This window comes from Watersipora subatra, chromosome 10 (genome assembly GCF_963576615.1).
Source record: "Watersipora subatra chromosome 10, tzWatSuba1.1, whole genome shotgun sequence".
Classification (NCBI taxonomy): domain Eukaryota; kingdom Metazoa; phylum Bryozoa; class Gymnolaemata; order Cheilostomatida; family Watersiporidae; genus Watersipora; species Watersipora subatra.
In genome coordinates, this window is record NC_088717.1 from 59,426,080 (window position 1) to 59,490,531 (window position 64,452).

General features: G+C 38.6%; 4 protein-coding genes and 1 long non-coding RNA gene across 8 annotated transcripts; 2 read left to right on the forward strand and 3 right to left on the reverse strand.

Moving 5' to 3' along the window:
- Positions 1–1,772: 1,772 nt before the first annotated feature.
- LOC137406033 (uncharacterized) lies at positions 1,773–15,249 on the forward strand. Of its 3 annotated transcripts, XR_010979832.1 has the most exons (7): positions 1,773–2,012; positions 2,269–2,442; positions 2,596–2,933; positions 13,485–13,751; positions 13,905–14,079; positions 14,668–14,795; positions 14,969–15,249. XR_010979832.1 is itself a non-coding variant. In XM_068092551.1 (3 exons), the coding sequence occupies exons 1-3, from the start codon at positions 1,773–1,775 to the stop codon at positions 2,767–2,769; spliced, it is 588 nt and encodes a 195-aa protein (XP_067948652.1). In that variant the 3' UTR covers positions 2,770–3,184. The 3 variants fall into 3 exon arrangements, 1 of the variants encoding a protein (XP_067948652.1); XR_010979831.1 differs by having other exon boundaries at positions 13,485–14,079; XM_068092551.1 differs by lacking the exons at positions 13,485–13,751; positions 13,905–14,079; positions 14,668–14,795; positions 14,969–15,249 and having other exon boundaries at positions 2,596–3,184.
- Positions 15,250–15,664: 415 nt separating this feature from the next.
- On the reverse strand, positions 15,665–28,786 carry LOC137405919 (opioid-binding protein/cell adhesion molecule homolog). Of its 2 annotated transcripts, none has more exons than XM_068092386.1 (9): positions 28,627–28,786; positions 23,161–23,288; positions 22,991–23,081; positions 20,451–20,593; positions 19,838–20,014; positions 19,017–19,218; positions 17,265–17,410; positions 16,274–16,418; positions 15,665–16,029 (listed from the first exon to the last, which is right to left on the reverse strand). In XM_068092386.1, exons 1-9 carry the CDS (start codon positions 28,673–28,675, stop codon positions 15,998–16,000), a joined length of 1,113 nt encoding a protein of 370 aa, XP_067948487.1. In that variant the 5' UTR covers positions 28,676–28,786; the 3' UTR covers positions 15,665–15,997. The 2 variants fall into 2 exon arrangements, with proteins under 2 accessions (XP_067948487.1, XP_067948486.1); XM_068092385.1 differs by having other exon boundaries at positions 22,952–23,081.
- A 3,112-nt stretch (positions 28,787–31,898) lies between these two features.
- LOC137405996 (lachesin-like) lies at positions 31,899–41,418 on the forward strand. The gene is made up of 9 exons (XM_068092495.1): positions 31,899–32,189; positions 32,731–32,852; positions 35,091–35,214; positions 36,408–36,550; positions 36,694–36,870; positions 37,201–37,402; positions 38,808–38,953; positions 39,513–39,657; positions 40,985–41,418. Exons 1-9 carry the CDS (start codon positions 32,126–32,128, stop codon positions 41,089–41,091), a joined length of 1,230 nt encoding a protein of 409 aa, XP_067948596.1. The 5' UTR covers positions 31,899–32,125; the 3' UTR covers positions 41,092–41,418.
- Positions 41,419–47,759: 6,341 nt separating this feature from the next.
- Positions 47,760–48,908, reverse strand: LOC137407283 (uncharacterized). The gene is made up of 2 exons (XM_068093888.1): positions 48,899–48,908; positions 47,760–48,676 (listed from the first exon to the last, which is right to left on the reverse strand). The coding sequence occupies exons 1-2, from the start codon at positions 48,906–48,908 to the stop codon at positions 47,760–47,762; spliced, it is 927 nt and encodes a 308-aa protein (XP_067949989.1).
- A 2,344-nt stretch (positions 48,909–51,252) lies between these two features.
- LOC137406662 (uncharacterized) lies at positions 51,253–56,300 on the reverse strand. Its single transcript, XR_010979934.1, has 3 exons — positions 56,212–56,300; positions 55,360–55,497; positions 51,253–51,700 (listed from the first exon to the last, which is right to left on the reverse strand). It is a non-coding gene; the product is annotated as an uncharacterized lncRNA (long non-coding RNA).
- Between the last annotated feature and the right edge of the window lie 8,152 nt (positions 56,301–64,452).

The following is a 64,452-nucleotide window of genomic DNA, read 5'->3' on the forward strand; positions in this document are numbered from 1 at the left end:
ATATACAACAATAAGCAATAATGAATGGAAAAGATGTTTATATTTTCCCTCTGCAATAGGAGAAATGCAATATTGGCCAATATTAGGAGTAAAATGCACTGATATTCTTAGAATAATCAATTTTATTAATATAGTAATAATAGAAAACCAATACACAATTTTGTTTACATTTCAAAACGTCATAGGTAGCAATATCGAGAAGTTGTGGTATTTATATAGGTTTTTAGAAAATTTATTTAAAAAGTGTTTGGTCATGACAAACAACAACAATGAAAGGAAAATAATACACGTTTATGTCTCTCCCTTGCAATAGGAGAAATGCAATGTTGGCCAATATTATAAGTAGAATGCACTGATATTATTAAAATAACCAATATTGTTAATATAGTAATACAGCAATAATAGAAAACCTATGAGCGTTCACGCGTCTCGAAGATTTCTGCAAACTGCAGCAAAATAAAAGCTGTTACAAACGTGTTATAAAGCTGTAGGCCAAATTTACTGTAATGTATGTAATTCAACAACAATAAAGAAATATGTTTATTATAACTCTGAAATGCAAAATTAAAAGTAAAATGGCAAGCTATACACAGTTTGAAAGTTGGTTGCGTTGAATGTAGAATGGTTTTGATAAGCGATCTTTAACAGAAAGCAGTAGGAGCATTCACGCGTATAAAACTGTAGCAAAATAAAAAAATGTTTTCGTCATGAAGGGGCGTTGTAGTTTGGCCCTAGCTTGTACATAAGTTGTAAAGAATTTCGGCTAACATTTCAAATAATGAAACCTTCAGTGATTGGACAAAAACACAGGCTGATAAACTGTGTACCACAATTTCGTACCTGTAAATCGGTCTACGCCTCAAACGGTCTACGTTTATTACAGAAACCTTCGAATAAATTCGATTACAAGTAACAAATGCCATAGACTGATGAAATGAGCATGGTTTTCTCGTGAAATGCGCACTGCTAAATAGTTCTACTATCTGTCGCACGGCTTTATTGGCGTTTCGATTTTCAGTCTTAACTTTTATTAAAGTGAGCTTTTCAAACTTTTTGTGGCAATTTTCGTTCAAATTAATCTGTCTATTTGTGTATAATCCGATTAGATGGGTAAGTTTAAAGATAATACCGACGGTTTACAAATACTTGGTAACATATTCAAATAGGTTTAAATGTGTTTTGTCTCGTTATTATACTTTAACGACTTTACATTCCGATGCTTAAATTTGTTGATGAAATTTCTAGCCAAGGGTTCGTCTCATTGTTGATGAATAATTTTCGTAAGTTGTGTGCACATGCATTTATCATAAAAACTCCCACACTTCGCTCCGCTCGTTTGCTCGTGGGATTAGATGATGAAGAGTTTGTGCCAACCACTGAAGACTGGGAAAAGTTTGAGCGCTATGTTGGCCAGGGTCAAACGCTCTCCAATTACATGTCAGATAGAGCTGAACTTAACCAAACTTTACAAAATATAAAGAATATCCATAGAGTTATTACTCACATTTTTATGTTTACAATATCATGGATTCTGATAAGGTTTTGTAAAATCTGTGTCATAATTTTTTGGCAATAGATTTATTCTTTTTCTGATCAAGCAAATATGATATAATAACAGGAAATGATGTTGTACAAATCTTATTGCAAGTCAACTATTGTATTGTGATTTCAGTCCCGAATCCTCCTTCAAAGTGGAGAAAATAATAGTAAGTGTGACAGCACTCCAGCGACTATTTCACACCCACGCCTGAGCCCTTCCCTGCTCATTCACGATGGTGCGAGAAGACGGATGGATAGAGTTCAAGGTTACATGTGCCTCCTGTCACCAATCGTACACTTGGGAAACAACTGCCATGGTGAACAGAGCTCACGTCATCAACCCCCTGCAGGCAGCTGCATCACTCTTTTCTGGCGGATGCCTTACGCAAAACCTCCGTTTTCTGTCGCTCCTGAACATCGCGATACCAAGCCACAGCGTTTGCCTCTACCAACAAAGAGAATACTTACATGGTGTGAGTGTTAATATTTACCCATAAACTTGGAAAATGTGAGTGAAAGCTTGGCAAACTAATTGAATAACGACATTTAGAAACAATTTTTTTCTTGAAATGAAAATATGTCATTCTTTACGCGAAATATATTATAATTTAAAATTCTGATTCTTCATCATAAAATAGCACAAAAAGGGGGAAGAGGATTCTACATTCTTAGACTAATGATAATGATACAATTTAATCTTGTATAATGAAGTTTTACAATATTTTACAGTGTATCGCTGAGCAGTACACCCTGCATAACGAGGGATTAATGGCAGCAATCGATTGGGAGCTTGATTTGGCAGGTGACGGTAGATGCGATAGTCCGGGGCATTGCGCACTATACAGAGCCTACACTATGATGGATCAGAGCTGCGGTTTAATAGTCAGCAGCCATTTTGTCAAGGTAAAACTTTGACAGTTTTTACTTCACAGCCTGACAAAAACCCAAATTTTTTAGTAGTTATTAATACATAAACATGAAGTTGCTGATCTAGCTAAATAATTCATTCAAATAATGTGAAAGTGATTGTTGGTCGTAACTTTCTTTACTTTGCAGTCAACGGAGACCACCAGCTCTAACGCCATGGAGCTGGAAGGCTTCAAGCGATGCCAGTCCGATATAATTTCCCACGGACTGAGAGTGAGGTCCATTACAACGGATGTTGTTACAGAGGTTGTGTGCATACCGCAAGCTTGTGTTTTGGCTTATGCCGCAAATTCATCGCGGTGAGCGACGGCCTCTACCTGCCTGCTTGGTGTCTAAGATTCAGGCTCTTTTCCCACCAACAGATGATGAAGAAGAGTTTGCAGACTATGTGTTCAAGGGCTTCTGTTATGGCGATGAAGAGACTCAACGACTTTGATTGAGAATTCTAGATCAACTCTATATCATAGGTTGTACTCATTTTTATTGCATTGTCATTTTATTATTTTACTTTTATTCAGGCTAAGCCACATGGTGACTACACACCAAGTAGCTAACAAACAAATTTTTTTTAGTAAATTGCTGTTACATTGCTTCCATATTTAAAAACACATGATTAATGTGCATAAATCTGCCATCACTGATTTTATAAAATAAAAACAAATACATAGAGGAACGCATATTGGTTTCACTGCTTACCAAAGTCGTTGAGTCTCTTCATCACCATAGCAGAAGCCCTTGAAATCGTAGTCTGCAAACTTTTCTTCATCATCCATTGGTGGGAAAAGAGCCCGAATCTTAGACACCAAGTAGGCAGGTAGAGGCCGTCGCTCACCGCGACGAATTTGCGGCATATGCCAAAACACAAGATTGCGGTATGCACACAAACTTTTCCGAGCATTTGCGATGGCTCTCCAAATAAGAATAGATTATCTACCAAAACAATTATTGAAAAACAATAATTGCTGATCATCAAAATAATCTCGATCTTTATATAATAAAATCATAAAACTAATACACTCTATACTGTAGTAAGTGTACAAGCCAAATATAACAGTTCTCCTTGTGTTCCACGAGTTCAGAATATGTGTGTTCAACCGATGCATTAAATGTGTAACACTAGAATTGTAGATAATGCTTGACACATTAGCATAGTTTTGGTGTTGTTGGCATTAAATGAAAATCCAACTCACTATGATATCACGGGTAAACATTCCACCCCAACTTAAGGGGCGCAGGCGCCACAAGTTTGTCCACACCAGGATGCATACACAGGCATTCATGCTCCCCGCGGTATGGAGACGATGCGCAAACTCAGCATCATGGCAGCACAAACATTCAGGAAGAGATGGCATGTCTTGACAGCGCTTTCAGACACACCACTTTGTAGCCGATGGTATTAGCTCCTATAGAAATGAACAGATATGTCTATGCAACCATAGCTAATACATCAGGTCGATGTTATCCAACAGTATATCAGTGCGGCACTAGATTTAAATATTAAAATTGTTAATGTTGTCATTCGCGAAAAATCTGTAATTATTTTTTCGCAATATGAAGCGATAATTATCATAATTAAAATCATATACATGTATATAATAATTACATTTGTTCCATCACTCTCAAGCTAAAACTATTACTACTAGCTAGCTTGGCACATAAGAGCTGGCTAGTGGCGGTGCTTACTTGCTGGGAGGTTTGATTCTGTTGAGGATCTTCTTCAGATAGAGCGTCAGGCTCGAAACGCCAGGGTCTTAACTCTTTAGAATTTGACATTTTTTAGGATCGCAACTCGGACATGTACGCGTATGTTGAATGTCGGACGGAATAGCCAAGCTGAAACTGTAAAGTAGCGAGCATCTACGACGTCTGATCCAAAAGTTCCCGGAATGGAGTTGTATACACTTGCATATTTGCACGATGGAAAAACCCATTGCAGCGTTTGCAGGGAAACACCTCCGGAGTGTTGTCACAAAATTTCGGGCTGCTATGACAACGCGTTCTCCCGTGAGCCGACGATATGTCGAGGTCTGTCAGGTGCTTTCGTCTTTTTTTTAACAACTATTGTCATGTCGAATCAATCGGAACTGTGTATTTGCATTAAATTTTGTGTGAAATTAGGGAAAACAAGTACTCAGACAATTAAAATGTTAAATATTGCTTTTGGAGATGCTGCTCTAAGGAAAACACAAGTTTTTGAGTGGCACAAACGTTTTTGTGAAGGTAGAGACAGCATTGAAGATGATGAGAGGTCTGGCAGACCAGCGTCGGCAAGAACTTGTTCGTCGATCGACAGTGTGAGGTCATTAGTCATGGGAGATCGTCGTTCAACTATTAGAGAAATTTCTGGAGAAACGACTTGGTTTTGGAACTGTTTAAAGAGTATTAACTGATGATTTAAACATGAGAAGAGTCGCAGCAAAGTTCGTGCCACGTTTGCTAACTAATGACCAAACGGAGCTCAGGATGCACGCTTGCAACGATTTCAAGGAAACTTCAAAAAAGGATAAAAACTTTCTTTCGAATATAATAACTGGAGATGAGTCTTGGGTGTATGGTTATGACCCAGAGACTAAATTCCAAAGTAGTCAGTGGAAGTCTCCGGACTCCCCAAGACCAAAAAAGGCGAAGATGTCTCGGTCAGGTGTAAAGACCATGCTGATTGCGTTTTTTGATATTCATGGATTAGTACACCATGAGTAATCACCACAGGGTACTACTGTGAATCAGCATGTTTATATTGATATTTTGAGACGTCTTAGGCATAGGGTTATGCGCATAAGACCTGAACTGTGGCGCACAGGTTCATGGATGCTGCACCATGATAACGCACCCGCCCACACTGCGTTCTCTGTGAAGCAGTGTTGCGCTAAAACCAACATGGCTGTTCTACCACATCCTCCATATTCACCAGATCTGGCTCCCTGTGACTTTTGGCTATTTCCTTAGTTAAAACTTACTTTGAAAGGAACCAGATTTGACAGTATAGAGTCAAATCAATGTGCAACTACGAGGGAGCTAAACAGCATCGACGCGGAGGGATTTCAGCACTGCATGGCATCATGGCAGAAAAGGTGGGACAAGTGTATCGGCAGCCAAGGGTAGTAGTTTGAAGGGGACTAACTATATAGGTAAATTGAAGCAACGCGTTTTGAGTTATAGCTCCATTCCTGGAACTTTTGGATCAGACCTCGTATATTTGATACGGGGTCTTCGGTAAAACCCGAAGAGTTTGTCATAAACTATTGCTACGATAAGTTTGATATTCAGCTTTGTATTGGCCTTTCAATTCACGCGAGAACATCACGTGACAAGACAATAACCAAAATCCGCGGATACGTCATCGAAATCAAGAGATTCCAATCTACGGCGGCTTTTTATTTTTGAGCTTTTAAGAACTTTTAATCACATTTCCACATTATTGGCACCTACCACACAACAGAGTAAGACATGGCGAGTCTTTTGACACCAAATCACTGTAATGTGAATTTTGTTGCAAGTCAACCTTTAAATGTACTGCTATCCACAGTAAAGCAGCTGGCGGAACAAGTCAAACAGCTCCACAACAAGCTAACAGAGCCTCCAGAAAGTAAGCCTGCCATTTGTTGGGGTTGTGGAGGCACGGAACATCTTTGAAAGGAGTGCCCCAGTCAGAGGAAAAAGGAGTCGGGAAATGGAAGAAGGCCGCAGCAGTAGCTCCCACTACTAGCTGCAATAAGGCCCCTGTGGAAACCAGGAAAAAATGAAGTACCGATTCAGCCAAGGCCTCACCCGGATTTACCTAACCGAAAAAGTCAGGCCGACCCAGAACTTAACCCCAAACCACTCCCACAGCTACCCAGAACACGCTCCAAACACTACACTTAGAATAGACAGGCATGAGTCCTCCCAATGTAAGCACTATGCCTTCCTCTCAGGTACTTTGGCGCCCTGTCTCACAGAGGACAGCCCCCCGCCATCCAAAGAGACTTGCCTAGGCACTTGCTACCTGCACGAACAGAACAGCCTCAGGCAGCCCTCTTCGAGCACAGGGAACCTGCGCAAGCACGCCTGCTGGGGCGCCCACACTTTACCAGTTACTTCCTCTTGGGTAAAATCGAAGGTCGAGCAGTGCACTTCCCATTGGATACCGGATGCACCACTAACCTGCTGGAAAAACAGGTGTTCGACCAACTTCTTCGTGGTATAAGAGAACGATTGGAGGAGAGTGACACCCATGGCCTGCTCGCTGATGGGACCAGGTTACCCTTTTATGGTGTAATCTGGCTTCCAGTAAGGCTCCGCGAAGTGAAGACCAAAGAATTATTCATAGCCAGTCAAATTAGTGAAGACGCAATTCTTGGCATGCCCTTCTTTATGGCACACCAATGCTCGATGGAGTTCGCACAACCCGTGGTGAAGGTGGATGGGAAGGCATTGGCTTGTACCGACCGAGTGGAGAAGCTCCTCCAGAGCAAAGTCCAGGTAATTAGGAACTTAGTTGTCCCAGCTAGAACAGAGGTTGCGGTCAAGTGTAAGTTGACCACACGAAATTTCTGTCCAGTCGGGATAATAGAAGGGTACTCTGAAGGCCCGCCTCTAGCCACAAGCCTGAACGAGCCCGGAGCGGATGGAAAGGCGTTGATTAGGTGTCTCAATCCGAACCCCCAATCCCTGACCATCCGTTTGGGAACCACAGTAGGCACTTACACTAGTGTGGAAGCACTTCTTCTTATTGCCGGCACCTCTCCTCTTAAGGGAGGCCCTGCTGTGCCGATCACCCGAGTCGAGGCCGAGCCACAGATTCCCCAGCATCTCCAGGAATTGCACCAGGCTGCCTGACCCTCGTGCCAGAATGCAGAGCAGGCTAGAAAGTTGGCCACCCTACTGACCAAGTATGAGTCAGTGTTTAGCACTGGAGACGATGATATGGGTAGAGCATCCCTCTACCCATCGCTCTATTAAACCATAACTGTCACGAACAACTTTTATCGTATTTACTAGGTAAATCAGACACGCTGATTCCGATTTTGTAATCAAAATAACGATTAGGCCACTAACTTTCAGAGTAATGAAGGCTTTTTATAACGTTTTAATATCGGTCTCGAAAACAACACGATCGGAATAACAAGCTCCGCCCATAAATACGTGACGTAACCTAGCTTTTTAGGAACAGAAGTTACGTAGGTATGTTTAGACCGATTTAGAATAATAGAGATGGGTGTTTTAAAATCCATTAATATCTAAATTCAGCCTTAAAAATAATATCAGTCTTTTCAGAAAGGTAGATAAGCTATTTAGCATTGCATATTTAAAAAGCGCGATAACAACGCTAGCTAGCGATAAAACCGCGCTTTTTGAGCTAATTTTTCTCGGCGTCCAGCCCATTTAAACGTCATGTAGCAAGCTGCGAGCAATTTTAAATAGTTTATATCCCTTTCATAAAAAACTGAAATTATTTTACAGGCTAGATTTAGATAATAATGGGTTTTAAGACACCCATCTCTATTATTCTAAGTCGGACTAAACATTCCGAACTTCCGTTTCTGAAAAAGCTAGGTTTCGTCACATATTTATGGGCGGAGCTTGTAATGCCGATTTTGTTGTTTTCGAAATGGACATTGAAACGCTTTAAAAAAGCCTAAATGACTTTGAAGGTTAGTGGACTAATCTTTATTTTGAGTACAAAATCGGAATCAGCGTGTCTGATTCACCTAGTAAATACGATAAAAGTTGTTTGTGACAGTTATGGTTTAATAGAACATCGCTCTATTAATAGAACTCTATTAATACTTATGAAAGATGGGACCTGACCTATTCGTCAAACCCCTCACCGTTTAGGGCCTGAAAAGGAAGCGGAGGCCAAGAGACAGATACAAGACCTGTTAGCCAGAGGGTTGATTGAGCCGGCTGGAGGAGCATAGAGCTCGCCTATTGTGTTAGTAAAGAAGAAAGATGGAAAATGGCGGTTCTGCGTGGATTACCGCAGGCTCAATGCGGTAACAGAACAAGATGCCCATCCCCTTTCCCGAATAGACGAAAGTTTGGTTGCCTTTGCTGAAAGCCGATATTTTAGTACCCTCGATCTCGTCAGCGGATACTGGCAGGTTCTGCTGGACGAAGATGCCAGGGAAAAATCAGCCTCCATCCCTCACTCAGGATTGTGGAAATAGAGAGTCCTTCCTTTTGGACTGACTTCTGCCCCAGCCACCTTCCAGCGATTGATGGAGAGGGTGTTGCACGGGCCCCACTGGCAAACCTTACTATTATACCTGGATGACGTGATTGTTATTGCACCTGATTTTGAGACCCACCTCCAGCGGCTGGAGGAAGTATTCAAGCGGCTGCAGCAAGCCAGGCTCGAGCTCAAACCAACAAAGTGCGAACTTCTACAGTCTCAAGTGCGGTACTTGGGCCACATAGTAAGTAGCAAAGGGGTTGCCATGGACCCAGCCAAAGTGGAGGTGGTGGAGCAGTGGCCAGTTCCTTGTGGAGTCCGGGAACTGCAAGGGTTCCTGGGTACTGTCGGGTACTACCGGCAGTACATCTCTAGGTTTGCCACCATTGCGAAACCCCTGCACCGGCTAGTGGAGAAAGAATAGCCCTGGTGATGGACAGGCGAGGAGCAGGCAGCGTTTGACACCCTGCGCCACAGCCTCACCACAGTACCGGTGCTGGGGTATCCGGATCCGAGGAATACCTATATCCTGGACACGGATGTCAGCGGGTGTGGCGTAGGAGCTGCGCTGTCACAACAGTATCGTGACCAGGAAAGAGTGCTTGCTTACTACAGCATAACACTCACCCCCTCAGAGCGAAATTACTGCGTGACACGCAGAGAGCTGTTGGCAGTGGTCAAAGCGGTAAAATACTTCCGCCCATACTTATACGGGCAGGAGTTTCGGCTTTGCACGGACCATGCCTGCTTGCGATGGCTCTGTCACAGGAAGGAGCCCTCTCACCAGGTGGCGCGGTGGCTAGAGGTGCTAGCCGAGTTCATGTATAAGCTGGAACACCACGCAGGATTAAAGCACGGCAACGCTTATGGCTTAAGCAGACAGACCTGCGAAGACTGTTGACAGTGCGACCAGATAGAGTACCGCGATGAGGGTCCAACCCGGCTGGAGTTGGACCAAGAGGACCAGGATGAGGCTAAGGTGATCGGGAGAAACCATGTTCTGTCAGGGATTGCCATGCCCGCGCGCGAGGTGGCCAGTTCATGGGTGCGACCCTGTTTCCACTGAAACAGCCAAGGTCAACCCGGGACCGATCAAGGCCATCCTGGGATCCCCTGACATTGAGCAGGTGATGACCGAGGCACTACTAGTCGCCACCAGGAACCACATAAGAGCTGGGCAAAGGTCGCCAGGACCGCGCGCGAGACGATCGGCCATACGGGCCGGTACCCTGCCCCCACGGGAGCACGGGCCGGCTCGAGGTCGGTTGAGGCCACCCTGGGACCTGAGACTTTGGCTCAGCTAACTAGCCAGACCCAGTTGGCTCGGCTGCAGAGCGAGGGCAAGAGTGCCGTAGCCCTAATGTACTGAGCACTTCGGAGCAACACCGAAGTGCCTTCGGAACAGTTGGAGTTGGGGAGCCAGGAGCTCAGGGTTTTGCATAGCAGAAGGGAATCTCTGAGAATCAGGCGGGATGGCGTGCTGGAAGCCAGAGTGGCCCCTCATGGTCAAATCCGGTGGTGTGCCGTTTGCCCCCTAGCTGTGAGGAAACCAGTTATCTGGCAGACACATACAATGACCCACCCCGGAGTGAGGAGGGCGGTAAGCCAGCTCCAGCTTACAGGGTACTGGCCCGGGCTGACAGCCGCTGTCCGCAGGTTAGTATGAAGCTGTGAGGTATACCAGGCCGCCAAGCATGAGGAGACCAAGCCTGCAGGAAGCCGGCAGCAATCATATGCTGGCCGACCCTGGCAGAAGGCCGTCGTCGACCTGGTAGGCCCCCTTCCCCACCACCCCAAGGGACAATAAGTGGATCTTAGTGCTCTTGGACCACTTTACCCGGTGGCAGGATGCCATTGCCATTCCAGAGGCCACGGCTCCAGTGGTCGCCAGTGCTCTCGATGAAAAAGTGTTCTGCTTCCTGGGGCTTTTAGAGCAAATCCATACAGACCAAGGCGCTCAATTTGAGAGCCAACTGGTGGAGGAGCTCTGCCAGCTCTGGAAGGTGAGCAAGACATGAACTACTCCTTACTATCCCCAGGCCAATGAGATTGTAGAGAGGAACAATAGAGGCCTGGGCAACTCTCTGAGGGCCATGTTGTTGGAACGAGGCCAGGATTAATGGGATGAGCTTCTGCCCCAGCTCATGCCGGCGTATCGAGGCCCTCCACATCGTGACATGTGAGACGGCCAACTTCATGATGTTCGGCAGGGAGTTGCATCTGCCCGACCAGTTAGAATGTCACCCCTCCCACGGAGATGCAATCAGCCAGCCACTACGTGCTGCGGAGGCAGCAGAGGTTGGAAGAAGCGCATGAAGCCCTCAGGGAGGCTCAGATGGAGACTAGACAGGCAGATCAAGAAGAGCCACCGCTCTTCACACCTGGGGATTGGGTGTGGTTGGTAAACAGGCGGCGGCGAAGGGGGCAAACGCTAAGCTACAAGCTAATTTCGTGGGCCCTTACTAAGTCATAACCGCCTGACCCAACCACACCTATGTGGTGGAAAGACAGGGCCAAACCTCGACTCAACACGAGACCAGGTTGAAACCCTATCATGCCTGCCCAGGGAGCTCTGGCCGTGCTCCGGCAACGCTTGAGCCTCGAAGGGGGCCAAATATGAAAGGAGTCAAGAGGGCTCGGCCCTTACGACGAAGCTGCCCGTAACCTGATGAAGAATTAATGGAGTTCCCTTCCCAAATGAGTCTAGCTGATAAGCTCGACGATATGGGAAAGGCTACTCTACAGACCAATACTGGAAGAAAAACTTGCACGAGGGTCCGAACTCCAGACCTTCTGCAGCACCTCCCCAAAACGAAGTTAAAGAGGAGATAAACCCTCCCCCTCTAGAAGGCCCCGGTGAGTTAGCTGCGGACATGGACTCCGGACACCTAGCGATGTCCCCCCAGGCCGTGGAAAACCCCAGTACCACTACAAAAGATCTAAATCATTGTTCGTCCCATACTAGGAAAAAAACGGAACGGTACGGTGATTGGGTCTATCAGACAACAAGAGGATGCGACGACCTAGCCACAGACCAGATGACCTGGGAGTCTAGTCCAGACCGCCAGACTCTATTAGGACAGCCTCCAGCTGGTCACCCGTATTCAAGCCATGCCGCGATATCTTCAGAAAGAAAAGAGTTCCAAAAGGCAGTCCGCAGTACCAGAAACGAGATATGCCAGCTACTGATGACAAACATTTGCTTAATCAAGAAATTAGCCGCTTGGAGCATCATGTTAAGCAGCTTGAGACTTGGGCCCGGCTGGTTTGCTCCACCCATTTTGTTTAATTAGATAATACCTCTAATGGAGGGGAGTGTGTGGCGGACGCCGGACCAATACTTTACACTTCTTGTAAATATTTTATTATATGTTTATACATATATTTTATGTCTGTAAATATTTTATTATATGTGTTGTCCTTTTTATTATAGCCTTGTTACTCGTTATGCTATCAATTATCGTTGTTTATGTTGTCATATCAATGCTCTAGCGGGCCTAGTTATTCACATTGTTAGCCGGTGTTTTTACTCGGTCCCGTTAGCTGGAACGAGCAATTTTATTGTATATAAGCCAGCAATGCTCACTTAGTAGAGCAGAGCAAATGGCCCAACGCTCCTCGGCTAGTGAATTTCCTTCGCTAATAAAACATTGAACAAAATCACACGCAATTTATTTCTGTAGGAAATAGACTAGATCGTGCCAAGTAAAGGCCGGCAAATTCCTTTACAGAACCAAGCGTTACTTGTATTAGTTTGCTTCTCACTATTTATGGTTTATATACTAAGCATATATGACTATCGATATAGGCATGTTATTTTCAATTCACCAGATTAATGAGCAATTAAAAGTGTTTTATTGAGGCTTGGCAGGTTTTTGTTCTATATGCCTTTGGTTGCACCATAGATCAAAAATATTTGAATGTATTTTTTCATCTTCTATGGTTGTACAATGGATCACAAATCTTTGTAAATAAGCTTTTGTAAAATGGTGTACTCAAAACATTAAACGGGCACAAATTGTTTTGTCGTAAGGCTTAAACAGACCTTTTTTCTGGCGAAGGCCCACTATTGTACTGGACGCCAGTACACCAGAAATACTTGGCTAGGTTTACACTGCTTTTTTGAGCTCACAAACATCTTGTAGTGAAAAAGGATATTAAAACTGAACTGTATTTACAGTCAGTGGTTCACTCCGCACAAGTGACTTTAGTTACTCTATAGAAATATAATAACAAGCCCAGCATTTGACCATCAATATTCTATGTTATTTTACAGTAAAGTTGATATTATCTTCTCTTTTGAAGTTTTATTGGTCAGTTTGACTTTTGTTATGTAACTGAATTATGGTATTGTTGTTGTCATTATTTGTAGCCCTTTATTTGATGTCATATAGATCTCAAATATAAATTTTAAAAAATGGCTGAAAGTTAATATAGCGTGCATGTGAACCCTCACCATCAAAAAACAAAAACCGGAGACATTGTCTCTTTGACACAACAGTGAAGTTCTTAAACACAAAGTTCAGTCTTTTAGCAGTTATTTGTTAATTTGGAGTTGTCTTTTCAATTATCAGATAATCAGACTACGCAGTATTTATTATAATATTTATTCTTAGTTCTCTTATAATTACTCATATATGCACTGATAAATCAAAAATCAAAGTGATTTATTTGGTTTTTCTCATTGTCTCAAATGCAAACATACATAATTATTATAGACATGTTATTATACATTATATGAATATAGACGGTAGATAATGCTAACCGAGTACGCTTTTCCTCTAGACTGCCCTGATGCTTGCCGAATGTTGCGTAGCGAGTGTGAAAAAACAATAATGCACGTTTTATTTATTTGCTTGTCCAGATCTGCCCAAGCAAAAGTCCAAAGACTACGCAAAAGAATTCTCCCATAGCTGATCACAAAGAGATCCTTGAGCACAGATCGGCTACAGATTGTCTCACCTCCATGATCACAAACTGCAAGGTGTTCTGAGTGCCTGAAAACTTCCTTAGCCAGTGCTCTTCATCATCGGCCTTTACGGATGTAGGCGAACCTGCCCCACTATTCTTTCTCGGAGCAGCTCCTGACTACCATACTCACACTGAGTCATGCATTCAAGGTCTTCCCAAGGTTCGTGCCCAGTTTTTCGTTGTACATGACGTGCAAGTTTACTTGTCACACGAGAACAGTCTATTAGTACGTTCAGAATTATCTGTGTAGTTTTATCTTAGAACTCGAGCAAATTTTTATAAACAGGCCAATCTGTAGCAATGTCTTTTTCAGGAGAGCAAAAATAAAGGCTGGACCTCAATTCCTCAGGTAGCCTTGGGGCAAGCGGTGACAGAAGAGGTCGATGTATCATACAAAAAGGTGAACGATAACAACCCTCTAAGGCTGTGCAAATTCTGCATAGAACTAGAGGCAGACACACAGGTTACATTACAGCGGGTGCTCAATGGTAAGTCTGACCTCTGCATGGCCTTGACTGATATATATCAAACGTGTTTATGCATAATCGTGGTTTGGTCTCAGCTGAACATATTATTATTGAGAATGAAAAAGTTCATATCTTATTAAAAAGCTGAATTTTGTTGATTGAAGTTCATTTTCTTTGAAACACTTGTGACTTTTTCTCTTCTATTCCACCTCCACGACATGTAACAAGATATCTACTTAACTAATAATTATTTTTCATTTTATTCATTCATTCCTCACGGAAACAATTAAATCATGACCCCTGTAGTATAACAAGGACTCATACAGAACTCAAAATTAGTTTTTGCGAGGTGGTTCTTTTTTAAACTTGGCTATGCTAGCATGAACCTTAATGTACTGCCTGGAAAATACGTCTTTTACTGTAAAAATCTATGACCATTGTCTTACCAGACATGACTGGTGATTGCTGATAAAGCTTGCGTGTTGCTAAAATGCTTCACAAAAAGCTAGGGGGTTAATGGCACGATACAGCAGGTGATCAGGTGATTGCATGGCATGACAGATGGTTGCACTGTTGGTAGGAGTTCAGGGAATCATTTTGCCATTATAGAGGCAAAAATGTGATGAAGATCTGCTTAAGTGGCGAACGGTAGAGAAGCTAGACTCAGAACTAGATGTGTTTCAGTATGTGATGACTAGCATGGCTCCTCAACCTTCAAGAGAATATTTAGTACTCCTGTGAGTTAAATGATCAAATTTATTACCTTTTGAATTTGAACTGATTAACTAACAATCTAGGAATACTTTTATGGAGTACCAGATACCTTTATAAAAACACTTTTATCTACAGCAGGTGTTGCTATTTTTATAGAAAATCTACTTTCTATAATAAAATGCTGGTTGTTATACAGAACATGGAAGTCAGACCTGCCAAAAGGAGCTTGTGCAGTAGTCACTCATTCGATAGACCATCCAGTGGGTACTCTAGGCGGAGGAATTCGGGGCATGGTCCTAGCATCACACTACCTCATTGAGCCCACTGATGGAAGCCGCTGCAAGCTAACACATATATCACGTATTGACAGTCGAGGGTGGCAGCCCAAATGGTACAACAGATCCTATGGAGTGCTAGCCGCAAACAATCTCATCAAGGTTAAAGAGAGCTTCTCCAAGGATTTGCCTGTTCATGAAACTAAACTGTGAATCTAAAGTCATGACTGGCAGAGAATAATATTTTATCATAATTGTTGTTTATATCTTGTTCTCATATTCATTATTAATGTATAAAATATATTTCTAATTATAAAACATGACACATATCGGACATTGTGTTGAGTGATCACATTTCGGATTTAAAAGTAGTGATGACAACTTTGTAGTCACTACATACACAATAGCAACAATCACACCCACTAGCCACTCGCAGTAGACGAGTGTTAGCGAATGGTGCGTTTCTTAGAAAGCACCTGCCATTACGTGCCATTGGTAATATCAATCTCAGTCATTGTAACTAGATGCATGTAACTAAGGGACCATAACTAGTAAATGTATGTAGTATTATTGTATATGATTTACTCTCTATGCATTTACATCGCTCTCATGTCGGCTGTTGATGTATAGAATATATTTTCAATTATACAAAAAGACAAATTTTATGATAATGACTGAATAACAGGTGAGACAGGTTAGACTGGTGACGACGGTTAGACAGATTACACAGGTGACCAGGGTTAGACAGGTGACCAGGGTTAAACAAGTGACCAGGGTTAAACAGGTGACCAGGGTTAGACAGGTTAGACAGGTGACCAGGGTTAAACAGGTGACGAGGGTTAGACGTAAGACAAGGTAGTAGTTTGAATCTCTCATCATTCATCTGCCATAGTCGGGTGAAAGACACAGCTAAGAGTAGCATAAGTGTACGGGTGGTGTGATGCACAGCCTTACTGGCGACCCCCGGCAAATGTGTTGATCCCTGCAACATACAATCGATGTGCTTTAGAAATTGTAGGCTAATGGTATGACGGAACAATAAGGAACAGGTCTGGTAAGTCGAAATGAAAGTCTTAAAGGCTGACCACAAAATCGCAATGTTTTTTGGCACTCCGCATGTAGTGTCAGTTTTATACTTTCAGAGGTCAGGGTTATAAGAGAATATTTTATACAAAGTCATAGCGTACTTTCAGATAAAGAGTGTTAAAACAAAGGAGACAACTTACTGTCGAGGGATACAACAGCCTGATCTCTTCCTCTGTTGTTCGTGGCGCTACACACATAATATATCATATCTCCCGGTTCAACAGTGGTGATATCAAGGGAAGTGAACAGGGCATCTATGGTGCTCAGTCGACCTACATTCATAATCTAAAAACCAAATGATATTTAATAAGCAGCGATAATAATAACAGAGCTAGACAGCTAGCGTGTTGAGAGAGAATGTATCTTTATGTTAATACTAGCTGAATACCCGGCGGTGGATGGTTAATAGATTAATTACCCAATGAATTTGAGTAACTTATGTTAGTTTAAATCTTTACAATAATAAGAGTCGTGTCTGAAGACAGGTTAATAATTGTTACGTTACAAGTGATCTCTAACGCATCTAGTAGCTAATAGTAACCAACAAGATTTTCTTAAGTGCTCAAGTGTCTTACTTTAATCGATGTAATGAATACGACCACAATTATTCCTTGGTATGACAATGTAGTTGCTTGTCCTAGTGGGTTAGTTCGATTGACTCTGCAGGTTCTGAATTCAAATCCAGTGCAAACCTGATTTTTGTTCTTAAAACTTTATCGTTATAACTGTACACACAAACATCCAACAGACAAACACCGAGATTTATGTAGATTGAATACAACGGGCTTGCCATGGAACGAATCTCTGACAGGTAACGGTTACACTCCCATTCCAACAAGTGGTAATATACCATTTGCAATGATGATTTCGTCGAATACAAACTCTAGAGCATTTGGAATGATCTTGTACGTTGCTACGTACACAAGGGCATAGCTTACAAACAGCAGTTCATAGCGAATTGAGAGTTAACTCTGCGATTGACTCTTAATAATCCTAACCACAGCTACTGCCATAGAAGTAAAACCTAATTATTCCAAAACACATAATTCTCAATCAACAGATAGATTGTGACCCAAGGCTTGAACGGCTCATAGATGCTGCATTTCAGCTTCAACCAAAGAATAACCTAACCTTCTGCTCAATGCTGTACTTGCTGTCTGTCCGTATAACCTGAGCATTTGCAAAGAATGTGTCATCAAATTCTAAATCTCCTCTTTCATAGCGTTCTCCATCCTCAGTTGTCATCCCATACCAAGTCAGGTCAGGTCGAGGGTGCCCTGTATACAACAGTTTAAACAATTTAGGGCTTTTAATAAAGTTAAAAGGAAAACATATTTCAGCTTCATCTAAACTTGAAAAATATTAAATTTGTGAAAAGAACGAGTTCGGTCAGCTAGAGAGATACCGTAAAACCTCTAATTGAACACCACCTTTATTTGACCGCCACCTCATTTTGACCGTCACTTTGACCTTTATGAACCCATAATAGCAAGTGATCAGCAGAAAATTGTCCACAAAATCAAACTAACAATGATGCGATCACATCAATGACAATTAATTATTTCGTTGTTTCTGTTCGCATCGAAGTCCGTTTTCTAACCCAGAAGACTTTTGGTTTTTACGTTAAAACTATGAAAGCAACACTATAGAGATAAGTACAAACTGTATCAGGCTAATAGTAGTACCTTGTTTAAAGCTGTCTTAGTACTTCGACCTATGCGACAAACGGTTTACATTTACGATGGTATATGAGCGACTAGTTTTAGGCTAGAAGTTGTGCTTAGTACCCACAGGGACGAAAAGTTTATCATTATTTGTGCGAAATTTAACGCGTTAAAGTTTTACTGCGCTAAAAAAGTTGTCGCTAAGATGAAATATATATATATATATAAAATATATATATATATATATATATATATGAAATAGCTCAGCAGTGCAGAAGAATAGTTGAAGTCTTCAGTAGACATTGTGGAGGGTATTAAACAACCAGAAGAAGATAAAATCGTTTCAAATGAAAGCAACAATCAGAACACAAGTGGCCGAGCAAAGGATGCAAATTTTTTTTCAAAAATGTTAATATTTGCTTCTGCTTGTATTGTAATAAGATGGTTTGTATATGTCACTTGTTCTGGAATATACATTTGTAGCATTTGATAAATTATTATTATGTAACTTGAAAGAATTGCAGATTTATATCATAGTATTTGATAGCATCCTTGCGGCTATCTTAACTCGACTTGCAACGCTCATAACTCCTCTTCTCCTACACATAAAAAGCCAGTTTTGGCTGCAGAATGTAGCAAACATATCAATGAGTGCAATGAGCTTAAAATATAGTTATGAAATAAAAAAACGCTTTTGAATTGAAATAAAAATCGACCATGCCAATAAATTGCAAAGCAGGGCACAGGCTATAATATCATTGCAGGTCAATTGCAAGCAATACATATCAAATGGTAGAGATATCTCTCAGATTCCCAATGCATAGTTATTTAGAGACCACAAAAAGTTGGAGGTAAATAAGCTGACTTATTGCATCCAGAAGGGTTCAGGTCGTTCAGGGTTAGCGTCGCTCCACCTGAAGGAGAGTGCAAAATATAGGCAACATTCGCTTCGCCCATAAAAGGGTTAAATTTATTTTTCCGGAATTCTGACGAGCTATTTGAAAAATACAACACCAGCCTACATTTGAACGCCACCTCTATTTGACCGCCACCTCTATTTGAACGCCACCTCTATTTGACCGCCACTATAGGGGAATGGTTGAAAAAAGCGGTATGGTGTTTAATTAGAATTAAATTCCAATAAGTTTTTTATAGTATTTCCCATGAGGAGACAATCAAAAAAGACAAGAAGCAAGTATTAAACTTCAAACATGCTCACCCTGTACCCGACACCAAATCATCACCCTCGTGTTTTCCCCGGTGTCTGAGCCATAAGTTGGTTCAAAAACAGTCACAATAGGTTTGTACTGGACAGAGAGTCGTGACAAGAACTCATCAGGTGGCTGAATATTGTTATCAGCGCTGCATCTGTAGTACCCTGTGTCCGTCCTGCTCACATTGTATATGATTAGGTTCTGCGACTGTTAAACCAACAAGTCGTCAGCCAACAATTACATTGTACAATGTAATTGTAGTACATGGTAGTAGCCAAAGTACATCATACTAGCTCTAACCTACATATCATGTCAGGGAGTCATCAGAACTAAAAGAGGCTGTTCAGGGAGTCATCAGAACTAAGATAGGCTGTTCAACGAGTCATCTACTAGAACTAAGAGAGGCTATTCAGGGAGTCATCTACTAGAAATAAGAGAGGCTGTTCAGGGAGTCATCTGCTAGAACTAAGAGAGGCTGTCCAGGGAGTCATCTACTAGAACTAAGAGAGGCTGTTCAGGGAGTCATCTACTAGAACTAAAAGAGGCTGCTCAACGAGTCATCTACTAGAACTAAGAGAGGCTGTTCAGGGAGTCATCTACGAGAATTAAGAGAGGCTGTTCAGGGAGTCATCTACTAGAACTAAAAGAGGCTGTCCAGGGAGTCATCTACTAGAACTAAGAAAGGCTGTTCAAGGAGTCATCTGCTAGAACTGAGAGGCTGTTCAGGGAGTCATCTACTATAACTAGGAGAGGCTGATATATAATTGAGACTCCTTAAGAACAAATTCTTTACAAGCTTGTAATGAAACTAGTTCTGTGTACTAACTGTTTCCGTGTCAGAGAGTTGAACCCTGGACTGAACAGCTCTTTTAGATGGAAGAGGTGCACCATTTGCCCGACTCCATGTTACGTTTGGACCAGGGTTGCCTTGCGATATACAAGGAAATATTACCGTTCCGCCGAGGAGAACATCGATTGACACACAAGATGCAGCAGTCTTTATCTACAGTAGTAATGATTCATGTTGATATTCCAACATTTTTTTACTAAAATAACATTAAGTCTTATTTACTAGTCTGTGTGTGCTAGTCTATAAACCTATATAAATCGCAGTGATTGTCATTCATCTGTCCACTTATAGCGATACAGTGACAAAAATCCACTTCACAGAGGATTCGAACACAGAACCTCCAGGTATAAAGACCAGTGAGCTAATCCACTACACTACATTGTCCTTACCATTCCATGGTAAAGACAATGCTACTACACTACAGTTTCCTTACCATACCATGGTGAGGACAATAAAGACAGGGCCTTCCCTACTAATAAAGACTAGCTTAATTTACTAGATTACCAGACAAGTTGCTCATATACAAACTGTGTACTAGTCTATCATATTTACTACAGTATAAAGGATGGAAAAGTGAGAGATAGCCAACCTTTGGAGGAGACAGCACAGTGAGCTTCACTCTCATTGTGTCAACAGGAAGTTGCTCATTCGGCAGCCGTACACGACACTCATACCAACCGCTGTCATGAAAGGTGGCAAGATTCACCGTCAGGGAGTAGAGTATATTTGAGCCTAACCAATATCATGAATTCAATGCAGTCAGCATTTGCACACGGAAGTTCACATAACATAGAAATTAACTATATACAAGCACTCACAAGTATCCTGCGGTGAAATGAGAAAACAACTACTATCTTATTAATGGCTGTCATTGTAATATGAAAAGACAACTACTACCATACTAATGGATGTCATTGTAATATGAGAAGACAACTACTACTATACTAATGGACTTCCTTGTAATATGAGAAGACAACTACTACCATACTAATGGCTGTCATTGTAATAAATTCAACAAACAATTGGAAGGTAAAATAGTTTTGATAAAAATATACAACCAGAAGACTTTACAACCTTCCAGCTGTTTAATCACTACATGCATGATGGGCATGTAATGAATCATATAAGTCACTACATGCATGATGGGTATGTAACGAATCATATAAGTCACTACATATATGATGGGTATGTAGCGGAATCATATAAGCTCCAAGAATGACTTTCTACAGGTAGTGAACATGAGGAATTACTCAACCACAATCCCACATGAACAGTTATTACGCGTAAAGGTTTATAACAACCACCATGGCGCAACAAATTGAATTATATTGGTCAAAAAGAAAGGGTTGCCTAACAATGATCATATCCAACCCCATGAAATTATTAAAGGTTGATTTGCAACAAAATTCACATTACAGTTATTTGGTATCAAAAGATTCGCCATGTCTTACTCTGTTGTGTTGTAAGCGCCAAATATGTGGAAATGTGATTACCAGCTCTTAAAAGCTCAAAAAATGAAAAGCGGCCGTAGATTGGAATCTCTTTATTTCGATGACGTAACCACGAAATTTGGTTATCGTCTTATCACGTATGTTCTCACGTGAATTGAAAGGCCAATACAAAGCTCAATATAAAACTTATCGTAGTACTAGTTTATGACAAACACTTCGGGTTTTACCGAAGACCCCGTATCAAATATAGATGCTCGCTACTTTACAGTTTTGTTTCGGCATTATTCAATTGTCAAGTCGTTCTCTGATCATGTGACCCAATACTTCGCAAATAATTTTTGCAGCACTTTTCGATTATCACAGGTGACCAACAGGCTCGTCAGGATTATCAGACAATGATATGTACTCCTTCGAGCTAAGGTTAAAAAGTTTAACGATTTTTTACGGTAAGTTATAAGATATCAGTGCTAAAAGTGACAGCATTACAATGACGATAAAACAGACGCGTAAGAATGTCACAAAGTTGTGATGCAATGTGACAGGTTCGAGATATCTGGTGTTGTGATTGTATCCTGATGTCTGCACAAGGCTAAGAGTTAAGACGTCCGGGTGTAATATTGCGGCTAACTATGTATAAGTAATATAGCGTCTATATAATAATATGCAGAAGATTGCTGTGAGAGTATAAAATAACCCTTTATTGCTGACTTGTAGACATGTACACAGTAAACTGAATTGTTATGAACTGCTGCAGTCAGACTATTTATACCTCCTTACAATTATTCTAGAAACTTCCAGAAAATCCATTCAAGAAAAATCTAGTAATAGAACAATGCTTCTAAATTCATGATGATCAAAAAACAAATGATCATGACTCATCAGCGTATTGCGCAATAGCTATTGTCATGCTATAACTTTGTTTATGATACTATATACAGCACTCAGAATCTGTGACAAAGAACAATAAACATAGTTTTATTGAATGCGTGAAGTATATTTGTGAAAATATTTCGACGAATAAGGTTGCAAGAAAGTGTAAACAGAAACCATCTCTCACAACTACATCACATTCAAGCCGTTTTGGAAAGGGAATCCAAACTACGGCGGTCTCGTGTGGCTGCGATTTTCTGTTCGTTTTTTAGCTTTTAAGAGCTTGTAATCACCTTTCAACATATTTTGCACCAACAACACAACAGAGTAAGACATGGTGAATCCTTTCATATCAAATAACGGTAATGTGGAATTTGTTGCAAGTCAACCTTTAAACATGGTATAAGCTTTGAATGTAATTCTATGTAACGCACCTGTATAACCTGCCTGCCAGCTCGAGCTCATCTCCTGACCAAACACTTGTTAGGTAGAGCACACCGGAACCCGTTAACAATCAGCTAGCAGTAGAATAAATGACAGAGACCCAGTTACAATAAAGGTCAGCTGAGAGGTCACATCATACTACATAAATTATAAGTGATAGCTACTGTCTCCTCCTCAATTCTTGCAGATAGTACAACTGCACCCAGCGACATGTTAAACTAACACGATGTCTGCTGACATAACCCAAGCTTGTCCTTGACCTCGTGGAAGAGCTAATGTAATGTTGATCAGACGATTTGCTGCTCAAAACATGAAGAGCTCTTACTTGTTAATTCAAAGCAGCCAATCACATACTTTTCTTTACCCTCTATAGTGTTATGCTCCTCTTTAATAGAGCAGTCAGAGGAGATGGTCTTGGGCGCGCCCCCAGTTGCATTGAGAAATACCCATTCTACCTGAAAAGGATAACCAAATGGCAGATATGCAGCATATTCACTCAGGCTATTGGGACTTGAATGTCACACTGCTACTCACACTCGCTTGCTCTTGGACATCTCGGTCGGTCGTAGAAACTGTACAATTGAGAACACCCGCTGCGCCGGAGGATACGACCACCTCTTCGGGCTGTCGTACTATCAGTCCACTTGACTGGCTGTTGACCCCTGCAAATATTTACATAGAACTTTATTTACGAATGAACTCATAAATTTGCTGTTCGACAGCCATTTCACTAAACGGAAGTATCTAAACACTATGGCAACTTTACAAATGGCCAATGGTAAGTACAGGAGCTACAAAAGTGAATCAAACTTTCGATGCAACAGAAGATCAAACCACTGTAGTGCTGAAGAATGTGAGAGAAAATGAAGGGTATCATTCCAAAAAAACTGAACATTAACTTGACTAGCCTAGAATAATACTTGACATTGTAGCGGCGTTCAATACTTGGTCGCCATGCCTCCGTTTTCTATCACAACTACATTTTTCTGAGACACTCCTGACCAATTACTACACTACCAAAATCAACAATTTCTGAGCTTTGGCACATAACCATAGCCATGACAGACAATCACTTAAAGTACTACTTTGGCTTACCTTTAGTTCACCGCTCACAATAGTCGCAACTGCTACCATATGCATAATGCCAGCTAGTCGCAACTGCTACTATATGCATAATGCCAGCTAGTCGCAACTGCTACTATATGCATAATGCCAGCTAGTCGCAACTGCTACCATATGCATAATGCCAGCTAGAATTTATTAGTGAACTTTTTTGTTATAAACGACTTGAAATGGAGTTGATAAAAGTAACTGTCGCTAGATGTACTCTATCCTGTAACCAAGGAGTGAACTAGGAATCCCTTCAGTAAGTAATCCATACATTTGACCATCAAGGTTCTTATCTCGTTTAGACTATAAAACTATTTAGATGTCAATTGACCTTATCAGAGACAATTTTTATCTGATAGTGCTATCCCTAGTAATTTGGCAATTTAAATAATATATGTCCACAAGGGACTCGACAACCAATAGCCCAGTGCTTGAACTCTAGCAAAAGATATCAAAATTATGCAAATTAGTAACACTTAAAAACTTGAAACACGATAGTTGTAAAATATTAACAAAGTTTCCTAACTGCATTAAAACATATAACTTTGCTTTAGCGAAGTCTTCCCCTAATGCGTGTCACGAGAAAATGAAGGAAAGATAATGTAGCACAAAGTAACCTCACTTTTAGTTTGAACGTAAGATATTGCCTGAATTTTACTGTCATGTTATGTAATCAACCATCCATTTCCAGTCCAAATTCCATACTGAACCCTACGGAACTACCTAGTGCATCACAAAGTGTCAGTACTGAACCGTACTGGCACTTTGTAATGTGGTATTAATATTAGAAACTCTCTAACAGTTTTCAACTCTTCACCCTATCCGCATAACAAGCTGTAGGCCTATTCAAATTTTTGCAATAACTGTTCAATTTTTGGGTGTTATGTCGACCATTAGATGTATGGAGCTTGTTGCATTTTTTTGTTTCAGTTGAGACACGGTGCCTTTGATGTTCCTTGAACACTTTCTACAAACTAACGATTTACAATGATCTAATTACTTATAAAGCTATCAGTTGATGACATCAAATGACACAGTGGATGATGCCAAATTCGAGATAATTTTTTAAGATAATTTCTACCTCAATAACAAAACCTTAATGCTTTATTTTCTAACGACATAAAAAACTGCGGATGCCAATGCCACTATCGTATGGAAATATCACCAAAACAGAATACAAACAGGGAATGAAGCCAAACCACAAGATAAGCATACAATACGTACAAGCAGCAAGATGCCCCGAGGTATCAAAATAACCAATAATTAAAAAACATCAAAAGCAATATATAGAAATTACAAAGTGTAAGGACTCCATCACAGAAAATGAGCGAATCGCTCTGCCAGAGAACCACCAAAGAATGATTGGAGACGAAACAGAGGATTATACATATACAGGTCTGTCATCCGCTGTCAGACAGAGCCTAGATACCTAGAGTAAGCCACGAGCTCCACCCTGCATGTCTGCATCATGTAAACCGACTAGAGACTTATGCAAACAAGATAACTTCGCACACCTGACAGAGCATTGAGCCTCAACACTCGACCTACGCCATACAGGCCAGCCTTGCCTGTTGGACGGTTGGGCGACAGTCAATAGGGCGACAGACACTTAGGCGACACTTTCGGTTCGAAAGGCGACAACTTCAGACGGAAAGGCAACACAGCGGACAAACAGACGACAATTCTGGACATTGAGGCGACAATTCTGAGGGCAGGATTAATTCAAAATATTAAGTCCTGGTATGGCCTGTTATGTTGTTGTGAATTAGTAGTGAACACTAACAAGACACCAACTTTATTGATGCTCAGATCGGAAATCTTGCATTAGCATACTTTTTACGCATTGCTCCACCTTACTTCCTTGGCATCTATTACCTGCTTATATCCTCATTAATGCCATTAATCTGATTACACTATTCTTTTGCACACAGTAGAATTTCATATTGTATTAATGAATGTACCAAATATTTATTTAATTGAGATAGTTGTTATTTAAAAAAACTGCTGAGATTAATATGTCTTTGATCGCCCAACTATTCTTCTGTTCATCCTTTTCTACAAATTTAACTTTAGAGTCTGTCAACACGCTCAGAAGTCATTTAGCCAGTCACTATTTTCTTTTTCACTTCCTTCCTTGAATGCTTGGAAAACTGGCAAGATGCTTATCAGTGTGGCAAGAGTCTGAGATTCCTTACCGCCTAATTTATGACATCATAGAGGTACCAACTTTTTCAACCCCTTTGAAGCGATGCATTCTTGAGTCACTAGCATACCGCTGTTGATGAGTCATTATACTACCTTTGGCTCATGTATCATGTATTAGGACCCTCAGTAGTAGATCTCAAATTAATGTATATTCTTGTTCTGATTGCCGTATGAAAATAAATACATACATATGAGTTTAGCTTTATACATTTTAATAAATTTGCTTTTTGGTATATTTATACAAATAGTAAAGCTGATTTTTATCATATATAACTTTCAAAAATACGTATATCAATAGTTTGCAGCATTAATTTTTTTTACAATGACTTTATTCTGATTGATAGTATGTAGATAAACCCATCTAGCGATAGAACTTCTCTTTCCTATCTAGAATGACGAGATCAGGTTCACAGTTATAAATTGGCAACTGAATATTACTTTCTACTAATTCTAAAACTTACATGAAAAGATAATTTGAATTACAGGAGTATAATTGTACACAGTGACTCGCAGGTGCTCGAATGCACTTGCACTTCCAATCATACACAAAAATAATTGCAGGAAATTCCCTACACCACTATTTAATAAAGTTGTTATTAAAGTTCAAGCCAATGGCTGTCTATGTAATATCTTCCCATCTTTTATGAAGTTTGTCTTTTGTTAAAATAGTCGCATATAAAAAAGATTCATAGTGCGTGTTAAAATGCAAAATATAGTATATGATGTGGTACATGGCAGCATTAACCTGCAACTGAGTATATATCACAAAGGTCTTTGAGGTGTTGATCACTCCTCATTGTCTCAAACTACAGGTTGTGTGTGCCATCGGGATCTGTGACAAGGCTAATTCGGTCAAATATCTCAAGTGACTCTAGGGTAACATGGCATCAGGACCAGTTGATTTCTATGCTTTGGAGTGGATCATTTCTCCATAAGCTTTCTGTGATGCTGTTTAGTCTTCTTGCAACAAGCTGCAGAAGTTAGTAAAATATGGATATATCTTAGACACCTATGTCAGAAAAAGCCTTCACTCTTCATACTCAAATAAAATCTCAACAAAAATAGATCCGTGTGAACCGCAATTTAGCCTATTGAGTCTGCATTATAATGACATTGAATTATTATCATAATTGTAAAGAAACAAGGATAAGGAAATCATAATTTCCACAAGTAAATGAGAAATTACAATAATAGGGAATTGTCTTTTCATCTCACACAAAGAGCAAACTCTTCTCCCAGCTACGGCGAATTTTGACGATCGAAACCATAAAACTATTTCTTTTCGAGGTAAGAAAACTCTAAAGTTTCAACAATCAGAGAAGGGATAACTCTAAAGTTTCAATAATCAGAGACAAGATTGTCGACAATTCAGCCGAGAACGTGACTTTTCGAACAATTTTGAACAAACATGCTGATACAAAAACAAGTTTTGGTGTTTTAATTGAATAAGCTAGATGCATTTTTAGAAAAAAACCTTAATATTTTGATAATTGTCTGGGCTAGCATAATTAGAGAAATCCCAATACCACCAATGGCGTTTAAAAATACATGTTGCAATTTCGATTTATAAAAAAGTCAATAAAAAACAATAACACTTTCAAGGCTACGTTTCAAAAATATACGTAAGCATAGCACACAACGACAGCATCTCATAGTTTGTCAGTACATTACCTTGCCTTCAACCAAACAGCAAACCAATTTGTCGCCTTTTAGTCTAGAATTGTCGCCGGTTTGTCTGCCGTGTCGCCTTTCCGTCTGAAGTTGTCGCCTTTCGAACCGAAAGTGTCGCCTAAGTGTCTGTCGCCCTAATGACTGTCGCCCAAAAGTCCAGTTACCATATCTAGACATCTGTCAAAGAGAACAGCTTCAATGACTCAGCCTCCCTCTCCCTCTCTTTCCTGAGGGCCTGCTTAGACGCTCTCCTTTCTGCCTGCTGAGAAGCCTCTCTCTCCTGCCTATGTAGCCTCACTTTCCTTCACCAGCTGAGCTTCTTCTACTTCACTAACTCAACTGCTGAGCCTCTCTATGCTTGACGGTCAAAACTCGCAGCTGTACTGAGCAAGCGAACATGGGCGACCGTTCGAGTAACAGGTGGTCTACCTTTTATTAGTTACTTTAACCTTTTGTCATTAATACTATTGCTTAGAATTTTGTAAGTTGTGTATTTTAATTGGTGGACTCATAGAATAAAGAAGTAACCTTTACTGGTAAATATCAGTATTGCTTACAATAGCCTAAAACCTTCACTAGTACCTAAACCAGTAATGATCAAAATAGTTTCCACAAGCTAAGCAAGAGTGCACAAACTAAACATAGTCAAAATAGAATAAGATGGCAAAGCAAATTCAACACTGATTTTGTGTGTGGATGCAGATTAGTTGTGCATAACATAAACCTTCGATAACCACTCATAATACCACTAAGCTGATAGAAGGCTCAATACTAACACTGATAGTCTCTTCTCTAACATCAACTACCAGTGACAATTGAGGTGAGCCACTGCTTCTAAAATACAACAGAGCTGTTACAGAATTTTGTTTCTTGTCACAGCAAAATATATACAGTACATGTATATGTAGTACAAGCAACGTATGTCCGAAAGCGTCAATGGCAGGCTTTGAACACCGTGATATGTACGTATTTAAATATCGTTTGTATTTATTTGGATTTATAAATATGAATTACCCTTTAGATAGGCTGACAGCAGCAACATGACCGTCCATGATCTCAGCATTTCCACCAATTTGCCGTAACCGAGCGTCTCTAGTGGGATATTACTAAATGATGTTGCTAATTTGAGAACTACGCAGCGATAATTCTTAATCGGCGTTGAATCTTTGACCTACCTACTTCACAAAATGAAAAATGTATCTTCTAATGACGTCTATGCCGTGATAACTAAAGTAGCCTTAGATCTTTTTTTTAACTTTTTCACATAGTCGTAACTGTCAAACACGAGAGATAAAGCCGTTTCGCGCAGGCAACTATTTTGCGATAGCAGGGCCCCACTTGTGGTGGAGTTCAAGTTCGTGATCTTCTCGGAGTATGACAATCAGCTACATTTAGTTGTTGCAGGTTTATTCTAATCAAATCTCAAAGATACGGTTGAAACGATGCTAGTGCTAACTATTATTATTTTTATTTAGTTGTGGCTAGTTTTTTAAACATATAAGATTTTGATGTATCACCAATCTAGCTGATAACAAACTAAAAAGTAGGACAACTTCGTGAAATGCCAGATACTCATTTAAAAATTGCATATTTATTTAATAGACATGTAAATAGATTTTGTTTTCAATACCGATTTTTCATCAAATAGTTTGAATGTGATGCAGTAGGTTTACTCTTGTAATTTGACCTTTTTCTTAGTAAATGAACCAAGTGTTACTTGTATTAGTTTGCTTCTCACTATTTATGGTTTATATACTAAGCATATATGAATATCGATATAGGCATGTTATTCTCAATTCACCAGATTAAATTAGCATTTAAAAGTGTATTTAATGGAGGCTTGGCTGGTTTTTGTTCTATATGCCTTTGGTTCCACCATAGATCAAAAATATTTGAATGTATTTTTTCATCGATTATGGTTGTACAACGGATCATAAGTCTTTGTAAAGAAGCTTTTGCAAAGTGGTGTACTCAAAAGATTAGATTGGCACAAATTGTTTTGTCGTAAGGCTTAAACAAATCCTTCTTCTAGCCAAGGCCAACTATTGTACTGAACACTTGATTTGTTGATTGTTCTGTTTGATTTGAGAAACATACCCAAGTACAGTCAAACCTGCACTTATGATCACATCACCGTACTAATTTTTTAATAAGTGATATAAACTTTGAGCAAATATTTTACTCTCCATCTGAATTAGTTTCTAAAATATGACTTTCAAGCGTTTCAAAGCGTTGTTGCTTCGTCAGTAATGAAGCAGAGGATAGGTTAATATGAAGTGTAAAAACATAAAAAGTAGTAAAAAATACATACGCTAAGCTGGCTCACATTTTTTCAAGTCAAAGAAAGTTATTTCAATGTAACTAAGATGTAATGTAACTAACTAATGTCAAGTCTAACTCAGATTACGTTATGTCAAGTCAAATTCAGAGTATGTTATGTCAAGTCTAACTAAGAGTATGCTATGTCAAGTCTAACTCAGAGTACGCTATGTCAAGTCTTATTTAGAGTATGTTATGTCAAGTCTAACTAAGAGTATGCTATGTCAAGTCTAACTAAGAGTATGCTATGTCAAGTCTAACTAAGAGTATGCTATGTCAAGACTAACTCAGAGTACGTTATGTCAAGTCTTATTCAGAGTATGTTATGTCAAGTCTAACTAAGAGTATGTTATGTCAAGTCTAACTAAGAGTATGCTATGTCAAGTCTAACTCAGAGTAAGCTATGTCAAGTCTAACTAAAAGTATGCTATGTCAAGTCTAACTCAGAGTAAGCTATGTCAAGTCTAACTCAGAGTACGTTATGTCAACTCTTATTCAGAGTATTTTATGTCAAGTCTAACTAAGAGTATGCTATGTCAAGTCTAACTCAGAGTACGCTATGTCAAGTCTTATTTAGAGTATGTTATGTCATGTCAGAATAAATAATGCTTTGTATCTTTATCACAACCTTTCACTCAGAATTTATGCGACGCTTAGCTTACTTTTCCATAACTTTTAAAATGTTTATATGCTAATTTTTATTACTTTGTTAATTTACTTTTTGCATAGTTTTATGTAATGCGGCTTTTATGTAAATATTGAAAACTTTTACTTGATGTTTCCAACTTGTTGAACGAATTAAACGAAATAATATGAGTAATTTTGGAAAGCATTTTGCTGCAACACGCTACAGTTTTGGAATATGAAGCAAATTTTGGAATGAATTCATTTCATTTGTCGAGGTTTAATTGTATTGTGTTATTGTAACCGTTAACTGTTTAATTCACCGTATTTTAATTTAGTAATGCAACTGGCTTATGATACGGCTATCCGAACTTGTCTACTGGTAATACATGTAATTTATATGACCACCATTTGAACCTGCTACTGGTAATACTTGTAATCTATATTAATATCATAAGAACCTGCTACTGGTAAGACATGCAATCCTGCACCACCTGTGCATGGCTCGGGCTGACAGCGACTAAACTGTCAACACCCATTCAAATGGGTAGGGTGAACTGTACACCCTTACAGATCCAAAAACATCATCTGTAAAAGGGTTGCGCTATACCAGGGATATACAGTGGCAGCATCTAAAGGGATCGACAAACCTATCTATTAGTCAGCCACTGCAACAATGTGGAAATGCAAGCGTGTCTGACCTGTTCTTGTCTGTTTGATACCATATCCTTCCTGTCGAGAGAGTGAATCTGGTTCAGCAAAAGCCAGAAATCACTTCCATGCATCGCATGGAAGCCATCTTCCATGGCATCGCATGCATCTTTATAAAATGAATGGCAAATGTAGCAATCGGTCTGCAACCATAGACAGAGCTGTCTTAATCGCCGCTACTGACTGCAAGAAAAGAATGAAACTAGCTTGTCCTAAATAGAAAGGGTGTATAAGACTTTCTAAGTTGGAAAACAGCAGTGCACAAGTCAACTCACAGTATATGTGAGCTTGCTCTAATTTGTCTATGTCAAACCATTCAATTAATAAAATTATCTTGTCATAAATAACCGAGTGTTGAAATGATTAAAGCAATAGGGTAGTTTTTTGATTAAATCGAACAACAAAAGTTTTATGACAATAAAACATTTAATACCTTTTATGGTAAGTGATATGAGACCTATTACAGCAGCAATAGCATCTGTATTGTTTTATAGTTATTATATAACAGTAGTTAAGTATCAAGCCAAGTGATTCTCATTAGATTTAATGTCTCTCAGTTTTTATTTTCTATCAGAAGATTAGCTCCTGCTTGCTGTGGCTAGAAACTCGGATTAAAAGTGCTGGGATTATATTTGTCTGAACTTGGGAAATCAACTGAACTAGTCCAGTATTTGTTCAGCGAAGCATGTGCTTGTACACCTTTGTAGGTTATGAATTACCTTTAGCTCGCTGTACATAAAACTGAAGATTAGGGTGACAATGACTGAAATGTTCTTCTTTCCAGACTCACTCGTGTTCAGTCAACTCCTATTTTACGACATTGTGTTTTAGGATATGAGCTGTTACTGATCGTTGCAAGATGAGATTTCGAAGTATCCTTGTTTTCGTCTGCTATTCTTGGGCGCTATTTACATATGCAGGAGGTAAATTTATTTATGCACTTTCGTACTAGACTTCCTCAAAGTGTGCCATTTATGTAGAAAGTGTATGTTAATCAGGTGGAGAAAGAAGGCTTTAGAGAAGTATATCTCTTCTACATTACCACGTTTTACATTTATTAGCGCCCTAAAAAATCTGGTTAAACAGAAAACAACTAGTTGCTCCAATGGCGCTTTCGATAATTTCCTTCAATACGTTACTCTTGACGTTACGTTACTCTTGATGATTCTGCTGAAAAGTTTGTATTGAGTTAAATGCAAGTTTGTTATACAGTTTTCTCAAAACATCCGATAAACTCATCCGATAAACTCATCCGATAAACTCATCCGATAAACTCATCCGATAAACTCATCCGATAGATTCAGAGACAGAACCTGATATTGGGAAATTTTACTGCATGCGCTGATATAGTGAGATGGGTATATTAACCATTAACATAGTTCTCCTGTGTTGGTTAGTATTTAAGTATATATGTAATATAATACTTGGTTTAAAACTTACAATATATTCTGTTAAATATTATAGTGTCTGGTCAGAGCACTGGAAGAATAACTCAACAAGCTGAGGAGGTTGTGCGGTCTGCTGGTGCATCAGGAACACTCAACTGCACCGTAACGGGTCCTGTAGGATCACAGGATTTTGAGATTGTAAGTCTTGTCTTTTCTTACTGGCTCATGCTAGCATCTTTTGTTAAGGGTAGTTATACTTGGTAGGAGTCACTACAAGCAGCATCACTCTATGTCTTCAGTTGTTTCATGTTAATCAGCATAACTCTATGACTCAGTAATCATCTCATATCTTCATATTAACCCATTCAGGACTAATTAGTTATTGGTTGACTGCTCCCCCAGCCCAATTAATTTTTCACTAGCCTTACAATTAAAATAGAGCTACACAAAATTGAGTATAACTAGAGTTCTTTTCAAAATAATCTTGATTTGTTTTTTGCAGCATAACAAAGACATTCCAGGCTACAATGTGATATAAATTTTTGTGCACCTTTACAAATTCTACTGACCACAATTTCTAATAATTCTGTGAACTTTTTTTTTATCAAAATTGTTTTTCATGTTTCGTAGCAGCTCACAAGCAGTTTTTTGATACTGACATTGTTGGATCTATGTTAGATTGATAGCAAACTTTATCAGCAGCAAATAAAAAAAAAGATTTCTCAATTCCGAGCAATAGAACAGGTGTTACTAGCTTCTAACCAACACTACGTCACTGACAGTTTTATCAATTATATAATCAAACAATTTGTTAATTTATATTGAAATGCATTGCAGAGGTTATTATGAATATATTATGCATAAAAAATACTCAAGTTACCAGCTAACAGACAATCAATTACTAGCAAAAAAATAGGTGTAAAAATACAGTAAAATATGTTGTAAAAAATACAGTAAAAATGAATATGCATGAAAACGAAACAATATATACATGTATAATAAGGGTGTGTTCATTAAAAAATTATGACACGATGAGAGTTATTTGATGCCAACTACACATGCATATTTGCTGCCATTATAAGTTAGTTGATGCAGTATTCATCAGATATTGGTGTTGAAGCCCTAGGCTCATCAACAATGGCATCATCACTCACAAGCCCTTGACTGTCTTCACCTACATGTAGCAAATATGATCGGTAGTAAGCAACCTATTTGCTTTCAAACTTCTTGTACAGCCTAGAAAAAATTGTGCTTTAGTAGCTTTTCAGGGTAAATACCTAATAACAAATTGAAAATAAGTAGTCTACTGCAGCTAACAATTGGTAATACAAATTGCAAATATTTTTTGATACTGTAAATATAAACACAAAAAGTCATGAAGATGATTACTGTGGTAAGTGTCCCCTATCGACCAATATTAGAGCCTAGTGGTTGAGGCTAGTTTATAGTAGATGTTGAGGTTGAGAACTATATGCTTGACTAATTGTGGGTTGAACAATTGGATATAAATGAAATAAGAAATTTTTATTATCTTGTAGTTCTACAAGGAAATCATAAAACTATTGTTTATTATGGGGTAATAGAGTGATGAGTTCATGCTGCAAAAAGATCTAAATTTTATTGGATTGAAAATGTTATAATCATGTGTATCATGAAAAAAATCCATATCTTACACTGTTAGAATAAAGTTTGTTAGAAATTCACAAGAAAAATTTCGGCTTTTTATCGTTTTTTTTTCGGTAAAATTCTATAAATTGCCACATAAAACTTACCTTCTTCCATCAGAAAATTCTCATTTTCTTCTTGAACATTACTTCTGTTGCTATTTTCTTCCCCTGAGCTGATTACCGCATCTAATTCACTTAAAAATTTTGCCATCGTTCGGATAAACCTTTTCCAATATGGCGATCATCAAATTTCCAAAACAGTTGATATCTATCACATAATTTGTTAGTTAAAACTTTCTTGTCCAATCACATATTTGGTATCAAAATGATGCCCAGACTCTTAAACTTCGTTTGGTGAATGAATAAAACCGATGTACCTAAACAGCTAAGCAATAGAGCAAATCAAAGTTTAACCCGAGTACTTCGGGAATGGGCCCTGGAGAGCACAACTCTTCCCGAGGTATTCGGGAACAGTCCTGAGTGGGTTAATCAGCATAACTCTATGACTCGATAATCATCTCATATCCTTCATATTAATCAGCATAACTCTATGACTTAGTAGTCATCATCTCATAACCTTCATGTTAATCAGCATAACTCTATGACTCAGTAGTCTTCTCATATTTTCATATTAATCAGCATAACTCTATGACTCAGTAGTCATCTCATGTATTTCATATTAATCAGCATCTCTATGACTCCATAGTCATCTCTTATCCTTCATATTAATCAGCATAACTCTATGTCAAATTCGACATTGCTTACATAGGTCGAGTGGGTGTTTCTGAACAATTCGGGAGGACCTAAAACTGTGAGCAGAGACTGTATAATTGAAGAGGAGGATGAGCGCTCAGCTATAGAGAAATATTTAATCGTCTGCGAAGAACTACAAAGTGCGTCATTTCTATTTTGCTTCATCATTTAATGCTCTTTTTTAAATTTTTGACTTGCAACAAAATTCACTTTATTGTTATTTGGTATCAAAAGGTTCATCATGTCTTACTCTGCTTTGTAGTAAGCTCAAAATATGTGGAAATGTGATTACAAGCTTTTAAAAGCTCAAAAACAAACAGTTAATCGCAGCCATCACGAAAACGCCGTAGGTTGGAATATCCTCTCCAAGACGGCTCAAATGGGACGTAGTTGAACACGATGGCTTCTGTTTACACTTTCATGCAACCTCATTCGTCAAAATATTTTCACAAATTACTTTACGCATTCAATAAAACCCTCTCTATTGTCCTTACGCATCTATTTCATCATCATTGTAATGCTGTTACTTTGAGCTCTGATATGCCAAAACCTAGCCTTAAAAGTAGTTTAATTTTCTACCTTAGCTCGAAGGAGTGCATATTATCCTCTGATAAACATGAAGAGCCTGTTGGTCGCCTGTGATAGTCGAAAAATGCTGCGAAAAATTTTCCGCGCCATTTGGCAGGAAGTATGGGTCACTTGATCAGATTACGGCTAGATGACTAGACCAAGCTTGAACGAAACTGTAAAGTAGCGAGCATCAATATTTGATAAGGGCTTTCCAGTAAAACCCGAAGTGTTTGTCATAAACTAGTGCTACGAGACGTTTTATATTGAGCCTTTTATTGGCCTTTTAATTCACGTGATAACATCACGTGTCAAAACAGTAACCACGTCGAGTTGAGTACGTCATCTACATAAAGGGATTCCAATCTACGACGATTTCGCGATAGCTGTGATTAACTGTTCGTTTTTGAGCTTTTAAGAGCTTGTAATCACGTTTCCACATATTTTGCACCTACAACACAGCAGAGTAAGACATGGTGAACCTTTTGATACCAGATAACTGTAATGTAAATTTTGTTGCAAGTAAACCTTTAACTAAAATATGTGCTACATGTAGGACAGCTTCTGCCAGTAGTCAACCACATATTTGAAGCAAATCTTTTTATAAAGGTTAGCGTACATGATAAGGAAATCTGTTAACAGGACGGTTTGTGATTTGCAGCTTCCTGCAGCGCTCATAGGTTAATCAATTGACTGTGTAGAAAGCGGCAGAAAGATGGATTTAACGCATCTGTCTAAAAAACTGTCTGGTTGTTATGTTTTACAGCTACGTCTATAAAATACTCTCTCACAATCAACATGCTTTCTCAACAAGACAATGGCTGGTACGAATGTCGTGTGAGACTCTCTAACGTTCTCTTGCCTGTAGACACTATGCATGTCAAGATGACTGTCCTCTCACCGCCTACTGTGAGTCGCCCTCCCTTGCTTGATATATTTTCAATACGATTGTATATGATGCTTGCGTGTACTGAGCATTAGTAGAACTTCCTTTATATCATGTACATGCATTTACCCTGGATCGTGGCATTCAGTTGTCTGATAAATTGTAGATACAAGAGTCTGCCACTCCACTTGTCATAGATGCTTACATTAACCAGACAATACAGTTACCTTGCTCCGCAGAGGGAGTACCTGCACCCAATGTCACGTGGGGCCGTGGCAATGGAAAGCCTCTTCCACCTGTGCGATCCTCTTCTACTCGAAACAAAACTTCTGATATTATCACCGTGAGTTGTCTTGTCTTGCAGCTGCACTTCTTTGATTCGTGCTCTCTGCGCTTTTTGTTTCATTTTGGTAATTAATTTTTTGTGTACATGACAGGCCATTTTAGGCCAGTGCATATACTTTCTGCCAACTGTATCCGTTTGAAACTTGTAACATTAACAGACAACAGGCAGAGTGCTATACCGTGTGTTTGAGTTGAGTTGTGCCTGCATCAGCTTTTAAGGCAAATCAAGTAGTCCACAACCCTAAAGTATTAAATGTTGCCGCTTAGTTAGGCTTGCTGATTGGTCGGCTGTTAGCTTTTTACTGACTTTTGGATCTATGGTCGACAGAATGAGACGCTGACAATCAGGAATGTAATCAAAGAAGACGCTGGAATATACCGGTGCAGCGCTGATAACAACATTCGTCCACCTGATGATTTCTACAGTAGGGTGTCAGTGCAGTATAAACCAACCGTGTCTCGTGTTGAACAGAGCTATGGCACTCCTACAGGGGAAAACACACAGGTTATGATCTGGTGCAAGGTAGAAGGTGTGTACTAATATTCTACCTCGTGTTGTGTGATGTTCTCAAGGATCTATGAGGTGTTCCTTATATTTAAGAAATAACAAAGGTTCATAGTGAGCTGTTTGTATGTATGTCTGGTATTCATCAGGGCGCAAAGACATCTATCCATGTTACTGACGTCTTTCCAAGCTTGTGTGTACATGTAGAAGTTTGAGCTCAACTCAAAGTCATATCTATACGTAATGAAATTTGAGTTTCTCAATTTGTGTCGCTCCATGAAGTTCAAAGTGAAACCTGAAAATAGTGAATTATAGAAGTCAAGTAAATTCGAAGTATACACAGGTCTAGTTAGAGTAAGTTACACGCATCACTTACTCTACCACGAAATATAATGTATTTGTTCCGATGTTAGCTTTATTACTTGAAGTCTTTATTAAGTCTCCTTCTACTATTATAAATTCTTTGCTCTAGCTGACAACAGATTTGACAAAGAATATCAGAACAGGTTGATTTCGCATGTCAAGGTCTAGCTGTATTCGCTTTACCATACAATTGTTTTAACATACAAAACAGATCACTGAATGAGTTCTACTGGTATGTAGGGGTTTGACTGTAGTTTTACAATCGTATAAATAGTAAAACTAATGGTTAGTCATAATAAATGTCATATTCTGATATGAAAGTATCAGGTTGTATAGTATAAGTTGCCAATTTATTTAATATTCTTAAAAATAAACGTATTGGATAGCAGACATTTGCAAAGACATTTGCTGATGATGCTTGTTAAAAAAATTGAATGCACTAAAAGACTTGTGCTGGTGAGCTCTCCCTCCAAATATTGTTTGTTGAAAACATGGTACTGCATCAGGTAACTTTGAGAACATGACTGCTGATGCCAATAACTCATTTCCTCTTAGTACTGTGTACTAAGAGGAAAGTACACCACACTTGGTTTAGAGTCTGTCTAGTACTTGTCTAGCATTTGTTTAGTGTCTGTCTAGTGTCTACTTGGTGTCTGTCCAGTGTTTGTTTTGTGCCTGTCTAGTATCTCTCTTGTGCCTGTCGAGCATCTGTCTAGTGTCTGTTTAGTATCGCTCCGGTGTCTGTCTAGTATCTCTCTTGTCTCTGTCTAGTGTCTGTTTAGTATCACTCCGGTGTCTGTCTAGTATCTCTCTTGTGCCTGTCTAGTGTCTGTCTGATGTGGTCTGATGTCTGTCTAGAGTCTGTCTCGTGTTTGTTCTTGTTGATCCTCTTGCATATTGTTTTTTTACATGATCACTATATCGTGTAGTCTTATAACGTTTGTTGGTCTCTGCAAAGATATAGATTGTAAAACCAAAATATAGCATGTGACTTTGATATTAGTCTTTACCCTGTTATGACTGCTGGATTAATCGACCATAGCTCATATACTATTATCGATTTTCAGGGAATCCAAGGCCATCCATGATGTGGTACAAGATGTCATTTGAGCAGACAGAAAGTTTTGATAGAGGAGAGTTTGAGCTTGATGAGCAATTCTTTTCACAAGCTAGTGTAATCAGCAGTGATAGGAAGTATAAAGTGGAACAAAAGGTTTGTACCTGAGGCTATGTTATTCAAGCTGGCATAACACTGGTGACAGGAAGTATGTGTTCAAGTTTTGAAAAAAGTTTGAAAGCTGTTTACTTTGCAGAGTGTGTCATCTTTCTCTACCCAGAATAGTATAGTCGCTTTTTTATACAGTTCAATCTCTCCTCTCTTTGTTGTACAGTATCACTACTCTATATAGTACAGTTTCTCACTTGTATACATTCTCTCCCCTTTTTGCTGTACAGGATCACCACTCTACATAGTGCAGTTTCTCACTTGTATACAGTATCCCCCTCTCTACACAGTACAGTCTCTCCCCTCTATGCTGTACCGGATCACCATTCTACACAGTACCATGTCTTCCCTCTAATACAGTACTGTTTCCCCTCTCTGTACAGTGCAGCCAGTCCTTTATACTGTACAGTTTTTTCTCTATCTCTGTACAGCGCAGTTTTTCCCCTTTTTGTACACTACTGTTCCATTCTATAATGGACAGTCTCTCAATGCTCTCTGCGGTATAGTATTTCTTCATTCTGTACATCACAGCATTTACTTTTTTCAGGTAATGATTATCGGCAGCCTGAGCACGATGGAATCTATGTTTTACACTCTCACCCTGCTCACTGTTGAACCCGGAGACATGGTCTATTATGTCTGCAAGGCTGAGAACAAGCATGGAACTGATGCTACCGATGTGCTCCTATACAGTGAGACATTTTCATAATCTATTAGATGCTTTTGTTTTCAAACAGGACTAGTTGTGGTGACTACTTTAGTAAGATGTGCATATGACAGGACTAGTTGTGGTGACTACTTTAGTAAGATGTACATATAACAGGACTAGTTGTGGTGACTACTTTAGTAAGATGTGTATATAACATGACTAGTTGTGGTGACTACTTTAGTAAGATGTGTATATAACATGACTAGTTGTGGTGACTGCTTTAGTAAGATGTATATATAACAGGACTAGTTGTGGTGACTACTTTAGTAACATGTATATATAACAGGACTAGTTGTGGTGACTGCTTTAGTAAGATGTGTATATAACAGGACTAGTTGTGGTGACTACTTTAGTAAGATGTGTATATAACAGGACTAGTTGTGGTGACTACTTTAGTAAGATGTGCATATGACAGGACTAGTTGTGGTGACTACTTTAGTAAGATGTACATATAACAGGACTAGTTGTGGTGACTACTTTAGTAAGATGTGTATATAACAGGACTAGTTGTGGTGACTACTTTAGTAAGATGTGTATATAACATGACTAGTTGTGGTGACTGCTTTAGTAAGATGTGTATATAACAGGACTAGTTGTGGTGACTGCTTTAGTAAGATGTGTATATAACAGGACTAGTTGTGGTGACTACTTTAGTAAGATGTATATATAACAGGACTAGTTGTGGTGACTGCTTTAGTAAGATGTACATATAACAGGACTAGTTGTGGTGACTACTTTAGTAAGATGTGTATATAACAGGACTAGTTGTTGTGACTGCTTTAGTAAGATGTATATATAACAGGACTAGTTGTGGTGACTGCTTTAGTAAGATGTGCATGTAACAGGACTAGTTGTGGTGACTACTTTAGTAAGATGTGTATATAACAGGACTAGTTGTGGTGACTACTTTAGTAAGATGTGTATATAACATGACTAGTTGTGGTGACTACTTTAGTAAGATGTGTATATAACATGACTAGTTGTGGTGACTACTTTAGTAAGATGTATATATAACAGGACTAGTTGTTGTGACTGCTTTAGTAAAATGTGTATATAACAGGACTAGTTGTTGTGACTGCTTTAGTAAGATGTGTATATAACAGGACTAGTTGTGGTGACTACTTTAGTAAGATGTGTATATAACAGGACTAGTTGTGGTGACTACTTTAGTAAGATGTGTATATAACAGGACTAGTTGTGGTGACTACTTTAGTAAGATGTGTATATAACATGACTAGTTGTTGTGACATGTATATAACATGACTAGTTGTGGTGACTGCTTTAGTAAGATATATTGTGTATATTTGTAGGAATTACTACACTCGCTGATGAGAATAGCAAATCATCTGTTACGACTAACTCATGGATGGTACTCAGCATTTGTCTGATCGGTTCTCTGCTGCGTTTCAATCACTAGGCGGCTGATTGGTTGAGCAACAACACTAAAATTTTAGATGACAATATTTAAAGCTTTTTTTATTTTTAATCTTCAATCTCTACACTTCAATGGACAATCATTCCATGGGCCATTTTACCTTGTTCTACAATCGTAATCTGTCAATCATTTCATGGGCCATTTTATTTGGTTTTACAATCGTAATCTGCCAATCATTCCATGGGCCATTTTACCTTGTTTTACAATCGTAATCTGTCAATCATTCCATTTAATGCACACTATTTGTATATATATATTTTTACAAATAATACTTTGTTTTCTTATGTAATAAAATGTCTCAGTGCATCACTTGCTCTGGAGTTATTTAACACGGGTGTCTTATGAGGTCCTAATGCTCTTCTGACTGAATTCCAATCTGTATGAATAGTCTTCTTGATAGGCAACCTATAGCAGGTGCCCAACCACAAATCTGTATGGTACCACTACTCCTAGTCATACAGTTGTGATAAAATCAATGGGATAGTGATGAGTTGAAACCCGACCCACCTTCTGCCAGCATGGATGTCGTTGTGAGATACAGGGATGAAAACTACTTACCCATGCAGTGCAGAAAGGCCTTAATGACATGAACATTGGGAGTTGTATTGAGATCAATTGAATTGATGAGTTGAATTAGGATCACTTGAGTTGAGGGGGTTGAATTTAGATCAATTGAGTTGAGTGGGTTGAATTAAGATCAATTGAGTTGAGGGGGTTGAATTAAGATCAATTGAGTTGAGTGGGTTGAATTAAGATCAATTGAGTTGATGGGTTGAATTAAGATCACTTGAGTTGAGGGGGTTGAATTTAGATCAATTGAGTTGAGTGGGTTGAATTAAGATCAATTGAGTTGAGGGGGTTGAATTAAGATCAATTGAGTTGAGTGGGTTGAATTAAGATCAATTGAGTTGAGGGGGTTGAATTAAGATCAATTGAGTTGAGGGTGTTGAATTAAGATCAATTGAGTTGAGGGAGGTTGAATTAAGGCCAATTGAGTTGAGGGGGTTGAGTAGACATCAATGATCATTGTGTAAGATACTAAATGTTTTCCAATGCCTTCAGAAAATAGGTTGAGATTGACCTATCTGAACATACGATTGGTTGAGATATGACCTATCTGTTCATACGATAGGTGATGCCGTGATGAGCATAAAGGTGCAGGAGCTCACTGAACGTGTGAGAGAACAGCTGGGACTGAGTGATACAATATTTTACTCCTATGCTAAGACAATGTCCACCAACGACCTGTCTGTTCTTGTTACCCTAGCATTACTGGGAGTTTGCTTGGCTTCACACAGTAAGAAAAACTTCTAAGCCTAGAATAAGTTTCCATTTGCTTCATCGTACTTATTTTGACTCCTCATCTGCTGGAGTCGTCATCACTCTCATCAGCGCTTGACAATATCAGCTTGTTTGAAGATTATAGCATGGATTTTGTTCAGTTGTAGAAACTGTGATTGCAAGCCGCAATTTTGCTTTTTTCTGATCACTTGTAGTCGAGTTGCTAGAAAACTGCGGAGGGGTACTAGATGTGAGCAAAATATCACGAGGAGTTATCAGCCTTCATGGAAAAGATAAACCTTCTTCAAGTGGCGACTGTTCTTTCACTCTAAAAAAATCAACCTCTGACACAGTTGTGTATGTGCGATTCATTGTAAGTATTAAATATTTTTAATAAAATAATATATTAAAATTGAAACTATAGTAATACATAACATGTGTGATCTTGCACTGCATAGCTGCAGTCTGCTCTTGATGATTATATTTGTGATTACATGCGTAATATTTGCTATAATACTGACCAGTGTAACGAGAAATTTCGCATGGTAGTCGCTACTAACTTTAATAACGCATGGTACTCTGTTATTAAAGTTCACAGCATTGAGTTGACAGTATCAAAGGCTCCTGTTACTATGTGACCTGACACTATCGGTAGGTCTGGTACCATGAGTGTTGGGTATTGAGTCATTAGTTTGCAATCAAGATCAGCTGAACCTTAATTTTATCAAATCATCTTTAGGGTCTATTTATCAGTTAGCAAGTATTTTAGTTTGCTGCCTTTTTGTAGGGCATCGATCTGAAGAAATGTGGAGGAGCAACTCTGTCTGTGACGGAGCTGTCAGACAGTAAATATGACAGCTATGAAGTCTTCACCTCTTCTCCACACTTTTGCTCTAAACGCATTTGGGTTTCAGATCCATCGAACATGATCCAATGGTATTTACCATCCTAAGGGTAATCTTTCTCTCCCTCTCCTTCTCTTCTTCTTCTCTCTCTCTCTCTCTTTTCCTCTCTCTCACTTTCTTACTCTCTCTCCTCTCACTGTCTTTCTCTCTACCTCTCCTCTCCCTCCTCTCTCCCCTCTCTCTATCTCTCTTTACTTCTCCTCTCTTTCTCTCTCCACTTTCTTTCTCTCCCTTTTTTTCTCTTTACCTCTCCTTTCACTCTCTCATGCTCTCCTCTTGCTCTATCCCTCTCTCCCTCTCTCTCTCTCTCTCTCTCTCTCTACCTCTCTCTCTCTCTCTCTACCTCTTTCTCACTCTCTACCTCTCTCTATCTCTCCCTCTCTCTATCTCTCTTTACTTCTCCTCTCTTTCTCTCTCCACTTTCTTTCTCCCCCTTTTTTTCTCTTTACCTCTCCTTTCACTCTCTCATGCTCTCCTCTTGCTCTATCCCTCTCTCCCTCTTTCTCCCTCCTTCTCTCTCCTTCTCTCTCCTCTCTTTCCCTCTCTCTCCCTCTCTCTCTTTCTCTCTCTTTCTCTCTCTCTCTCCCTCTTTCTCTCACTTTCTCTCTCTACCTCTCTCTATCCCTCTCTCCCTCTCTCTCTCTCTCTCTCTCTCTCTCTCTCTCTCTACCTCTCTCTCTCTCCTTCTCTCTCTCTACCTCTCTCTATCCCTCTCTCCCCCCTCTCTCTCTACCTCTCTCTATCCCTCTCTCCCCCCTCTCTCTCTACCTCTCTCTCTCTCTACCTCTCTCTCTTTCTCTCTCTCTCTCTCTCTCTCTCTCTCTCTCTCTCTCTCTCTCTCTCTCTCTCTCTCTCTCTACCTCTCCCTCCCTCTCTCTCTACCTCTCTCTCTCTCTACCTCTCTCTATCCCTCTCTCCCCCCTCTCTCTCTCTCTACCTCTCTCTCTCTCTCCCTCTCTCTCTACCTCCCTCTCTCTCTCCCTCTCTCTCTCTCTACCTCCCTCTCTCTTTCCCTCTCTCTCACTACCTCTCTTTCTCTCTACCTCTCTCTCTCTACCTCCCTCTCTCTCTCCCTCCCTCTCTCTCTCTCCCTCTCTCTCTCTCTCTACCTCTCTCTCTCTCTCCCTCTCTCTCTACCTCCCTCTCTCTCTCCCTCTCTCTCTCTCTACCTCCCTCTCTCTTTCCCTCTCTCTCTCTACCTCTCTTTCTCTCTACCTCTCTCTCTCTCTACCTCCCTCTCTCTCTCCCTCCCTCTCTCTCTCTCCCTCTCTCTCTCTCTCTACCTCTCTCTCGCAGTTAGTCGAAGAAGCAATGACTGTCTATGGTTGTGGTTTACGTATGATAGCAGATTTCCAATCAGCTCGATTACAAGCAATCATCTGTCATAAGTTTGTTTAATGTATGAGTAATAACGTAGCATAAAATGCCTTTGTTCAGGCTATAGGGACTTGTGAGTTTTGTTCTCTCCTTCAATAAAAGGCAGCAGTAGATTAGCGGTAGATTACTGCTGAAACTAATGTTAATCTTATCTGCACACACCAGAGTTAAAATATGTGTGTTTTTGATAGTTTCTAACGCAGCTAGTCACCCTCTATTGACTACTCAGGTTGCTAGACCAAATGGATTTGTTGTTCAGCTCAGAAGCAAAGAATTTTTATTCACGTCTTTGGCTGCGATTTGATGGATAATCTGCTGAGATCTAACTAGTTTATTGTTTTTTACTGGTGGATATTCTATTGACCATTGACCAGTCATGGAGCTCAGTTTATTACTATTTACTGGTGGATATTCTATTGACCAGTCATGGAGCTCAGTTTATTGTTATTTACTGGTGGATATTCTATTGACCATTGACCAGTCATAGAGCTCAGTTCATTGTTATTTACTGGTGGATATTCTATTGACCATTGACCAGTCATAGAGCTCAGTTTATTACTATTTGCTGGTGGATATTCTATTGACCAGTCATGGAGCTCAGTTTATTGTTATTTACTAGTGGATATTCTATTGACCATTGACCAATCATAGAGCTCAGTTTATTATTATTTACTGGTGGATATTCTATTGACCATTGACCAATTATAGAGCTAATGTCAACTAGCAGCTCTTGTGCCCCCTTCTACAGGTTTGACAGCTCACCATACACATTTAAAGTTACCAATGTTGACCAGCTGGACCCCTCAGACGAGGCCATGTTTGAGTTCACTTCAGGTGAGAAATGACTAGCCTTAAACAATCACAGAGAAAACTTTGTTGTATTTCGCTCTGTACTTTTAAGGGCATGCTGGCAAAATTAACTCATTTTGGTGATATTCCTAGTACACCCCTAGTACACCCCTTGTACACCCCTTATGATTTTTAAGGGTTTTACGTGCATTTAATAATAAGGAAATAAATCCTAATTTATTCATATGCAGAGTGAAGTGAATTCTATAACTCAATTTGAATTACAAAAAAGAAAACTAACAGCCACACTAGACATACGCAGGCATCGCCTAATGTACTGCACGAATGACACTTGGTATACATACCTTCTTTACAACTCATGCATGGTGTTACTACAATGGCAGTTAGCTTGAGTCTGATAGGCTAACAATGTTCGAAGGTTCCATTACCTAAAGCAAAACTAACAATTTTCTCGTTGTTAAACATATGCTTGGTGTGTAATAGCAGCTAATCCTAAAAGGCTGATTTGTCATATTTTATCTACGCAACTTTTATTGAAAAGTTTATTTTTGAGCTCATATTTACTTACTCATATTACTACTGTGATGTCACTCATATTACTACTGTGATGTTACTCATATTATTACTGTGATGTTACTTATATTACTACTGTGATGTTACTCAAATTACTACTCTGATGTTACTTATATTACTACTGTGATGTTACTCAAATTACTACTCTGATGTTACTTATATTACTACTGTGATGTTACTCATATTACTACTGTGATGTTACTCATATTACTACTGTGATGTTACTCATATTATTACTGTGATGTTACTTATATTATTACTGTGATGTTACTCAAATTACTACTCTGATGTTACTCATATTACTACTGTGATGTTACTCAAATTACTACTCTGATGTTACTTATATTACTACTGTGATGTTACTCATATTACTACTGTGATGTTACTCATATTACTACTGTGATGTCACTCACATTATTACTGTGATGTTACTCATATTACTACTGTGATGTTACTCATATTACTACTGTGATGTTACTCATATTATTACTGCGATGATACTCATATTACTACTGTGATGTTACTCATATTACTACTGTGATGTTACTCAAATTACTACTGTGATGTTACTCATATTATTACTGTGATGTTACTCATATTACTACTGTGATGTTACTCATATTACTACTGTGATGTTACTCATATTATTACTCTGATGTTACTCCTATTACTACTGTTATTGCAGATAGGCAAATTATAAACATGACCATCTTCCTAGAGATTGCGCCTGTTACAACTTGAATTTGTTTTCCTTGACCTGACTCTTTTAATTTTTAGGTGATCTAAAGTTTAAACGAAAGAAATGTTTACAGGTATTTTGACAAAATGGGTCTGGAAGTAGTTGCAAATTCTGCCTTTCACCTTTTCCAGTTTTTTACTGATGCAAAACAGAATACAACCTTCAGCGTAAAATCAACTTTTTACCCCTCATTGGCAATAAGCATACTTCTTGTAGCTGGAATAGTTTTGAGATGTATACAACATCTGTTTTATTGGTTATAGGCACAATAGTTTCACAATTTAATCTCATATTTGATACCATAAACCTTTAGTCTGATGCATTGCAGACTACGCACAAAACCAGCAGGTGAACAGTGAAAAGATTGAGATTTGTCCAGCATTGTTACAAAAGTAAATACATGCAGCTGTAATCTATTGCATACATATTCTATGTTAATGTGTATTAGTGCATATAATGTATATGTTGGCACTGTAAAGATTTTTTTATCCATAATAATGTAGCTCTTAAAGCACTTTTGTGCAATATGGCAGTAGTTATTCAATTGCAGACAAATTATGTTCTCATAAAGGTTTCTTTAAGCCATAAGATCTGCTTCGGTCGCACTGGCACAAAAGAGTAAATACTGCATATAACTGGCTTAAATTACAAAATGTTTTGTTATTTATCTAGCATAATATTTTTATCAACTTGCACACTTTTGTGTGTGTGATCCATAGATCTATTAACTATTAAATTATAGTTAATAAGTTTATGGTGTAATCTTAGCTGTTTTCAAATTGCAGCAATGTACAAACCTATCTTGTCTTTCAATCAGTTTTTTTGGTTTCAGCTCCTCAGGGTGTGCAAGCCTTTTGGTCTACTCAATCCACAACAAGTGACTTACCAACCACTGCTGACTATCCAACTTCTACTACTGTTGTCACACAAACTGTTAAATTTCCTATTAATCCGACAACACAGAGTCAATCAACAACTAAAAAAGAACTAGCAACTGTTATTAAAAAACTGACAACTCCAAAACAGAAAACTATCACAATGGTCGCAACTAGTAATGCTGCTAAAGAACCATCAACCACTGCAATAAAGCTGATAACCACCTCTACAGCCGAACCAACAACAACCATAACAAAATTTACCACCCCTACGACAGAACATACAACAACCTCAATAAAACTAACATCTACAACAGAACCGACAACCACTACAACAGAACCAACAACAGCCACAACAAAACCAACAACAATCATAACTAAGCCGACAACCACCTCTACAACAACCACAACAAAACCGAGGATCACCATTACAACAAAACCGGCAACCACCACAACGAAACCAACAACAAACACAATAAAACCAACAACCACCACATCAGCATCAACAACAACCACAACAAAACCGGCAACTACCACAGCAACATCAACAACTACTACAACAACATCAACAACCACCACATCAGCATCAACAACAACCACAATAAAACCATCAACCACCACATCAGCATCAACAACCACAACAAAACCGACAATCACCACAACAGAATCAACGACAACCACAACAAATTCAACAAGAATCATAACTAAACCGACAACCACCTCTACAACAACCACAACAAAACCGACGACCACCACTACATCAAAACCGACAACCACCACAACAAAACCAGCACCAACCCCGATAAAACCAACTACCACCACATCAGCATCAACAACAACTACAACAAAACTGGCAACTACCACAACAACATCGACAACCACCACAACAAAACCATCAACCAACGCAACAAAACCAACCACCACAATAAAACCAACAACAACTACTTTGAGACCAACAACTATCCCATCAAAACAACCAACTCTGACTGCTTCACCTGAGTCAACAACTACAAAATTTCCAGGATATAGGTTAGTGTGTTTATAACAGCATGCGCTACATTCATTCGTACTATAGATCTTCCTTGAAATGAAAGGTTTTAGGTAATGAGGTCTGGAGCTACTATAGTTAGTAACATGTGTATATGCAATCTGGTTGAACTAATACAAGGCTTGTTGTCTACATGGCTTTTAGATGGATCAGCCGAGAAGTGGCTTTGCTTTGAAGTTGCCTTGAACCATAAGAGAATGTTTATAGAGTAAAAGGTTTCCTGTTGGAGTTGTTTTACCAAAATTAAAGTTCAACAGACCTCCATAAAACAGTCAAAAATTGAAAATCATACCAGCATATGTGTCGAGTCTGAGTAGAGCCTAATTGGCTGTAGCTATTTCTGAAGAGATGCACCAAAGTTGTAAGGGTAAAAACTGCTTGAAAGAAAAGTGTTTGCTGGGTGAGAGCTGACATACATGTACATGTAATAGCAAGTAAAAAGATAAAATGTTTCAAATGTTGAGTACTTTAGGAATGAGATATAAAGTGTATATCATAAAAATATATGTCAATTGATTTATGTAACGCCTACCACTAGTGAAGGGCTGAAATTAAGCTCATAAGACAAGGTCTTTTGTATCCATGTTTTTATGGAGTTGTGTTATCAACTTTGTAGTTTTCCTATGTAAGATAAATCTTTATATATTTTAGAAAGATGTATTATTATATTATAAATTTTACTTGTTTTTTATACAGTTGCGCCTGCTCCTTCACCTCAAGCAGGTCTTATGGAAGCTTCAATTGGAGCCCACATATTGTGCCAGCTGGTGGGATTATACCAGACAAGAATGTACAAGCTAGCAACTGCCAACAAGCCACAAGTCTCTGCAAAACCTATTGTGCAAAGGAAAGTATGTATCATAACTAGCAGTATCATAACTCGTTGGTAATCGAATGCGTCTGCCACTAGGAAACACTATTCTGCAGTTTTGCTGATCGTCAAATGTTGAATGTTTTAACTGATTCATTTGTTTAACTGACTCATTCAAGTATGATTTCAATGCTTTGTTGTAGTGAAAGACAAAAGACTAAATATCACTGGAGCTCAGTCTAAGCTAGCAAATGGTATAACACTTGGTAAGGGCCTATCGCTATCGCTATTGTCTAACTAGGAATGTGTCATTAGAGAGTGGCTGACACCAGTATATAGAATGAATTTCAATTCAATATAGAATATATATATTTTCAAATATATATAAATATATAAAATTAAATTTTAAATATAAGATTAAGAATAAATTTTTAAGTATATATATTTAGAATATATATATATATTTTATATATATATTCTCAATTTCAATATAGAATGAATTTAATAGCATGAATGTAGCAGTATATGGGCATAAGCACAACATGACCTAGATGTTCAACAAGAGTACCAGGCTTAAATATAGCAGTGCACAAACACAGGAGCACATGAACCTAATCAGACTGCAGCAACACAACACATGAACACAATCAGGCTGAAGCAACACAACACATGAACATAATCAGGCTGAAGCAACACAACACATGAACATAACCAGGCTGAAGCAACACAGCACATGAACATAACTAGACTGAAGCAACACAGCACATGAACATAACTAGACTGAAGCAACACAGCACATGAACATAACCAGGCTGAAGCAACACAGCGCATAAACATAACTAGACTGAAACAACAAAGCACATGAACATAACCAGACTGAAGCAACACAGCACATGAACATAACCAGACTGAATCAACACGACACATGAACATAATCAGGCTGAGTCAACACAACACATGAACATAATCAGGCTGAAGCAACACAACGCATGCACATAACCAGACTGAAGCAACACAGCACATGAACATAACCAGACTGAAGCAACACACCGCATGAACATAACCAGGCTGAAGCTACACAACACATGAACATAACCAGACTGAGTCAACACAGCACATGAACATAACCAGACTGAAGCTACACAGCGCATGAACATAACCAGACTGAAGCTACACAGCGCATGAACATAACCAGGCTGAATCAACACGACACATGAACATAATCAGGCTGAGTCAACACAACGCATGAACCTAACCAGGCTGAAGCAACACAGCAAATGAACATAACCAGGCGGAAACAACACAGCAAATGAACATCACCAGGCGGAAACAACACAGCACATGAACATAACCAGGCTGAAACAACACAGCATATGAACATAATCAGGCTGAAGCAACACAGCATATAAACATAACCAGACTGAAGCAACACAGCACATGAACATAACCAGACTGAAGCAACACAGCACATGAACATAACCAGGCTGAGTCAACACAGCGCATGAACATAACCAGGCTGAGTCAACACAGCGCATGAACATAACCAAGATGAAACAGAACAGTGTTTAAGAACAACATGATCTAAACAACAGTTTTACAAAACCAGGCCCAAAGTATAACAGTACATGAACATAAACAGGCCAAAGTGCAATGACACATGACCTCAACATGACCTTAACAAAGCCTAACTAAAGGCTAAACTAAAACAGTATATCTATGTAGTGAGATATTTATAGAGTGCTGAATGTCACTGAGTTCATTAAAAAATTTTTTATAAATGAAGTTGTAAGGGAAGTCAATAAAAACCAGGAAGTAAATTAAAAACAGTACTTGGTGGGTTCAGTATAGATTATTTTGTTATATGGAGGAATTTAGAGACTAACTGCCACTTGAAATCGATACTTTTTATAATATTCAATAATTTAATTTTAAAAACTTACATACTCAATTTTACTTCTGAGTGAGTGAGTAGTACAGCGTAGTTAGCCCAAGGAAAAAAGCCTTAAAAAATCATGGTTATTAATGAGAACTACTTATATATCCATAACTTGTGTCTGAATGGCAATCTATTTAAAATATTTAACATATTAAAAAACAGTAAAACAAAATAATCAATAACTGGAATATTGCAGCTGAAGTATCGGTAGTGTTACTCCAGCTCTCATCATATATCTGTAATAAGACACTGTGTAGATGAGCATATATCTGTAATAAGACACTGTGTAGATGAGCATATACCTGTAATAAGACACTGTGTAGATGAGCATATATCTGTAATAAGACACTGTGTAGATGAGCATATACCTGTAATAAGACACTGTGTAGATGAGCATATATCTGTAATAAGACAGTGTGTAGATGAGCATATATCTGTAATAAGACACTGTGTAGATGAGCATATATCTGTAATAAGACACTGTGTAGATGAGCATATATCTGTAATAAGACACTGTGTAGATGAGCATATATCTGTAATAAGACACTGTGTAGATGAGCATATACCTGTAATAAGACACTGTGTAGATGAGCATATATCTGTAATAAGACACTGAGTAGATGAGCATATACCTGTAATAAGACACTGTGTAGATGAGCATATATCTGTAATAAGACACTTCGTAGATGAGCATATATCTGTAATAAGACAGTGTGTAGATGAGCATATATCTGTAATAAGACACTGTGTAGATGAGCATATATCTGTAATAAGACACTTCGTAGATGAGCATATATCTGTAATAAGACACTTCGTAGATGAGCATATATCTGTAATAAGACAGTGTGTAGATGAGCATATATCTGTAATAAGACACTGTGTAGATGAGCATATATCTGTAATAAGACACTGTGTAGATGAGCATATATCTGTAATAAGACACTGTGTAGATGAGCATATATCTGTAATAAGACACTGTGTAGATGAGCATATATCTGTAATAAGACACTGTGTAGATGAGCATATATCTGTAATAAGACACTGTGTAGATGAGCATATATCTGTAATAAGACACTTTGTAGATGAGCATATACCTGTGATAAGACACTGTGTAGATGAGCATATACCTGTAATAAGACACTGTGTAGATGAGCATATACCTGTAATAAGACACTGTGTAGATGAGCATATATCTGTTATAAGACACTGTGTAGATGAGCATATATCTGTAATAAGACACTGTGTAGATGAGCATATATATGTAATAAGACAGTGTGTAGATGAGCATATACCTGTAATAAGACACTGTGTAGATGAGCATATATCTGTAATAAGACACTGTGTAGATGAGCATATATCTGTAATAAGACACTGTGTAGATGAGCATATATCTGTAATAAGACACTGTGTAGATGAGCATATACCTGTAATAAGACACTGTGTAGATGAGCATATATCTGTAATAAGACACTGTGTAGATGAGCATATACCTGTAATAAGACACTGTGTAGATGAGCATATATCTGTAATAAGACAGTGTGTAGATGAGCATATATCTGTAATAAGACACTGTGTAGATGAGCATATATCTGTAATAAGACAGTGTGTAGATGAGCATATATCTGTAATAAGACACTGTGTAGATGAGCATATATCTGTAATAAGACACTGTGTAGATGAGCATATACCTGTAATAAGACACTGTGTAGATGAGCATATACCTGTAATAAGACACTGTGTAGATGAGCATATATCTGTAATAAGACACTTTGTAGATGAGCATATACCTGTAATAAGACACTGTGTAGATGAGCATATATCTGTAATAAGACACTGTGTAGATGAGCATATACCTGTAATAAGACACTGTGTAGATGAGCATATACCTGTAATAAGACACTGTGTAGATGAGCATATATCTGTAATAAGACACTGTGTAGATGAGCATATACTTGTAATAAGACACTGTGTAGATGAGCATATACCTGTAATAAGACACTTCGTAGATGAGCATATACCTGTAATAAGACACTGTGTAGATGAGCATATATCTGTAATAAGACACTGTGTAGATGAGCATATACCTGTAATAAGACACTGTGTAGATGAGCATATACCTGTAATAAGACACTGTGTAGATGAGCATATATCTGTAATAAGACACTGTGTAGATGAGCATATACTTGTAATAAGACACTGTGTAGATGAGCATATACCTGTAATAAGACACTTCGTAGATGAGCATATACCTGTAATAAGACACTGTGTAGATGAGCATATATCTGTAATAAGACACTGTGTAGATGAGCATATATATGTAATAAGACACTGTGTAGATGAGCATATACCTGTAATAAGACACTGTGTAGATGAGCATATATCTGTAATAAGACAGTGTGTAGATGAGCATATACCTGTAATAAGACACTGTGTAGATGAGCATATATCTGTAATAAGACAGTGTGTAGATGAGCATATACCTGTAATAAGACACTGTGTAGATGAGCATATATCTGTAATAAGACACTGTGTAGATGAGCATATATATGTAATAAGACACTGTGTAGATGAGCATATACCTGTAATAAGACACTGTGTAGATGAGCATATATCTGTAATAAGACACTGTGTAGATGAGCATATACCTGTAATAAGACACTGTGTAGATGAGCATATATCTGTAATAAGACACTGTGTAGATGAGCATATATATGTAATAAGACACTGTGTAGATGAGCATATACCTGTAATAAGACACTGTGTAGATGAGCATATATATGTAATAAGACACTGTGTAGATGAGCATATACCTGTAATAAGACACTGTGTAGATGAGCATATATCTGTAATAAGACAGTGTGTAGATGAGCATATACCTGTAATAAGACAGTGTGTAGATGAGCATATACCTGTAATAAGACACTGTGTAGATGAGCATATATATGTAATAAGACAGTGTGTAGATGAGCATATACCTGTAATAAGACACTGTGTAGATGAGCATATATCTGTAATAAGACGCTGTGTAGATGAGCATATATATGTAATAAGACAGTGTGTAGATGAGCATATACCTGTAATAAGACACTGTGTAGATGAGCATATATCTGTAATAAGACACTGTGTAGATGAGCATATACCTGTAATAAGACACTTTGTAGATGAGCATATACCTGTAATAAGACACTGTGTAGATGAGCATATATCTGTAATAAGACACTGTGTAGATGAGCATATATCTGTAATAAGACACTGTGTAGATGAGCATATACCTGTAATAAGACACTTTGTAGATGAGCATATACCTGTAATAAGACGCTGTGTAGATGAGCATATACCTGAGACTTGTAAATATTTGACAAGAGAAAATGAAACCGACTCTTTACATCACCTTGCTACTCTGATCAGGTAGTTTGATATAGGCTGGAGTCTTATTGGCCACTGATTGGTTTTTATTATAGTTATAAGGGTTTTGAAGGCTGCTATAACTTCTACATACTGATATGCTAGACACACCAGTGCAACATTGTTACTTCCAGTGTTATCACAAGGCAATATCTTAGAACCTTAGCAGTGAGTAGTAGTTATAACTCTCTCACACAATTGTTGATAGACTTAAACAGGTGAAGTAGTCTAGCTCAGTTCACTGACTCAAACTTACACAGAACTCAAATAGCAAACTTCCGTCTTACTTGAGTTACAGAAGATCAAGTAGCAGTGTGAGCTTTTCTTGCTCATTGTTTGTGATATTGGTGTCTGTGATTAGAAGAAAATGAATGATACTAGCGAACTGTATTGACAGTGACAGTGACAGACCATTTATGTAGTTGTAACCAACATACACTCCATGATAGTTAGCTGAAACCAGTCGTATAGCTAAGTAAATGTTTCTTACAGGTGAGAAGGTTTGTGCAGCCGTCGCATGGAGCTACACTGTTGGACCAGATCTGTCTGTTACTTATCAAGTACCCAGTTGTGTCGCATTGTCAAGGGATGCCTTTGGTTTAGTAGCTTTGATAGACAACAACTTCTGCTGTAAATGGTCAAGTGTTGCAGGCACTTCTACAATGAAGCACTTCACATGTGTTAATAAGTATGGAAGATATGGAGTAACTAGCATATAACACGTTAAAATTTTTGATGACTGCAATCACCAAATCCTTTTACAATAGTATTGTTGCCCTATTCATTTTGAACCTGTAGATGGAAACCTTAAACCTGTCTTATTAATTGACCTAAACAGCAGATTTAACGTAACAAGAAACTAGTTGTATCGCTCGCTTAACTTTATAGATTAGAAGTATTAGATATATTATAGAGTAGATAGAGATATTACAAATTGTATAACTGTATAATTTTGACTGCCACCAGTTGCTAGATTGTTTGACTGATAAACAAGCTAATCATGAGATTCTTATTAGAAGTTCATATATAGCAGTAGGTAATTTCAGTTCTATCCAAAGAGCTAATGACAAATGAGATCATTAGTAACAGTACTTTAGAGGTAGTTAGTAACAGTACTTTAGAGGTAGTTAGTAACAGTACTTTAGAGGTAGTTAGTAACAGTACTTTAGAGGTAGTTAGTAACAGTACTTTAGAGGTAGTTAGTAACAGTATTTTAGAGGTAGTTAGTAACAGTACTCTAGAGGTAGTTGGTAACAGTACTTTAGAGGTAGTTAGTAACAGTACTTTAGAGGTAGTTAGTAACAGTAATTTGACAAACCGTAAAAGGTTTGTTCTTACTAACCATTTAATGCTCTCATTTTAGCACCTCAACTTCTCCTAAAACAACTTCAGTACCATCAACAGTACCAACAACAACCTCTCCTCTCAGAACTGAAAAGTAAGGTATCAGTAATCAGCACACAGGCTACTGCTATTCAGTTCCCATAATACAGGTTTCTGGTGCCAGCATCCACTGTATTTTTGATACACTAGTTGTTGGTACTAGTATCCAATCAACTCACCCCATCTTTCTATACTGTATACCAGCTCTTGGTACTGGAATCAAAACTGTGCGTAGTAGTTATGGATGCTTCTTTGTTGGTAGTAGTGTATTATTATCTGGTCTGCAATTATCACATAATATCTGTTAACATGTAAACATCTACCAGAATCTCTGTATGCATTTAGATGTCAATGTCCAATTAGCTTGCGAAGCAACACAGGCACATCTTCATTTGATATCACACGTAAAATCTATCGAAACTCAAAACTCATTCCAAGCAAAAACATTCAAGGAGCAGACTGTACAGAAATAAAGACTAACTGTCAAGCATACTGCAATGCATATGGTAAGGGAAAATTACATATCTATTGCGCCTAACAACAGTTTATACTTGTAAGTTTATGATGGAATGGTTAAGTGAGCCCAACCTAAAATCTCTGTTTGTGCTTAGAGTGCCTACCGGTACGTTAAAACGAATAAAGCCTGGTACATATCTGTTTTGATGTTTGATGTTTTGAAGATGGTTTATTTTGATAGTATTTACTCATGTTATAGTTAAGAGTGCCAACATAACACGAAACAGTGTGATGACAGACACCAGTGGAGTCCATCAGTCGCTTGGTACGTATACATCATGATATTGTCTAGTATATGCTTTGCATTCTACTTGCCGCCTCATTCTTAGTTCTTGTTTGAATGTTTTATTCTTTACTTTGAACTGAGGCAACTGTTATTTACCTTGGACTGATGCAACTATTCTTTATCTTGGACTGATGCAACCGTTCTTTACCTTGGACTGATGTAACTGTATTTATAAATGACTTGAAACTGGACAATTATTGGTTTTAATGACATAATATTTTTTTAATGACTTTCATCTTTTGTTAAGGTAGTTTCAGCTGGTTTCAGGTGGTTTTAGTGGCAGTTAGTTTGCAAAGTAATAGGAAAAAATATACGTATATACAAGTTGCTTGAAGCATAGCGCTTAAATCATCGTAATAAATAACTGTGTAGATACGTGTATTGGTGTTTAGGGACCACTAATGGGAAATGCTTGTACAGTAATGTTTAGGGAACTACATGTGTGAACTGTTTGTATGTTAATATTAAGGAGACCATATGTGTGACCTCTTTAACACTCCACTAAGACAGTCCGGGCGAGGAGGCCAACTCGAAGTACTGTACCGAGCTATAAAGTGCAACTTTTCTCCAAACAAGAATACTGTAGCCACAATTCTTTCCAAGCCCTTTTGTTGTGCCTTTGATGCTCGCGGTACAAAGTTCAAGCAGAGGACCTGTATTCCCCCAACCACCACTCCATTTCCCACAACTATAATGAGAACGATTCCTGCCACCACTTCTCTGCCAGCTTTTGCTAAAACACTGTTAGTAGATTGAGTTGTGAAAATTCCCATTGTTCGTAATGTTTTTGCCTAAACAAGAGATATTAACATGCTCACAACCCATTTAGGTTTATGTGAGGTCTGGAAATTATGATTGTGACTTGTACCTGTTTGGATCAGTAGATTCATAGCTGCAGACATGACTAAACATCAACATTATGTAGCAGGGTATAAATAAACTAGTGTCGGAGGTTGTAGAGAAGCACCTTGGCTGTTTTCATTGCCGAACAAGAGGAATAGGATATATTAGTCTTGCTAGTAACACAGGTTTACTTCATTTATGCCTGAGATATCTGTTTTAGTCTCAACAATGATATACAGCCCCAATATATAATTGGGCTGTATATCATTGGTCTCAACCTTTGACATCAATTGGCTTGCAAGGTCATTTAGTTATCAGAAATATTTTCTCCCTTGTCTCATCTAGCATAATAACCATTCTATAGATAGATACAGCATTAGGATTACAAGTTTAAAGCTCAACAGGGCCACACTGGCAACCATGCTGTGATTTTAACAGATGCCGTTGTGTAATTGGAATAAGCTGGTCGGAGAACAACAAACGTCAAAAGGAAGTATACATCAAAGATGAGGACGTCATCAAGCCACACCTAGTGTCAGCCACCAGCTGCCGTGTAGCCAGAAACCAGTGTCACAACTATTGTGGCACTAAGGGTAAACTTCTTCAGGCTTGCGCTCATCAAAAAGTACTGATCAAAAAACTTATCTCTTGCTTTGAAGCCAGAGCTTCTGTTAATATTGTTATGTAGGTTGGGTTTGCTGTCACACCCCCAAATTCAACTTGTGTTTATAACTATGTATTGTTTTAGCTAACCAGATTGATGGAGGGACGTACATCTATGGCTATACAACAGAGATTGGTGAGTATAACTAATGCTGCCACAAAATCTTGCTATAGCATTGCTATAGCTGGCTAGCTGCATTAGCATTGCTATAGTTTGGAGTTATTGCTTCATGAATTGTCAGTGCTGTGGATTATTCACTTTGACTTAGATTTGGAAATTAGGACCCACATTCTTTGGCTTCTACATGAGTTTATCATTGTTTGTTGATAAATGTCATGCATCCACATATTACCCGTTTTTCATCTTTATGGAGTTGTCTTACTTATGCCTTTTAAGAAATACATAATGCAATTGACTTCCTTGAACCAACTTTCTTGATATTCTAGTCTAACTAATACCTCAGTCTTGCAGAGCTTGTGTAAGATAGCAGTCCTTTGAAATCTTTTCTTGTGAGCGTCTAATCAGTAGGCAAATTACTTGAAATCTGATAAATGCAATACCTATCTACTCTACATGTGACGCGGATGGAAACATGTGACACTTATAAGCACTGACAATTGCTGATCAGGTGATGAAGTGTGCCACCAGCATGATGAACGGGTGAAAGGAGATTCAGCAGCTGCCTTGCAGGTGTTCCTTGATGTTGGACATTGCAGCGACTCCCAGGCAGTAAAAGACACAGTTGTAGCGAGTCTAGAGGATCCCTACTGCTGCGGAGGACCTGCTGGAGACAGGGAATGGACTGAATGCAACAGGTGAGCTTTCTTTTTCAACTTGTAGTTTTTTTTTATCAGACAGGCGACTCCTACCAGTATAAATTCAGTTTGATCATAGCAAGATATAATCTACTCCAGACAGACAACTCCTACCTGTATAAATTCGGTTTGATCACAACAAGATATAATCTACTCCAGACAGACGACTCCTACCAGTATAAATTCAGTTTGATCACAACATGATATAATCTACTCCAGACAGACGACCCCTACCTGTATAAATTCAGTTTGATCACAACAAGATATAATCTACTCCAGACAGACGACTCCTACCTGTATAAATTCAGTTTGATCACAACAAGATATAATCTACTCCAGACAGACGACTCCTACCAGTATAAATTCAGTTTGATCACAACATGATATAATTTACTACAGACAGGCGACTCCTACCTGTATAAATTCAGTTTAATCACAAGAACATATAATTTACTCTAGACAGACAACTCCTACCAGTATAAATTCGGTTTGATCACAACAAGATATAATCTACTCCAGACATACGACTCCTACCTGTATAAATTCAGTTTGATCACAGCAAGATATAATCTACTCCAGACAGACAACTCCTACCTGTATAAATTCAGTTTGATCACAACAAGATATAATCTACTCCAGACAGACGACTCCTACCTGTATGAATTCAGTTTGATCACAGCAAGATATAATCTACTCCAGACAGACGACTCCTACCTGTATAAATTCAGTTTGATCACAACAAGATATAATCTACACCAGACAGACGACTCCTACCTGTATAAGTTCAGTTTGATCACAACAAGATATAATCTACTCCAGACAGACGACTCCTACCTGTATAAGTTCGGTTTGATCACAACAAGATATAATCTACACCAGACAGACGACTCCTACCTGTATAAATTCAGTTTGATCACAACAAGATATAATCTACTCCAGACAGGCAACTCCTACCTGTATAAATTCAGTTTGATCACAACAAGATATAATCTACTCCAGACAGACGACTCCTACCTGTATAAGTTCGGTTTGATCACAACAAGATATAATCTACTCCAGACAGGCGACTCCTACCTGTATAAATTCGGTTTGATCACAACAAGATATAATCTACTCCAGACAGACGACTCTTACCTGTATAAGTTCAGTTTGATCACAACAAGATATAATCTACTCCAGACAGACGACTCCTACCTGTATAAGTTCGGTTTGATCACAACAAGATATAATCTACTCCAGACAGACGACTCCTACCAGTATAAATTCGGTTTGATCACAACAAGATATAATCTACTCCAGACAGATGACTCCTACCAGTATAAATTCAGTTTGATCACAACAAGATATAATCTACTCCAGACAGATGACTCCTACCTGTATAAATTCAGTTTGATCACAACAAAACATCATCTACTCCATGTTAATCTTTTGATTATCAGAATGTTTTGTCGCTTTAAAACGAGCCCCAAGCAGCCAATCAATCGTATAGCTAGAGTTGGTTGTCAGTGTATATTTAGTATGACTTTGGTTTTTATTTTGCAGGACAGACCCTGATCTACTGATTCTCTCAGAAAAGTATGTGAATACCAAAGTTATTGGCTGTGGTTCCATTAATGTATCAGCACCTGCATGTTAGCATTCCAAGTTGAACATCTCGTTATACCATGCTATACTCCTACCAGCTATGCCATGTTATTTCGTGGTATAATATACTGTACTATATTATTTTTTGCTAACTATACTATGCTGCACTATTTTATACTGCGCTGTATTATTTTGTACTATACTGTACTTTACTGTATTGCACTGTACTGTGCTAGTTGTACTGTGCAGTGCTCTACTGGGTAGTACTTGACTGAACTGCAATATGTTGCAATGTACCACACTGTACTGTGCAATGCTAGGCTAAACCACACTATACTGTGTTATACTACACTATGCAATACTACACTATGCTGCAGTACGCTATACTACACTAGGCTATACTGCACTATGCTATACTACACTATGCTATACTGCACTAAGCTATACTGCACTATGCTCTACTACACTATGCTATACTGCACTATGCTATACTGCACTATGCTATAATATACTATGCTATACCGCACTATGCTATACTACACTATGCTATTTACTGCACTACTCTATACTACACTATGCTATACTGCACTATGCTATACTGCACTATGCTACACTGCACTATGCTATACTACACTATGCTATACTGCACTATGCTATACTCCACCATACTGTATGTACTACACTAATACTGCACTACGCTATACTATGCACCCAATCTCAGATGCCACTGCATGGTTGGCATGTCAACTGATGATGCCGGGTTTGGCATGACAATGGATGTGCAAGCTGAAGACCCCAGCATTATTAGACCAAAGATGATCGATGGAAACAGCTGTGACTCTATCAATAGCCAGTGCGAAGATTATTGCAGAAGGAAAGGTCAGTATGTAACTTGAATGTGACTTGTTGGTGTGAGGAAAGAGTCCTAACCTATCTGAACTGCCTAATTTATTTGAGTTGTAACTGTATTGCAAACCTATCTAAATGGTTGCATCCCGCTCTTTTACTGTATCTACAACTTCTACTGTGGTATAATTCCAATAGATGCTGGTGGCATAGTTAGTTGATTGGTACAGTAACCACACGGACATCTGTATGCACCTATACGAGAATACTGTACACTTATCCACACATCAGTGTATGCTCTGTGTAGGCTTTTATGTTGTCACCAAAAAGTTTACAGCGTTGACAGTGGTGTAATGCTGAGTGTAATGCTGAGTGGAATGCTGAGTGTAATGCTGAGTGTAATGTTGAGTGTAATGCTGAGTGTAACGTTGTGTGTAATTTTGAGTGTAATGCTGAGTGTAATGCTGAGTGTAATGCTGAGTGTATAGCTGAGTGTATAGCTGAGCGTAATATTGAGTGTATAGCTGAGTGTAATGCTGAGTGTAATGTTGAATGTAACGCTGAGTGTAGTTCTGAGTGTAATGCTGAGTGTAATGCTGAGTGTAATGCTGAGTGTAATGTTGAGTGTAATGCTGAGTGTAATGTTGAGTGTAATGCTGAGTGTAATGTTGAGTGTAATGTTGAGTGTAATGTTGAGTGTAATGTTGAGTGTAATGCTGAGTGTAGTTCTGAGTGTAATGCTGAGTGTAATGCTGAGTGTAATGCTGAGTGTAATGTTGAGTCTAATGCTGAGTGTAATGCTGAGTGTAATGCTGAGTGTAATGTTGAGTGTAATGTTGAGTGTAATGTTGAGTGTAATGTTGAGTGTAATGCTGAGTGTAATGTTGAGTGTAATGTTGCGAGTATTGTTGCTTGTAACGCTGTGTGCAAAGTGTACACACCATTTAGCCAGTCCATGGACTTTACTGGAGTAGCTGTTTTACACCCAGACTTTTCTAAATGTTAGTCTTGACCCTAGTTAGAGAGAAATACCAGATGGCACCCTAATAGCTTTATTGCCTTTACTGTGACACACTAACACCTCTATTGCTGTGACACACTGATCTTTTCCTTGCTGTGACACAATGAACTCTTTATTGATGTGGCACACTGATCTTCTCCTTGCTGTGGCACACTGAGCTCTTTATTGATGTGACAAACTATTTTGATACTAATAGGCAAAGTAAAGCAGGCCCTTAATGCATTTACTTGAGACAGCAGCAAAAGATCTTCTAGCCTTTGATCACATTTCATAGCTTTGTTGTTCATATGACAACAACATTGAAAAGTTATAGATTCTTAACAAAGCTGTTTCTGATTTATTTTAATCATACGTAATCTTCATAATACATGTACATGTAGATACCAGACAATTAGAAATAGCACATACTATATATGTATATACTTTACAGTCAATTTCAATGCATACCATGCATTCTGTTTTCATACAATATTTTAGTAGGAAGGTGGTAAACTTTCTACTAAGAGTAGGAAGTTATTTTACTAGTATTTTGGCAGCATAAAAGTTCATTTCCGATATGCTGAGACAATCTTTATGACAGTTTGCTGTGAATTCAGCAACCCAATTGTACAAGAGAGCTATACAGTTATGTGAATGCTAACTTTCTCTTTTGAATTTTAGCTGAGAAGATAACTCTCGACCAAGACTACATGTATGGAGGAATGAACACGATAGGTCAGTGACAACATGGAAAAATCTGCTACTAACTATTTTGTTGATTGCATTGTTCAACCATCATGTCAGAATAATGAAATAATGGACACTTGTTGACAGGTGACGAGGTATGTCAACTTCACTACGCAAAAGTCTACAAGTCTGATAAAGCCAGCCTTCAACTTTTCTATGACACTGGGAGGTGTAGCGCCAATTCGGCGGTAGATGACTTGATAGTGAACACCCTTACTGATCAGTTCTGTTGTGGGGGCTCGATAAACGCTCTTTACCAGACAGGTTGCCAAAGGTAAGCATCACACGGTCTGTTGGGGGTCAAATCAGATTTTTTCGCAACAAAAAACTGGCAGTAGTTTTGCTGATGTGAATGCATTGGTATTTCTTCACATTCTCTGGTTCCCTATTCATGCTGAATAATTGATGTGAATGTGAGTTTCCTCTATATTTGCAGCGCACCAACAACACCGCTTCCCGCTACAAACCATTTTACTGATGGGTATGTACTAGATGAATAATAACTTATACACCCCTGTCAGCTATCAAACTACTGAATAATAACTTATACACCACTGTCAGCTATCAAACTACTGAATAATAACTTATACACCACTGTCAGCTATCAAACTACTGAATAATAACTTATACCCCCCTGTCAGCTATCAAACTACTGAATAATAACTTATACACCACTGTCAGCTATCAAACTACTGAATAATAACTTATACACCCCTGTCAGCTATCAAACTACTGAATAATAACTTATACACCACTGTCAGCTATCAAACTACTGAATAATAACTTATACACCCCTGTCAGCTATCAAACTACTGAATAATAACTTATACACCACTGTCAGCTATCAAACTACTGAATAATAACTTATACACCACTGTCAGCTATCAAACTACTGAATA

Bases quoted from the DNA above. Each gene is read 5' to 3' on its own strand.
- LOC137405996 (XM_068092495.1), top strand. From the start codon at position 32,126: ATGAGATTTCGAAGTATCCTTGTTTTCGTCTGCTATTCTTGGGCGCTA. The intron at 36,871-37,200 runs GTGAGTTGTCTT...TATGGTCGACAG, and splicing joins AAACTTCTGATATTATCACC to AATGAGACGCTGACAATCAG. The intron at 37,403-38,807 runs GTGTGTACTAAT...ATCGATTTTCAG, and splicing joins GATCTGGTGCAAGGTAGAAG to GGAATCCAAGGCCATCCATG.
- LOC137406033 (XM_068092551.1), top strand. From the start codon at position 1,773: ATGGTGCGAGAAGACGGATGGATAGAGTTCAAGGTTACATGTGCCTCC. The intron at 2,013-2,268 runs GTGAGTGTTAAT...AATATTTTACAG, and splicing joins AAAGAGAATACTTACATGGT to TGTATCGCTGAGCAGTACAC. The intron at 2,443-2,595 runs GTAAAACTTTGA...TTTACTTTGCAG, and splicing joins TCAGCAGCCATTTTGTCAAG to TCAACGGAGACCACCAGCTC.
- LOC137405919 (XM_068092385.1), bottom strand. From the start codon at position 28,675: ATGCTGAGATCATGGACGGTCATGTTGCTGCTGTCAGCCTATCTAAAG. The intron at 19,219-19,837 runs GTTAGTACACAG...TTGGTTTAACAG, and splicing joins AACTCTCTGACACGGAAACA to TCGCAGAACCTAATCATATA. The intron at 16,030-16,273 runs GTAAGTTGTCTC...TGTATGTTGCAG, and splicing joins GGCTGTTGTATCCCTCGACA to GGATCAACACATTTGCCGGG.